This window comes from Phytophthora cinnamomi (genome assembly GCF_018691715.1).
Source record: "Phytophthora cinnamomi strain GKB4 chromosome Unknown Contig18, whole genome shotgun sequence".
NCBI lineage: Eukaryota > Oomycota > Peronosporomycetes > Peronosporales > Peronosporaceae > Phytophthora > Phytophthora cinnamomi.
In genome coordinates this window covers 147614-216763 of record NW_027150951.1, presented here as the reverse complement: position 1 = coordinate 216763, position 69150 = coordinate 147614, and the positions used below count along the sequence as shown (strand labels likewise).

General features: G+C 53.1%; 15 protein-coding genes across 15 annotated transcripts; 10 read left to right on the top strand and 5 right to left on the bottom strand.

The window, feature by feature from the left end:
• Window positions 1-5633: 5633 nt before the first annotated feature.
• Window positions 5634-5990, bottom strand: IUM83_17928 (uncharacterized protein; the record flags this gene model as incomplete). Its single annotated transcript, XM_067942898.1, has 1 exon — window positions 5634-5990. One exon carries the CDS (start codon window positions 5988-5990, stop codon window positions 5634-5636), a length of 357 nt encoding a protein of 118 aa, XP_067795973.1.
• A 9774-nt stretch (window positions 5991-15764) lies between these two features.
• On the top strand, window positions 15765-17084 carry IUM83_17927 (uncharacterized protein; the record flags this gene model as incomplete). Its single annotated transcript, XM_067942897.1, has 1 exon — window positions 15765-17084. The coding sequence occupies one exon, from the start codon at window positions 15765-15767 to the stop codon at window positions 17082-17084; it is 1320 nt and encodes a 439-aa protein (XP_067795972.1).
• Window positions 17085-19336: 2252 nt separating this feature from the next.
• Window positions 19337-20500, top strand: IUM83_17926 (uncharacterized protein; the record flags this gene model as incomplete). Its single annotated transcript, XM_067942896.1, has 1 exon — window positions 19337-20500. One exon carries the CDS (start codon window positions 19337-19339, stop codon window positions 20498-20500), a length of 1164 nt encoding a protein of 387 aa, XP_067795872.1.
• Window positions 20501-22591: 2091 nt separating this feature from the next.
• IUM83_17925 (uncharacterized protein) lies at window positions 22592-23776 on the top strand (the record flags this gene model as incomplete). The annotated part of the gene is made up of 1 exon (XM_067942895.1): window positions 22592-23776. One exon carries the CDS (start codon window positions 22592-22594, stop codon window positions 23774-23776), a length of 1185 nt encoding a protein of 394 aa, XP_067795955.1.
• A 2048-nt stretch (window positions 23777-25824) lies between these two features.
• Window positions 25825-26988, top strand: IUM83_17924 (START-like domain; the record flags this gene model as incomplete). Its single annotated transcript, XM_067942894.1, has 1 exon — window positions 25825-26988. One exon carries the CDS (start codon window positions 25825-25827, stop codon window positions 26986-26988), a length of 1164 nt encoding a protein of 387 aa, XP_067795971.1.
• Window positions 26989-28381: 1393 nt separating this feature from the next.
• IUM83_17923 (uncharacterized protein) lies at window positions 28382-28921 on the top strand (the record flags this gene model as incomplete). The annotated part of the gene is made up of 1 exon (XM_067942893.1): window positions 28382-28921. One exon carries the CDS (start codon window positions 28382-28384, stop codon window positions 28919-28921), a length of 540 nt encoding a protein of 179 aa, XP_067795923.1.
• A 2078-nt stretch (window positions 28922-30999) lies between these two features.
• IUM83_17922 (uncharacterized protein) lies at window positions 31000-32184 on the top strand (the record flags this gene model as incomplete). Its single annotated transcript, XM_067942892.1, has 1 exon — window positions 31000-32184. The coding sequence occupies one exon, from the start codon at window positions 31000-31002 to the stop codon at window positions 32182-32184; it is 1185 nt and encodes a 394-aa protein (XP_067795871.1).
• A 1732-nt stretch (window positions 32185-33916) lies between these two features.
• IUM83_17921 (uncharacterized protein) lies at window positions 33917-41266 on the top strand (the record flags this gene model as incomplete). The annotated part of the gene is made up of 2 exons (XM_067942891.1): window positions 33917-34737; window positions 40117-41266. The coding sequence occupies 2 exons, from the start codon at window positions 33917-33919 to the stop codon at window positions 41264-41266; spliced, it is 1971 nt and encodes a 656-aa protein (XP_067795870.1).
• Window positions 41267-43133: 1867 nt separating this feature from the next.
• On the bottom strand, window positions 43134-44789 carry IUM83_17920 (Cytochrome p450; the record flags this gene model as incomplete). Its single annotated transcript, XM_067942890.1, has 1 exon — window positions 43134-44789. The coding sequence occupies one exon, from the start codon at window positions 44787-44789 to the stop codon at window positions 43134-43136; it is 1656 nt and encodes a 551-aa protein (XP_067795924.1).
• A 1197-nt stretch (window positions 44790-45986) lies between these two features.
• IUM83_17919 (START-like domain) lies at window positions 45987-47114 on the top strand (the record flags this gene model as incomplete). The annotated part of the gene is made up of 1 exon (XM_067942889.1): window positions 45987-47114. One exon carries the CDS (start codon window positions 45987-45989, stop codon window positions 47112-47114), a length of 1128 nt encoding a protein of 375 aa, XP_067795917.1.
• Window positions 47115-47946: 832 nt separating this feature from the next.
• On the top strand, window positions 47947-48690 carry IUM83_17918 (uncharacterized protein; the record flags this gene model as incomplete). The annotated part of the gene is made up of 1 exon (XM_067942888.1): window positions 47947-48690. The coding sequence occupies one exon, from the start codon at window positions 47947-47949 to the stop codon at window positions 48688-48690; it is 744 nt and encodes a 247-aa protein (XP_067795914.1).
• Window positions 48691-59847: 11157 nt separating this feature from the next.
• IUM83_17917 (START-like domain) lies at window positions 59848-61074 on the top strand (the record flags this gene model as incomplete). The annotated part of the gene is made up of 1 exon (XM_067942887.1): window positions 59848-61074. The coding sequence occupies one exon, from the start codon at window positions 59848-59850 to the stop codon at window positions 61072-61074; it is 1227 nt and encodes a 408-aa protein (XP_067795931.1).
• A 2001-nt stretch (window positions 61075-63075) lies between these two features.
• Window positions 63076-63477, bottom strand: IUM83_17916 (Pre-mRNA-splicing factor 38B; the record flags this gene model as incomplete). The annotated part of the gene is made up of 1 exon (XM_067942886.1): window positions 63076-63477. The coding sequence occupies one exon, from the start codon at window positions 63475-63477 to the stop codon at window positions 63076-63078; it is 402 nt and encodes a 133-aa protein (XP_067795919.1).
• A 260-nt stretch (window positions 63478-63737) lies between these two features.
• Window positions 63738-64937, bottom strand: IUM83_17915 (uncharacterized protein; the record flags this gene model as incomplete). The annotated part of the gene is made up of 1 exon (XM_067942885.1): window positions 63738-64937. The coding sequence occupies one exon, from the start codon at window positions 64935-64937 to the stop codon at window positions 63738-63740; it is 1200 nt and encodes a 399-aa protein (XP_067795930.1).
• A 1246-nt stretch (window positions 64938-66183) lies between these two features.
• IUM83_17914 (Zinc finger, RING/FYVE/PHD-type) lies at window positions 66184-67356 on the bottom strand (the record flags this gene model as incomplete). Its single annotated transcript, XM_067942884.1, has 1 exon — window positions 66184-67356. One exon carries the CDS (start codon window positions 67354-67356, stop codon window positions 66184-66186), a length of 1173 nt encoding a protein of 390 aa, XP_067795918.1.
• Window positions 67357-69150: the final 1794 nt, after the last annotated feature.

Genomic DNA, 69150 nt, shown 5'->3' with positions numbered 1-69150 from the left:
ATCGGGCCGTTCACTGTGTTGGCACGGCACGGCAACGCATACACGCTAGACATACCGTCTAGCATGCGCCTCCATCCGACCTTTTACGTCGGACGGCTGAAGCCATACCTGCAGCACGAGCCATCTAGCTCGGCTGACCCGAAGCCTCGGCAGGAGCCGAGGCAGAAGCGGAGGACTTGGCCTCGGCGACGAGCAGCCTCTCCTCCAGCGCGCGGACGCGCTGGAGCAACCCCTTCATCTGGGTCCCCAGCTCGACCTGGATATTCGAGGCGGTCTGCGAGACCGCCGCGACTTGGGCCTTCTGGTTCGCCAGCTCCTGCTTCAGGGCGGCGAACTCAGCGGCCTGCAGACGCTCCACGGCGGTCACCCGTTCGCGGAGAGGCGCATACTGATCAGCCCGGGGCTGATCATACCCGGGGCGTGTTCCCACCCCCGCCACCGCCGATCCGTGACGCCCGCGGCTCAACCCGCTGGATTGTTGAGCGGATTGTTGACCATAGTATCCCGAAAACGAACCCTCAAGGGGCTCGTTTTCGTATTCGTTGGAGAGGAGTTCCTCCCCATCGAGATACATGGGAGCCGCGGAACGTCTTGCTGGAGGACGTTCCGGAAATGGTGAGGGCGTACGAGGAGCAGTACGCGCTGGCGCAGCGGAAGTAATACGAGCGCTGCGATCATCGCCAGCGCCCGAACACTCACGTGCTAAGAACTTAGCACGGAGCTCTTCGAGACTCTCATGCACACGGAACGACGTGTACCCGTTCAAGTCGCGGTCGCTCAAGCGGACCGCGCCTGGAAAACACTTCGCGCACTGAAAGCCCTCGGGCACAGCGCACGGCACATTTGCCTCCTCAGCAGCAACATGAAGTTGCTCCAGCTTTCCACGCTTCGAGTACGTCTCGAAGCGATCACGCGCTTGCTTAATCCGATCACGGTAAGCACTCAGCCTCTTGTTGAAGTTTTCAACAAAGGCGTTCCAGCTTTGACAAAGTGCCTGCCATTCGGGCACTTTGCTGCGAGAAGAGGTCTTCTTGCTTTGAAACCATCGGAGCTCATGAAAGAGTCCGATGTAGTAATCGCGCCTTTGATGCGTTTCCGCATCAAAGTGCAGCTCGGCAGCCACAGCGTCATCAAAGGTGACGCTGCATACGTACAGCGGCACCTCATTCGGAGGTACCGAGTTTCCATACCGGTCCGCGATCTCGGACGCGGACGGCATCCACGGATCGCGCGCTGCAGGCGCGGCGCGCGGAGAGCCTTGAGCTTTGACATCACGCGCTGCAGCAGCAGCGCGCGGAGTACTGAGAGCCCCAGCGGAAGCGAGTGGGGTATCGCTTTCAGTTCGCGAACGCTTCGAGTTCGAAGCGTCCGATTCGTCCCCTTCACGCGGGCGAATGTTCTTGGCGTGAGGGTCGAGCGATTCGCTCGACACTGAGTCTTTGCGCTTTGAGGGCGAGTCTTCCTCGCCCTCCATGTCTTCATCGTCGTCGTCGAAGTCAACGACGTCGCCGTACTTCGCCTTCTGACGCTCGAAGTAGTCGTCGATGGAGAGATGACTCCCCACCGACTTCGAGGTCTTCTTCTGTGGCGCGCTCATCGTTGATTGAGCGCGGATTTCTTCTCCAAACGCGGAGAATTGACGAATGGTCAATTCCAAAAGATTGACGTGCGGGGACCCCGCGCGTCTAACCTTAAGGGGGGATGGTGTAACGGGGTCACACGTACAAGTGGCTACAAGCCACTTGTGAATTTAACAGATAGGATATCTGTTAAAGTTTTAGATACTTCCTCACCTTGGTGTAAGACACACCGATGGATACATTGAAGTGGTCCACCACAAAGAGTGGTCCACACATACCCAAAGATCCTATTGGTAGAAAGCAGCATCTTTCTACCAATCAGAGACGTGCATATTAGCGGGGCTCTGACAGCCAGCCGCTGCCAACCCTTTCATAGATGATAAACAGTTTTTTTAGCAGATTTTAGAGGAAGATCAATTTACAAACAATACAGTTCTCATTTTATCTTAAACTAGCTACTTGGAGTCTTATCTAAGTTAACTTATATTTGTGTATTCAAATATAATTAACCTAAGTCATTACTAAGTACTTACGCTTCATCATACACGTTGCGCAACGTGTAAGCTAAAGTAGTGAGTCAAGTTAGACCCACTACAAATTTTCCATGTAACGCGCAAGTGACTTCGGCCAAGCCTGCCGACGGAAATCCGGAGGACCCGAGACTACGACCGCGGGACATTAAGGGCACATCGACTACAAGGACGAGTCATCTGTGTGAGCTCCACCTACTCTAAATGCAGTTAGGTGGTGACCAGAGACGCCTTGTGCTTCCTGGGGTGATCCATCTACTTCATATCCTAGTTGGGTCACTTGCTTTGCTCGTGTAGCCCATTTCATGTTCCCTATTGTGTTCTGGAGTGCTAAGTAGTCGCCTCCAGGATATTGTATTGACTGCTGCGTGTGACGGGAAGGTTAACTGATAGTGATTGTATTTTCCCTCTTAATTGAGGGTGGTGCGCGTATTGGCGAGTATTCAGGCGAGCTAGGCGCCCGGATTTCAGACTCGAGTGAGCCTAGTGTGTGAGCGACCCACCGTCCGAGGGTCCAAAAGAATAAGTGACGGCTAGTTGTAGTGTTGTATACTCTGTATTTGTTGGTTATCGGACTAAGAGAGCACTTGGGTAAGGTGCCTTCTGAGTTCCAAGCTTCACCCAGAGTGGAAGTGAAACCCTGGATCCTGAATTCGTGATATTCTGGGTTCGGGTGATCTGAAATTCTGGGCTGCCTTCAGCATCGAGGACGCGTTCTGGATTAGACGTGCACCTCAGCGCTTCTTCAAAGGCTACATTTACAACTCCGGTGAAGTGCCGTTCCGTCGAAGATAAACGAGCCGACAGGGATTACGCAAGGTACTCACGCCAAACAAGGGAGGTTGAAATTCAGGGTTTGCTTTGCGGCACTCTGGGCTTTATTCTTCTTCTGTTGACTTCCAGTATTTTCCTGGGCTACGCTATACAAAACACCCCTGGGCGATCAAGGATTCATCGGCCTCGCCTCAGCTGGTGCGCGTGCCCGGATTCGATTGTCGAGGATTTCACCGAGTTCAAGTGTTGAAGATCTGCTGAGTGCCCGTCAACTTCAAGTGTCGAAGATGCCTGGAGGACGAGGGCGAAGAAGGCTGGACGTGATGACGGGGGACGCGGTAGTGCGGCGCGTCAGTCACGTCGTGTTCAAGGTTTGGAGCCTGAAGAGCACAAGGACCTGGAAACAGTCGTCCGCGATGCTCGGAAGGCGAGGAGGGCTGCTCGTGAGAGCGACGCAGCGCAAGGTGGGGACGTCGAGGCGTCTTCGATTCAAGATCAGCCGGCTAACGAGCCGCCGACCCAGGATGACCAAGCTTCGTCCAAGGTTCAAGACTTGTCGGAGGTGAATCCTGGGTCGCAGAATCCTGACGTCGCGGAGGAGCACGTGGTGCTCAGGCGTCTGAGGGAGGCGCCAATGCGGTTGAGCCCCCGGAGGTGACGGACTTGGTTTCGGAGTCTTCATCTTCGGATGAGTCTGTGGTGGAAGTGAAGTCGGAGTCCGTGCGTGTGAAGGAGGAGGCGAAAACCCAGGATTCACTCGTGAAGTCTGGGTCCGCACCACCTGAACCCAGGATTCCGGCCCCAAGTTCACGAGTTGCGCCAAAGACGACGCCGGAAGGCAACGTCCAGGATGCTGCTGAGGCTGCTCCAGAATCGGGAGTACCGGTGCTGGATGGAGAGCGTACGGTAATGTACGCGCGACGCGAGGTCCGACGCTGGGAAGACGCGAAACCTGGAAAGGTGACGCCCCCAAGTGTCGACTATGAGTGGCCAACTCCAAAACCGGACGCTAATGCGTATTTCGCTGCGGCCTACGCGACCGGCGACTACCTCAAGTGGCGGTCGGCTCAGACGAGTCTGGATGATGCCTGGATCTCTGAGTTTCACCTCGCCCGGTGGGGCGTTGGTGGGGCCCAGGATCTCACGGCTACTCAGATTCCTCTGAACGTCATGACGCCACGCGAGTGTGTCGCCATCCTCCAGACTCTGTTCTTTGAGGCAGGATTCGAGTCAACTTGATTCCGGAATGGTCCACGACACGTGCATCCAGGATTACAGACGGCATGGTGCGCTCTGTCATGGAGGAGATCCAGAATTTCCTCACGGCGGAGCTTGTCGAATGGAGACTTGTGGCGGCCGGAGTGCCTTTCAAGGTGAACGCTGCGCCTGAAGATCAACCTGCGCCAGAAGTACCGCCAAGACTGGATTACCACACGGAAGATGAAGACGGTGATTTATTGATGACGGATTACGACGCGGACCTACTCGGGCGACAGTTCGTCCTGAAGTTCAGGGTGACTGGACTCAGGATTTCACGGAGCCCGCGAGGGTCGAGTGACAGCGAGCCGCAGTCCAAGCGCACTCAGCTTGGACCACCTCGGCCGCAAGTCCCGACGACCCCGTCCGCGTTGTCCACGCCATCGCTGTCTTCACTGCCGGCGTACAAGTTTTCGGCTGGTATCTCGCGTCAGGATTCCAACTTCGGCACATCGCGAGCTTCGGACGAGAGCACCGCCTCAGGCGCGCAAGTGTCTCGCGGCAGCTCTTCATCCTCCTCGATGATGTCTCTTGGTCAAAGGGTTGGGGCCTTGGCGCTGGTTGTCCAGAATTCTGGTGGTGTCGCGGTCGCTAGTGATCTTGGATTCCAAGTCACTCGGACATTCATCCCTCCGCGGCTTGTGCCGATCGACCAGGATGACGTCGAGATGGCGCCGTCCGTGCACTGCGACGCCGACGTCAGGATTCCAAAGCGCGACGCATCCAGGATTCCAGCTTCCTCCGAGCCCGTCGACACTGGCGACGTCAGTGGCGATGAGCGGAGTCAACACCGAAGCTCTAAGAGCGAGGTGCGCGCTCGACGCTCGGCGAAATCCAGGATGTCGGCCGCCTCTAGTCGCTCGGGTAAATCTAGGCGTCTTGGGTCAGCTTCTTTCGTGTCCGCGAGGTCTGGGCGTGCCCAAATCGAGCTGAATGTCTTGCGACAACAGCAAGAGTGGCAGGCCCGTACGGAGCAAGAGCAGCGCGAGTTTCTGGCCCGGGAGCGTCTGGATGCCTTGGAGCGTGAACGCCTGACGGAGCAGCGCGACTTGGAAGCGCGACACCAGATCCAGGAGCTCACTGACCGATTGGTCCAAGCGGGGATCGCCCGAGGTGAAGCCGAACGGTGCGCGCAGAGCTTAGAGGTCCGCCAAGCCCAGGATGCAACGCGCACCAAGGGTTCGGCCTAGAATTCAGCCGAAGCTGCGCGCCTGGACGCCGCCTACGCGGAGCGCTGGCAGAAGCGCGAGGCCGAAGCCGACGCAGAGCGCGCACGCTGGGCCTCGGAGATTCACGCGACCTGGAAGGAACATGTAGTGGGTCTAACTTGACTCACTACTTTAGCTTACACGTTGCGCAACGTGTAACCTTCGACCGTCAAATCGTCATATGCCTTGCTCGCTAACACCGAAGGATTTCTGGAGCGAGGCTTCGCGGGCGTATCCTGAGTTCCACGAGGTTCACTGGAATCCTGACGCCCTGAGGAGGCATTCTAGCACTGGCGTTTCGCGGGCTTATTGGGAACAGCAGTGGGGTTGTCGTCGGCGGAACGAGTGCGCTTGACCGGAGACATGGGTTTTGGAGCCGGCGGTTCGTCATCCATATTCGACTCACCCTCTGCGTCGCCTTGCTCTTCCTCACCTTCGCCATCTTCCTCGGAGCTGCTGCTGCTGCTGGGCGGACTGCCACCTGGGCTGTCCGCTGGAAGCTGGTAGTCAGGGTCATTCTCGAGGTCATCTTCCGAGGAATCTGCATCTTCGTCGTCGTACACGATGTGATCATCGAGCCGACCCCAGAATGCTGAGACTTCGTTCCGTTGTAGACGTCGGTCCAAGCGCTCGTCAGCCATTGCGTAGTATGCCTCAGGTACGTACTTGGCTCAGTGTGTCGAATCCAGACGCCGCCAGTACATCATGCACACCAGCATCCTGACCAGTTGTGGCTGCCGAAAATGCCCATGTGCAGCGCGATCGCTGCCGACCCAATCCATGGCTGCGTCGTACTTGATCCCTGCGAGCATGGGTTAGCGAACGTCAGGACGAACCTCTTTCCAGACGATGCCCCCCAGTGTAGTGGGTCTAACTTGACTCACTACTTTGGCTTACACGTTACCCAACGTGTATGATGAAGCGTAAGTACTTAGTAATGACTTAGGTTAATTATATTTGAATACACAAATATAAGTTAACTTAGATAAGACTCCAAGTAGCTAGTTTAAGATAAAATGAGAACTGTATTGTTTGTAAATTGATCTTCCTCTAAAATCTGCTAAAAAAAACTGTTTATCATCTATGAAAGGGTTGGCAGCGGCTGGCTGTCAGAGCCCCGCTAATATGCATGTCTCTGATTGGTAGAAAGATGCTGCTTTCTACCAATAGGATCTTTGGGTATGTGTGGACCACTCTTTGTGGTGGTCCACCTCAATGTATCCATTGGTGTGTCATACACCAAGGTGAGGAAGTATCTAAAACTTTAACAGATATCCTATCTGTTAAATTCACAAGTGGCTTGTAGCCACTTGTACGTGTAACCCCGTTACACCATCCCCCCTTAAGGTTAGACGCGCGGGGTCCCCGCACGTCAATCTTTTGGAATTGACCATTCGTCAATTCTCCGCGTTTGGAGAAGAAATCCGCGCTCAATCAACGATGAGCGCGCCACAGAAGAAGACCTCGAAGTCGGTGGGGAGTCATCTCTCCATCGACGACTACTTCGAGCGTCAGAAGGCGAAGTACGGCGACGTCGTTGACTTCGACGACGACGATGAAGACATGGAGGGCGAGGAAGACTCGCCCTCAAAGCGCAAAGACTCAGTGTCGAGCGAATCGCTCGACCCTCACGCCAAGAACATTCGCCCGCGTGAAGGGGACGAATCGGACGCTTCGAACTCGAAGCGTTCGCGAACTGAAAGCGATACCCCACTCGCTTCCGCTGGGGCTCTCAGTACTCCGCGCGCTGCTGCTGCAGCGCGTGATGTCAAAGCTCAAGGCTCTCCGCGCGCCGCGCCTGCAGCGCGCGATCCGTGGATGCCGTCCGCGTCCGAGATCGCGGACCGGTATGGAAACTCGGTACCTCCGAATGAGGTGCCGCTGTACGTATGCAGCGTCACCTTTGATGACGCTGTGGCTGCCGAGCTGCACTTTGATGCAGAAACGCATCAAAGGCGCGATTACTACATCGGACTCTTTCATGAGCTCCGATGGTTTCAAAGCAAGAAGACCTCTTCTCGCAGCAAAGTGCCCGAATGGCAGGCACTTTGTCAAAGCTGGAACGCCTTTGTTGAAAACTTCAACAAGAGGCTGAGTGCTTACCGTGATCGGATTAAGCAGCGCGTGATCGCTTCGAGACGTACTCGAAGCGTGGAAAGCTGGAGCAACTTCATGTTGCTGCTGAGGAGGCAAATGTGCCGTGCGCTGTGCCCGAGGGCTTTCAGTGCGCGAAGTGTTTTTCCAGGCGCGGTCCGCTTGAGCGACCGCGACTTGAACGGGTACACGTCGTTCCGTGTGCATGAGAGTCTCGAAGAGCTCCGTGCTAAGTTCTTAGCACGTGAGTGTTCGGGCGCTGGCGATGATCGCAGCGCTCGTATTACTTCCGCTGCGCCAGCGCGTACTGCTCCTCGTACGCCCTCACCATTTCCGGAACGTCCTCCAGCAAGACGTTCCGCGGCTCCCATGTATCTCGATGGGGAGGAACTCCTCTCCAACGAATACGAAAACGAGCCCCTTGAGGGTTCGTTTTCGGGATACTATGGTCAACAATCCGCTCAACAATCCAGCGGGTTGAGCCGCGGGCGTCACGGATCGGCGGTGGCGGGGGTGGGAACACGCCCCGGGTATGATCAGCCCCGGGCTGATCAGTATGCGCCTCTCCACGACCGGGTGACCGTCGTGGAGCGTCTGCAGGCCGCTGAGTTCGCCGCCCTGAAGCAGGAGCTGGCGAACCAGAAGGCCCAAGTCGCGGCGGTCTCGCAGACCGCCTCGAATATCCAGGTCGAGCTGGGGACCCAGATGAAGGGTTGCTCCAGCGCGTCCGCGCGCTGGAGGAGAGGCTGCTCGTCGCCGAGGCCAAGTCCTCCGCTTCTGCCTCGGCTCCTGCCGAGGCTTCGGGTCAGCCGAGCTAGATGGCTCGTGCTGCAGGTATGGCTTCAGCCGTCCGACGTAAAAGGTCGGATGGAGGCGCATGCTAGACGGTATGTCTAGCGTGTATGCGTTGCCGTGCCGTGCCAACACAGTGAACGGCCCGATGAAGCGCGGAGCAAGCTTGCTTGCTCCGAAATCCGAAACTGCATGTCTAGGCAGGTTTTGTGTAGCTAACAAAACTAATGAACCAACTTTAAATTCATTTGTGTTGCCTCTGCCCACATTGTCTGCGTTCAGCTTCTGTTGATCAACAGAAGCTGCTATTGCGTCTTGGACAAACCGAATTACGGCTTGTCTTTTGGTGATGAAATTGATTGCATCCGAGCTGAAGTCATTCAGCTCGCTCTCCGCTAGAGGCCCGGCCTCTGCGTGGTTCTTTGTGGTGTCTGCGCCCTGCGCAGACCCGTGGTCGTTGTCCTTGTTGTTGGGGGAGTCTGCGCCCTGCGCAGACTCATGTGGTTTGTCCATTGTTGCAGCTGACACTGTGCAAGTGTCAGCGGTTTTCTGCGGCTGCTGTATTGCAGTCGTAGATCCTCCCCCACTTAAAGTGGGAGCCATCACTCCGAGTAAACTCGGTAGACGTGGATGTCGCATGGCATTCACGTAGAACGGTGTATGCCCTGTCGAGGCATGCACTGAGTTATTGATGGCAAACTCTGCCATCGATAAGCACTCGCTCCAGTATCGGAACGAGTGAGCGTAGCTCTTCGACGAGCACGCGATTCACGCGCTCGGTTTGACCGTCCGTCTGCGGATGACCCGCAGTCGACATGGAAAGCTGGCTCCCAAGAAGTGTAAACACTTCTTGCCACAGGTGCGCGGGTTTCTGTCCGACACGATGTCGGACGGCATGCCATGGTGTTTGAACACCATGTCGACGAACAGACGGGCCGTCTGCTTCGCGGTCACCTCTGCCGGCGCCGCAGCAAGATGTACCATCTTGCTGAAGCGGTCGACGAAGACCACAACACCGGTGTTCCCTCCGCTGTCCGGGGGAAGACCAAAGATGAAGTCCAAAGACATGGACTTCCAACACTCCGACGGAGTCGGTAGTGATTGTAACGGAGCCTGCGCTAATGGCGCAGGCTTTACGCGTTGGCATACCTCGCAAGCACGGATGTACTTGCGCACCCACTTATACTGGTGGTGCCAGTAGAAGTCGCGCGTGAGAAGGACGTATGTCTTCTCATGTCCGAGATGTCCCGCAGTCGGGGCATCATGATATTCGTACATGATCCTGAGTCGCAGGTCATGGTCATTCGGCACGACAACGCGATCCGCGTTGTCGTCGACTGCATTGTAAAGCAGTAGTCCGTCATGCACACGAAAGCGGTGTGCACGCGCTCGAAGGTGCTTGGGCAGCTTCTGACGGGACTTGTCAGAAGGCGCTGTGCCATAGGCCAGCAAGAGCTTCGCGTCCGCGTCGTGCGCGTCCGCGGCCTTCCCATCATCCAGCAGAGACGATGTGGGTTTGCTCGATCGCATGGCGCCAATGGCATTGACGTCAATAGCTTCTGCATAGTCCGGCCGACGTGATAACGCGTCGGCCACTACATTCAATCTTCCGGGTTTGTATTCGACCCGGAAGTTATACTCCGCAAAGAATGAGAGCCATCTCGCCATTCTTTGTGATATGTGTGGTGACTTCACTGCGGTGTGCAGTGAAGCATGGTCGGTGTAGACCACAAATGGTCTACTCCCAAGCAAATACACTCGGAACTTTGCGAGTGCATACTTCATGGCAAGGAGTTCCTTGTCATGTACCGGATAATTACGCTCAGCTGGCTTCAGCTGACGCGATTGGTAGACGCCACGATCACGGCCCTCGTGATCGTGCTGCATCAACGCGCATCCGATCGCGAAATCGGATGCGTCACACACTACGTGAAATGGGCGATCTCGGTTAGCCACTGCCAAGATCGGCGCCTCAGTCAAGCCCCGCTTGACTGCATCGAATGCCTTTTGGCAATCGGGTGTCCAATTCCACACAGCTTCCTTCTTAAGAAGCTGTGACAACGGGCGGATCTTGCCCGCATAATCCTCCACGTACTTGCACAAATACGTGGCCAAGCCAAGGAACTGCCTTAGTTCCTTGACACTTGAAGGCGTTGGCCATTCGTTAACCACTCTGACCTTTTCCGGGTCAGGGCGAACGCCATTTTTCCCTACGAGACACCCGAGAACGGGTATCTCGCTCGCCCCGAAGATACACTTCTTCAGGTTCGCGTAGAGCTTATGTGTTCTCATAAGCTCAAGTAGCTTCCGGAGATGCACCCTGTGCATCTCTACGTCGTCTTCCCGTCCACAGCCCGGCTGTGGATGAACACATCATCGAAGTAGCTCGGTGCGAAGTCGCGCACCGAGCGCAACAAGTGCGTCACGCACCTGTTGAAAGTCGCAGGGGCGTTCTTAAGCCCCTGTGGCATCACTAGCCATTCCCAGAGCATGCCGCTTGGCATGCTCACTGCCGTGATAGGGATATCGCTCTCACGCATTAGGATCTGATAGAATCCATCTCGTAAGTCGAGAACACTGTAAACGGTGCTACCGGCCATCGAATCGATGATAACATCTTTTCGCGGTATCGGCGTCTGCGCCGGTACCGTCGCATCGTTCAGCTTGTTGTAGGCATGAACGATGCGCCATCCGCCCTGTGGCTTTTTGACACAGAACGTCGGAGCACTGTGCGGGGACTTTGATTCCCGCACTTATCCTGCTTTACGACGACTTTCAAAGAAGTCGTCGATCGCTTTTACTTGCTCTCGCGGCAGTGGCCACTGCCGCGTGACACAGTACTTCGTGCCCGGCACGAGATCAATCTCGTGCTGAATGCCCTTATCCTGCGGAAGCTCCGCAGGAATCTCTTCCGGGAGTACGTCTTTGTACTCCCTCAACAATTCGTAATAGGGACTCGACTTCAGCGAGTCCCAACCTTGTTCCTCGAAGCGCTCTCGCTTCGTCTTCGCACTGAGAGTCTTCACTCTCAGTGGTACTTCCCATGAAGAGCTGCCTCAGCTCTTCGCTCTCGCTCTCCGTTCTTTCGCTGTCCGAAAGAAGGCAGACTTGCTCGATGCGTCCATCGTGGAAGTCGCGCGTGAAGCGCTTCCAGCTCATGACTGGAAGCGAAGTCAACTCCGACGCCGTCGTCGGAGGATTAACGAGTTCCATCTCGCGATACTGGAATCCAGTATCGGTGCGCGTCAAGACGCTTAGCGTCTCAACATCCGGCGTCACCGCCTTAGTCTGCCCAGCAGACTGCTCTTGTTGCGTCTCGGTCCCGGACCGAGACTTGCGCAGCGTTCTCCGCTTGCGTCGTCTTCTTGTTGTGAGGAGCCGGGATCCGCACAGTTGTTCTTCTGGTCGAGGCCCGGTCGTGGACAGTTGTTCGCCGGTAGACCCTGTCTGCGGGCGCGCGATATCAAGCCCGGCTTGATTGCATGGCGCTTCGTCGTGCAGCCCGGCTGCACGACAGCATGCAAATTGCGTCAGTGCGGTACGTTTGCAACCGTCCGCACTGTTTGTAGCGTCAACTCCCGGAGTTGACACGCCTTCGTCACCTCGACGCCATTCATTGGCGGAGCCCCTCATGACCGAGGGTGCGTCGGCTCCCGGAGCCGACGCGTCGTCGTCGACCTGACCTCTTCGGGTCAGGGACTGTTCCTTACACGCTTGAACGTGGGTGTTGGTTCCCGGAACCAGCACATCCTTTTCTTCCGACGTCGGCAGCATTGCCGACATTGGTCTCACTTGTGCGCGCCCTCGCGCACTTCTTGGGAACTCCGGGACAGCAGCATTAAGCGCTGTCTCGACTGGTGAGCCGCGTGCACCTGTTGGTGCGTGCGCTGCGGTAACAGGGCCATCGCTCTCTGTTCCGCTGTCGCGGCCGAAGCGCGCGAGCGTGCGCTTCTTCCAGTCTATCACCGGATCATGCCGTGCAAGCCACGGCATGCCCATTACTACGTCGAACTTATCGTCCAGGTCCAGGACGATAAAGCGTTCGACAAACATTCGTTGTTTGTACGAGAAGCGCACGTTTACGACACGCTTCTCGGTCTTCACGATGGCACCTGTTGCCAATCGAACTTCCAGAAGACTTCGACGTACATTTACCTCCTCGAAGTCAAGTCACGGCAGGCTTCGTAGTCGAACAAAGTTGTTCGACGCGCCTGAATCTACCAAAGCTCGAAGAGAGTCGCTCGCTCTCTTCGAGCAAACCTTCAAGATGACTAGGTTCGGCCTGTCATCTTGTTTCTTGCAGTGAGAGCTAGTCTCGCTGGGGGCTGCAGTCCTCAGTGTCGCGTGCCCGATGTCGGCACGCGCGACTGCATTACCAGTAGGGCGCCCCGCGCTTACTGGATGTTCGCGTTTTTTGTTGGTCCGCGGCGATGCCTAGCATCGCCACGACGGCCGCCTCCAGGGGGCATGGGAGCTGTGCACTCCCGTGCAAAGTGACCGATCCTTCCGCAACGGAAGCATCACACGTTGCCTCCCTGCTGCTGGTAACCAGCAGTTGTTGCGTTCGAGAGGTCCATTGGTTCTGGACCTCCCGTCCTCGCTACCGGGCGCGATTGCGGCCTCGGTACATTTACATGGAGTTTAGCCTGTCGCAGGCTAAACTCTTCTTGCATGGCAAGGGTGATTGCAGCTTCGAGAGTACTCGGGTACTCTCGGAAGAGATAGGTCTTCACGGGCCCATCTCTAAGCCCCTTGATGAACGTGACGACCTTGGTCGCCTCGTCAATCGGGTTAGTCACGATATTTGATACCAAATATCGTTCGCGCTGCGCGTAAGCATGGACGTCATGCTTACCCTGCTGAAGGTCGAGGAACTCCGCCCTCGACCGGAACTCGTTTTGCGGGGGCTCAAACGCTTGTTTGAGCTCCTCTTTGAACACTTCGTACGTGCTGAAGCACGTGGGATCGGAGAGTCGGCGTCCATACGCCCAACTCCTTGCGCGTCCGCCAAGGCAGGACATGGCGAACGCGACCTTCGACAGCGGGTCGACGATGCGTCGAGCCGCTATGGCTGTGTCGAGCTCGACAAGCCATCGGAGGAGAGGTTCGCCCTCTCTTCCCACGTAATTGCTCACGCTCAATTTTAATGATTGAGCACGCGGTGTTGTCCCTGACGACGCCGTCACTGAGGAAGCAGCATCACGCTGCTCCTTCATGATGAAGCCCAGAGCAACACCATGTTGCTCCGTCGGCGATAGCGTACGCAGCATCGTGGCTATCGCCGCTTCTCCAATGACTGTTGACAGTCGTTGGAGGGCTTCCCACTCTGGGTCAGACAGGTGGGGGCAATCAGCGCGTACAACATGCGTTGCAGGCGTGTTGGAGCTCTCCATGGGCACCTCCGTGCTCATGTGGTTCTCGGCTCCGCGTTCGTACACCGCGTACGAACGTCAAGCAGTCGGTCGTTGGACAGACTACAAAGTGCTACCAGGTGTAGTGGGTCTAACTTGACTCACTACTTCAGCTTACACGTTGCGCAACGTGTATGATGAAGCGTAAGTACTTAGTAATTACTTAGGTTAATTATATTTGAATACACAAATATAAGTTAACTTAGACAAGACTCCAAGTAGCTAGTTTAAGGTAAAATGAGAACTGTATTGTTTTGTAAATTGATTTTCCTCTAAAATCTGCTAAAAAAACTGTTTATCATCTATGAAAGGGTTGGCAGCGGCTGGCTGGCAGAGCCCCGCTAATATGCATGTCTCTGATTGGTAGAAAGATGCTGCTTTCTACCAATAGGATCTTTGGGTATGTGTGGACCACTCTTTGTGGTGGACCACTTCAATGTATCCATTGGTGTGTCAGACCATACACCAAGGTGAGGAAGTATCTAAAACTTTAACAGATAACCTATCTGTTAAATTCACAAGTGGCTTGTAGCCACTTGTACGTATAACCCCGTTACATCTTGCCACCATTTTCGACGGCACTGTGAGACCTTGAAACGTGCTCAAAGACCACTTGACTACCTCCAAACTCTTCTTTGGGGCGGCATTTTCCAGCACCAGCGAGAAGATACTGCCGGTAGTTTTTATAAGTGCGGAGGAACTTGCGTAATAGACGTATCTCCAGTCGATTTTAATTCAGATTTAGTGTCATCTTTCACGAATTCGGCGCTGGTGTTCCAGATGCGATCCAGAAGCTTGACAAACTCCAATTTGCTCGCCTCGAGCGATGTGACACCCACGGAGGCGTCTAGAAACACGGATACGGCATTGATTACCGCATCGCCCCTGTCCTAAGCGAACTGCAATGTATGCAGTTTACGGTACATCTGTTGCCAAGTCTCAGAATTAAATGATAAAAAGTAAAAGTTATAATAATTCTTGGTATGTTGGACCAATCAAAAAGTATGACGCGGCGGGCATTGAAACCACGTCCATCCGCATAAAATTGCGTGCTCTTTCCCAATTGAGCTACGTGTCCAAGCTCGCTTGGTTACCTTCGCAATTAAGTCCCATCAAAGTAATGTGTTGTATTGTGCATCTAGAAAAACTCATCGTCGGAGCTGCTGGAATAATCATCATATCTACAAACCTGTTTTCCTGCTGCAATTTGGGTAGAAGTGTGCAATAGCTTCGTTTACAGAATAGCCAGCAACCAGGAATTCGAGAAGGCGGCGCTTATGCGTATAGTCGACTGCAATGCGGGTTTAGCGCTTTGGCTTTTTGCCGGTTCCTGTGGCGCGTGGTCTACCAATAGCACTTTGAACACTGAGACCGAATGGCTGGTGGCAGCCTATAATTAGCTGGTCAACATGGAATTTTAACTACAGACATCCGGTGTCAATGCATTGTTTTCATTGGCTAAAATAAAAATTCGCTTAGGACAAAACTTCGCTTAGGACAGGGGCGATGCGGTACGCGAGGGGGTGCCTAGAAACTCGGTCCAGGAGCGGAAGATAAGCGGATTCGGCGTCATCTTTTTGTGTGAAACCTTCTGCTTATTTTATGTAGGACATATTGGGTACATATAAGTGCTCGTCGTGTGGGGAACGTCGGTGTTCGTAGCGTCGTGCGGTTCGATGGTTTGGTTGTTTTTCAATGGAAACGCATTGTCCAAACGCACAGACCACTTTGGAGCGTCCAGTGCATGTATTCAGGAAGGTTGTGAGGTAGTTTGGCGTCTTTGAGCGCGCGTTGCCGCGATTCATCTGTTCAATCTTGTTGCAGCTCCTTCGCGTGGAGTGGGAGGTTCCGGCTCACCGGATTCGACTCAAAGCGGAAAGCATTTTCCCTAGAAACATGCACTTCTGTGCGGCCAGTGGCCGCACAGAAGTGGCCGCCGGCCAGGCCATGCCCGCGCCTGTTCCACAGACAATCGATCTGCCCATCATGTTTCTAATCGTTCCCCAATCGAAGTAATACAGTTCGCTGTACACCTCGGCAGAGATTGTCCGACCCACCCGGTATCACTTGCTGTTTCTCCACAGCACCCATACTCCGGCGGCGAGAGCACAGATCAGTATGGGGAAGGACAGGTTCTCCGACAACCCGTACCCGGACCTGCAGGTTTCCGAAGACGATCGCAGGGTATTGAAAAACCTGGTCAATGAATTCGTCGACGACAATTTCCAGGAATACGATGAGTTTGTCGCGATCGACCAGCAAATTGTGGACGAGCGACGTTGGAAGCACGCCAAGTCCCGAGATAACCAGCACGTGTACGCTACTCGTACTCGAGGAAAGTCCGCGGACGCGAATTTCGAGCCGTGGAAAACAGTCGGTGTGAGCGATGATAAACACCCTCAGGGGAAAGTTTTACCATCCGTTCTGAGCGTCGGAACGTTCAATGGCGACCTAGAAGACCTCATGTTTGGCGCTGTGAATCCTACTCAGGACAGCATGCGCGTGAAGACTTCGTACGTAAATGACATCGACAGTGCTGCGATACTGTGTCCTGTGGTTGAACCGAGCGAGGAAGAGCCTTTTCAATCGCTCATTATCAAGTGGATGACGATTGATCTACCGTTGCAGGCTACCAGTCTGGTCAAGAGGCGAGATTTCGTGTACATCGAGGCTACGGGTTTTATTTACCTTGCGAATGGCGAGCGAGTCGGCTACTACTTGCTGCACTCGATCGATTTCCCGGAGACCAAGCCGCTTCCGAACACGATACGCGGAAGCCTGTCAATCTCTGGGTTCTTCCGCCAAGTCGACGACAACGTTATCGAGCACTACGCGCGTGGCACGATCGACCTTGGCGGTGAAATCAAGCGCTTTATTTGGTCCGCCACCGTAGTGGAGGCCATGCTCTCGGTCGCGAAAAACGTTCAATGTGGACAAATGAAGAAGCTTTCGTGGATGCTGCAGCACAACCACGTGGCGAACAAACGGAAGAGCCATATGCAGAGTGCCCACTGCAGTATGTGCGACAAGAGCATACTTTGTCCGATTTCAGGCAAGCAACTTGTTGGCTCGAGTACCTGCAAGCTCTGCTACGGTCCGCTGTGCCGCTCATGCAAGATCCGAAAGCGCCTCGCTTTCATCGAGCTAGACGGGAAGCTGGAAAAGCGCAAGGTCTCGTTCTGCGCTACATGTATAACCAAGGCTACCGAGTTTAGCGCAGAGCAGGCTGCAAGGGAGCAAGCCACAGGCTCCAACTTGTACAAAAGGCACAAGAGTGCATCGTCAACGGCATCGTCCCAAACGGACATTTCAGAGAATTCATGGTTCGTGGACGACGAGTTGCAAGCCATCATGGAGGAGAGCGATGAGGACGAAGACATCCCACTACTCTCGGATCTTTCTCCATCCAAAACGGAAACGATTCCCTTGGTGTTTTAGAACATCTCCAGTAATTCAGGCCCCGAGTTTTCAAATGGATAGGTGTTGAGAGGACTGCTCCCACCGGAAGGGGTTATCCTGGCGTAGCTAAACTCTCGATCCCTGGCCAATTTCGAGTGTAGACTGCTCCAAGAGCGCAATAATAAATCAACAAATGAGTTTTATTTTCTAATAGGGATTCCATTGGAGACTCGAAACCAAACTTATTGTGTTGGAAGGCCAGCGATAAGCCACATCGTGATAAGCTGGCCGACGCTCGACGACCCACGAGTGCATACAGCCTGCGAACACGTCTTCTCCAGTGCACAGCACATGACATTCATGACAGAGAAACAACAAAACCTCGAATAGGTTGCTTTCCGCAGCAGCATAGGCGGCATCACTGATGCAGTCCTCTGACCGGTTGGGATGCAGCCACTGAAGAATTTTGAGATGCCCGCCTCTTGCTGCCCTCTGCATTGCATCTGTCATACAGCCCTCACTCCGATTCGTGTGATAACGTCCAACGCACCACAACCAGCCACCAAGTTCATCGCATTGACAGTGCATCCTTCGGACCGATGCGCGTGCAGCGATTTCACGACGTCAAGGTGTTCAGCCATCGCCGCAGCATTCATCGCTGCTTCCGTACAATCAACTTGCGTATTGTGATGAAGCCAGCACACAACCCCGAAGTGCCCAAATTGCACTGCGTTTTCATAGCCTTCTGGACGGCGTTCATGGCTCCTCAGTTCGGTCCATTGCACAACCTCCAAGTGCCCACGGGAGGCTGCAGCCTCCATTGCTGCTTCAGTACACGTTGGCAACGATCGAATGGCAGATCTTCTTCCTCTCAATTTCGCCTCCTCGAGGCAAAGTCATTTAGAGTGTGGAAACCGTGCAAGTACTGCACCAGTTCTAGTTGGCCATTGCCAGCAGCAGTATCTATTACGTTGGTCGAGTTTCCATCGTTATCCACAAAATGTCAACATTGTTACCGTACTCTTGATCAAGTCACCCAACAACATCGAGACATCCCTTCTCCGCAGTGTCTCGCAGTGTTCTCCCCAGTCCAAATCTTCACACCCCTCGTCGAGCGATCTCGATAAGCTCGTCCAGCGCTTCAGACTGGTTTCGTAAATTCGCGTAGATATTTCGCAATTTCGAGGTGTCCATGGCTAGCGGCGGTGTGGAACACAACTATTGCTCTTGTGACATCATATATGTTTGGCTCTCCTGTTTCACGCCGCTAGGTCAACCAAGTGGCGATGCAGCCACCACACAATGGCACTTCGACGGCCAAGAATCGCCGCCGACATGGTCAAATTGTCCCTACTCAACAGGATGTCCCTGGTCAATTCTCCCGCTACACTTTTCAATTTTCACGAAAGAAGTCTGAAATCTCCACAGCGCCGGCCAGACACGTCCTGACCACAATTTCCGAAGAAACTCGACATCCCGGGAGCTTTTCCGAAATCCACCGACCCAGTTCCAACTTCTGACTTGTTTCAAGGCCGAATTGAAGAAATATCGTTGGCAGTGTCGGAGGGTCCACCAGAACGAGAAAGTTACATTTGTTACATCATTGTTCCTTTAGGTGTAAATTTTGCCGCGATTCCACATGCCTGTAGGGGCGTAATGTCCACCAACGAGTCGACAAATGCGGACATGGCATCTACCAGGTGAGGCACGTCCAGGAACTGCGTTTGGCGCGGAACACGAGGCTCACGGCGTACGTGTAGCGGAAGAACAGAGCTCGCCATTCCGGTTGTTTACAGGTATCTTGAAGATTGTATGGTTCGTTGGATACGCGAACAGATTGGTGTGCACCACATCATTAAAGTTGCCATGTGCAACATGGCTACATCAGGTTGAAGTGGTAGGTTTTGGAGGTCAATAATGAATGCTGAAGGTGACATCAGTACATGTACAGTAAGAACAACACTTTACAGACATCGGACGTTGTGTCTGCAGCATTTGCGGTGCAGTGGCGGAAGGCGGAGATGGCGACCTCCACTGTCACAATCCGCCAGGCATCTCGCAGGAAGGAGGTCAGGCCGTTTACGGCGATTAGCGAAGGGCCCATCTGCCGAGGACGACTGACGGTGTCAACATCCTATCTGTCTTGCCCTGGAGGCACGCACGGCTCACTCTCGAATCAAAAGGGATGGGACTGTGGGCCAGCACACTGCAAGCTTACCACTCTGGCTGACACTCAGTCTCCGATTTGGGACCTGGATACGGACGTCAGAACTTCCTCACAACAAACCACCATGGCCAAGGACCGGTTCGTGAACGCGAATCCGTACCCGGAGCTGACGGTCTCCGACGAGGAGCGACTGCAGCTCGTCGACCTTGTCAACGGATTCGTGACGGAGCATTTCCAGAAGTACGAGGATTTCGTCGTCGTCGACAAGCACAAGGTGGACGAGCAGCGCTGGAAGCTCGTGCGGTCTAAAGACAGCCAACACGTGTACGCTGAGAGATCCGGCAAAGGCTCGGGTGAGGAGGATGCGGCTGCGAAGGACATGCCGGTCGTGTTGAGCGTGGGCACTTTGGTCGGCGACGTCGACGACGTCATGTTCGGAGTCGTGAATCCGACGCTGGACGTCATGCGAGTGAAAGCCTCGTACGTGCATGATCTCGACAGCGCCGCAGTGCTGTTCCCGGTTGTGGAGCCCAGCGCCGAGGAGCCGTTCCGCTCGCTGATTATCAAGTGGATGACCATCGATGTTCCGCTGCAGTCCACGAGTCTGGTCAAGAGCCGAGATTTCGTCTACATCGAGGCGACGGGCACCGTCCACTTTGCAAACGGTGATCGCGTGGGTTACCACTTGCTGCACTCGATCGATTTCCCTCAGACAAAGCCGCTGTCACACATGATCCGCGGGAATTTGTCGGTCTTCGGCTTCTTCCGGCAGCTCGAGCGCAACGCAATCGATCTCTATGCATGTGGCACCGTGGTTCCTGGGGGCAAGATCGCGCGCTTTCTATCGATCCAAGTGGCTGCTGAGGCCCTGCTGTCTGCCACAAACTATGTGCATTGTGGGCAGATGAAGAAGTTATCGTGGATGTTGCAGCACCGGCACTCGGCTTTTCAACTCCAACATCACCAGCGCGGCGAAAAGTGCGTTATGTGCGAGAGGAAGGTGAATGCGGGGATCAGAGGACTCATTGGAGCGAGCACGTGCAAGCTTTGCTACGGCAGCGTGTGTTACTCGTGCAAGGTCCGCAAGCGCATCAGCTTCATTGCTCTGGACAACCAGCTAATTCGGCGGAAAGTGTCTTTCTGCACGAAGTGCGTGAACGATGCAACCAAATGGGATGCAAAAGATGCTGCGAGAGATCAAGCTACAGGTTATCGGGCATACAAAGCCTTCTCGACTTCCTCACAGTCAGACACTAGAAGTACATCAGAGCTCTCACTTTGCGACTAGTGGCAATTATTCGGAACTGACTAAGTAAATGTAAATGTAGTTCTGTGAAGTGACCCAAAGGAGTGAAACATGGCTATGAACTTTTTGTACGCACTTCAGTAGTTCTGGGAGTGACAAACAGCTATGGCAATGGTCACTGAGCGTTTAGTAGATAGATGAAAAGCCTATGGATTTATCGCGAGCACATATTTTCCAATCCACAGATTGCAAGTGAGCTTCCTGCAAGGGCTAAGAATAAGTAAACATTTGTTGATTCCTCAGCACTCGCTCCGAAACAGTACAATTGGACGGTGTACAAAACAACGTTTCCAGGATGCATGGGCTCTATTGTTGAACACAAGAATGCCCAGGCTAATGTAGAAAACTCTGGTTACGGCAATGGTAGAACGAGCGGTGAAAACTACCCGAAAAAATCCTCCTTTTACGGTACCATACTGACACCGCCACATGGATCCAATTTATAAATCTTGGAGGCGCTTGATATGTTTTGTAAGGCACCGTATTATTTATTTTCTGTAGCAGCTTTCAGAAATTTAAGCAGAGATAAGGGGTTAAAGAGACCTGCTCTAACGGGTCCTTTAACTTTATCCGGTACGATGCGATGGAATGCATGGCAACGTTTTCAATCCCGAAACGATCATATCTGCAGATTAATCGGGGAAGCCTAAAACTACCGTACTGAAACGGCCTATAGAAGTACGTACTGTACATGTATATTTTGTGGTTGCTCCAGGGAAGCACGTTGGACCCGGCGTGAGGTTTGAAGAATTTGATGATGGAGAAAGACAGAAATGACGTGCCAACGACACCGAATACCCGCCATTCGCAGCTGCATTGCTTCCGTTGAAGGCGCAGCTGAGTTACAGATGTACATGTGCCAACATGGAAATGCATTGTTGGCCACCAAGCCTTCATCTAAGCGCCAGTCTGTGTGCCATATGAAAGAATCGATGGTGGTGTTTACACACCATTTTGAACTGTTGAACTGTGCTGCATTACCACTTGGACGAATGTTGGTGCTATTTCGGATGTCGTCACCATCCGACATCCGCTTTCCGAGCGTAGGATTATGGCAACTTTGGAATGCACAAACCTGTTTGTAGTCGAGTCGAGCGTACACGTACAAGCCCAAGGATAGGTGTTACGCAGAGTTACACGAGGTCGGTTAACTAGTTAGTTTGCAAACAGCCAAATATCAAATCTTCACCAAATTGCATGTTGGACTTTGTATAAAATGGTATAGCACACGGGCGACAGACGCGTCTGTGAAGGAACAATCAATTCGGGGGTAACTACTCCTTTCCCGTGATTCTCGATCTTTTCAGCTAAACACAATATCAAGTCCAATCCAAGCATCCCCGCTATCTCGAGCAACTCGGACACCTAGCCCTGTACTTCTCCTGAGCCAGTCGACGCTTTTGTTTGAGCTTGATGCCGAGTTCAATGAGCTTGTTTTGCGACCGTTCTGTACCAATCCCCATTTTCGCGCCGAAAAGGACAATGAGAGACGTGCACGTTGGTCAGTCCCACACACAGCCGAAGAGGACAATGAGAGACGTGCACGTTGGTCAGTCCCACACACAGTCGAAACACGTCATCGTATAGCCGGATGCCCGACGCCGCATTTTTGACTTGGTCTTGTATGTGGGCCCGAGGGAGACCGAGAAACTCGGTGAATGAACAAAACTATCGCCAAGAACCTCAAGCGCTCGGGAGAGATGAGCTAAATCGCGATTGGACATCTCTCCCGAAGAAGATTAATCTCATCGTGTTGAACTAGGGTTTTCCCGTTAGAGAGAGTGCCTTGACATCTGTCAGGACTTCCAGCGGGATCTTGTTCAGACCCCCCGGGTTATCCCGGTTATGCCAATTTTACAGTCAACTCGACAAGAGGTCTACGATACCCAGTTGTATGTACCGGTATTCCAGATTGCGGGCGTGCGAGTGTCAGTCTTAACCACATGCGTACGTTCGAAGGTAGGACGTCAACATTGTCGATCATGGCGTGCAGCAGCAGATCCCAACTCGCCGCCTTGTGTTCAGTCGCCAATTTCCAACGGTTGGGGCACGCAAGAAACTGCAGCACTGACGATGCCAAAGGACCGCTTTGCCGAGAACCCCTACCCGGATCTCCAGGTCTCGGAGGAAGAGAGACACCAGCTCATTGACCTCGTGAACGGATTCGTAGAGGCGCATTTCCAGAAGTACGAGGATTTTGTCGTCGTGGACAACCGCAGGGTGAACGAACGACGCTGGAAACACTTCAAGTCCAAGGACAATCTGCATGTGTACGAGGACCGTTGTCACCAGGATAGCAGCCAGGGGATGGAGTTGTGGAATCCTGCTACTCCACAGGAAAATGTGGCGCCAGGAACGAAGGACATGCCTGTGATGTTGCGTGTTGGAACGGTAGTTGGCCTGTTGGACGACGCCATGTTCGGCGTCGTGAACCCTACGCTGGACATCATGCGTGTTAAGGCTTCATACGTTCACGATCTTGACGGCGGAGCGATTTTGTGTCCCATTGTCGAGCCAACCGAGGAGGAGCCGTTCCGTTCGCTCATTATCAAGTGGATGACGATTGATGCTCCGCTCCAATCGACGAGCCTGGTCAAGGTCCGAGACTTTGTGTACATCGAGGCAACAGGAATTCTACACTTTGCCAACGGTGACCGCGTCGGCTACCAGTTACTCCACTCTATCGAGTTCCCGCAGACCAATCCGCGACCAAATGTCATCCGTGCCAACGTTTCGTACTTTACCTTCTTCCGGCAGGTTGAAGAAAACGTCGTTGACGTCTTCGGAACGAGCACGGTGGCTCCCGGAGGCGACGTCATGCGATTCATATCGATCCGAGTTGCTACCGATGCTCTCCTGTCGGCGACAGACCTTGTATTTTGTGGCCAGATGAAGAAAATGTCGTGGATGCTTCAGCACCAGCACTCGATGGATCGGCAAACCCAACGAAATGAGAACTGTGTGATGTGCAACAAAAAAACTACTTCTGGGGTCAGGGGCAGGCTCGGCAAGAGCACATGCAAGCTGTGCTACGGTTGTGTGTGCTACTCGTGCAAAATCCGAAGGCGGATCACCTTTATCGCCATCGACGGCAAGCTAATCCAACGCAAAGTTGCGTTCTGTTCAAAGTGTATCAGCACTGCTACTATTTGCGACGCGAAGAAGGCTGCGATAGACCAAGCAACGGGCTACAGAGCTTACAAAGCCTTCTCAACGTCTTCACATTCTGACACTATGGAAGCATCGGGCTTCGAATGAGCGAGCAAGAATGGTTTAATAGCAATAGTTTCATACGATAAAGAACAAGAATGGGTTCGGCTTTCTTTTGTGGAGATGGGAATTTCAGTGCGATTGTATGCCAAGTTTGTATTTTTTTCTAAAGCCAATCGTTTCCAAGTTCATGCTAGATGATATGCGCAGATAGTGAAATGAAGCAGTTGACACTTATATGACGTCAGGAAAATGCACCTCGAAATCGGTCTTTCTTTTTTATGTTGTTGAGGTATATTGTGTTACTGGCTCGCGCCGAACTCCAAATACCCCAGATTGGTCTTTCCACAGCTCGATATTAGACTACCGAAATCTACTAATGTTTGTATTATACATGTAGTTTGAGCTCTTTCGAATTGCAATGCAAATTTCAGTCCGCGTGCTGATCTGTCTGGCATTTCAGTTGTAGCCGTGGCATGTATCATTGCACGGTAAAAATTGCCTCGTCCTTATCGATCCCTACCTGTACAGTAACTGTACCTGCTCAGCTTAGCTACATGTAGGAACGATTCGGTTCGCTAAATTTGTTTGACAAGTTGTGTTTTGCGTGTGATGTAGGTGGCACCGTCTCACCGCCTGATGCCTGGCTACAGAAAACATTATGCATGAAGTAGGACTCCTAAAAGTTAGCAGTACGAAACCATGAAATTGGTACATCGAAGCCCTTGAACAGGAATAATATGCATACACTAACGCTAGAGACGGTCATCTGTATTACAGGTGAATGAGAGTCACATGTAAGTACAGCACGTGTAGTTGCCAAAGGCGCGCAGTGGCGTCACTCAGAACGAGTTTCGACCGTTCTGTATGGCGTACTCAGAACACCTCGGCTAGGCGTTCTGAGTTGGGAGCGGGTTTCGGTGTCATTCTATTCACACCACTACCAATGCATTTCGCTTTTCGCTGCGAGAGAAGCCTGGGCGAGGCAAACTCGTGCCGCCTCTAGCTGTAGGACTGCGCACAAGGTCAACCTTGGTTCAAGTGTGATGCAACTCACTGCTATGTGGTTTACAGGACCACTACGAGCTTCTCACCAGCTCGCAGTGTGTGAACCGCTATTACATCCCCAGAACTCGTTCTGACCTCGTTTGGTGTTTGAGAACCAACCCCGGAACTCGTCTACTTGGTCTACAAGGTCGTTCCAGCCTTACCCAATTCCTTGAGCAATTCTCAGCACGGTTTCACTTAGACCAGGGTCTTAGAAGAAGTTAATTAGCTCACAAGTATGTACCGCGTACCGCGCCTTCTTGTTGGTCGAGGTACACAATACTAACGGGGATTTTTTTAGCGCAAATAGATCAAAACTTTGAAGGTCACGTTGAAGTGGCCGCCGGCGCGGTGTTGTTGAGCTGATGGTTTGACCTGTTGTACAGCCGCGATAATGTCACGACACTGATGTTACAACGGCAACAGCCTGTTGCGAGGAAGGGCCGAGTTGTGATGGGTCGCCCATAATTGCTTTAGTAACTAGAAGATTCTCGTTCCTGTAGCGAATCCCAGCTGGTTCCCAACCTCCGGCTGAAAGATTAGGTACACTGTACGCTTACTGTAAAGCCAGTCGAGTTGGCGCCTGCCTTCAAGGCTGTGGTGCCTTGTCCTGCGTGTTTCGTTGTCAACGATACGATGGATCCGCTGTGTGTGAAAACTTCAGTGTACTGCTGTACGCTTTGCCCAGTTAAAAGTGTCCTTGCAACGGGATGAACAATCGGCGCTTGAGCGGCTGAACTCGATGTTTACTTCTGATTTCGCTGTGTGTTGTTGTGTAATTTAGTGGAAGGACACCGTAGCCAGACTGTGCAAATGCTATATAGGTACTCGCTCTGCTCCGAGTTACAGTAGTAGGGTGCATACAAAACCTCATTCTCAATTTAATAAAAATGTTTGACAGTACATATACGGGGTGCGGCACCAGCTGTGCCCTCGGTGAAGCCTAATGTCCATCAGTTGCCCTGTTGAATAGTCACAACGGAAGACCCTGTTGGTTTTCTGCGTTCATTCGTGCATTTGCAGTCTCCACCTCAAACGCTGCAACCACGATGAAAGGCCGTTTCATTGTCAACCCGTTCCCGGAGTTGGCACTAACTTTAGCCGACCGGACTCAACTCGAAGATCTGGCTAACCAATGCATCACCACCAACCTCGAGTACTACTCCAAGTTCATCTCGAACTCCAAGCGCGTAGTTAACCCAAACCGTTGGAAGCATATGAAGGCGAGCGAGAAGCTCAAGGTGTACTCGGAAAGGTCGGACCGACCTTTGCCTGCATCATCTGCTGGTAATGAGCCGACGGGGTCGGGACTTCCGATGCTTCTATGTGTTGGATCGATGGAAGGGAAACTGGACGACCTCATGTTCGGTGTGATCAGTGAAGACCTGGAGACGATGCGTATCAAGGCTTCTTACGTCGACGACATGAGTGGGGCTGCTGTATTGGAAGATGTGGTGCTACCGACAGTGGAGAAGCCGTTCCAGTCGCTGGTTCTCAAGTGGATGGAGGTCGATATTCCGTTATGTTCCACGGGTTTGGTCAAGAATCGCGACTACGTTTACCTCGAGGGCACGGGATACGTCAATGATGCCCGAGGCGAGCGCATTGGCTACCATCTAATCCACTCAGTGAACTTCCCGCAAACTGCTGAGCTGCCGCACCGCATTCGTGGCAACGTCTCCATCATTGGTCTCTGGCGTCAAGTCGGATCCAACACCATGGAAATGTACGCCACCTGTATCATTGATCCTGGCGACACTGGTATGTTTCGGAAGATGGCAGCCCAAGCTATGGTGCACGTGTTCCTTTCCAGCTTGAAGTATGCGTACTGCGGACAGATGCGCAAGCTCACCTACATGCTCGACAAAAGGTACGCCGAGTCCAAGCTCCACGGCGCGCCGAACAAGCTGAGGGTGTGTGTGACGTGCTCGTCGCCAGTCCACAGTCGTCGTATGGGCGACTTTGGCAAGAGTAACAGCACGTGTAAGCTGTGTTTCGGTTTTTTGTGCTCCGCGTGCAAAATATCCCGCAAGTTGAGTTTTGTGGACCCGGATCTGTTGTTGTCGCAGCGAAAGGTGACGTTTTGCTCCGCCTGTATCAGCAAGGTGACCAGCATGAGCGCAATTGACGTTGCGTGTGCTCAAATTGCGGCCAGACAGTCCATGGCTGAGCGGTCTAGTTTTGTTCGGACCTTAGCTTCGGACAGCAGCTAGCTATAACGCACTAGAAGTTTTATCACCCCTAAGCTTAATGTGAAACGAGCCAACATGAACGTAGCTTCTGGTATGGAATACCAGATACGGGAATAGATATTGATGAATCTTTCCGTTGCCGTCACTTCTGCTCTACCTCAGAAGTAAACTAGAACTAAGGCCTTACTTCCAGGTAACGTAAGTTTGTCGATTCCAACATTTTATCACGAGTACAGCTCAATTGAGCATCAAATGATAATCCATCTTTCAGAGCGCTAGCATTGGGGAAGGGTTGAGTAGTGATAGTTCTGCTGGTTCCAACTGCCAAAAATCTTCTTACTCCTAGTAGTAAAAAATTCAGCTCACTTGAACTGCATAAGCCCTACGGCATCGTGTTACCTGTAGCTAGGAACTTCCGATTCAAAGACATCATTTCGCTGGGTAGCATATACCGCGCGTTCGATGAAATGGATCAAAGTGACTACTTCGAAATATACAACACAAAGTTGTTTCTTTAGTAGAGCGGATATTTCTTCAGTATGCTCTCAATGTTGAGAATTCGATACCCCTCCGGCGTTCATTGTATATTTGCAGGAACGTCGAGTGTGAATAAATACAATGTAATGTTGCTGTTCAATGCGCTTCTACTGTTACATCCGCCGTCGTTTTCAACTTCTCTTATACTGCACGTTTCGCCTTTTGGTCGCAATGTTTGTTTCCAGTCAATATATCAACGCTACCTATATTAGCAGTACGTATATCTTCCTACCTCTGATCCGACTTCAATTCTCGAACACATTAATACTTTTGAAAGGCACGAATTTCTTACATTCCTAAGCCATTGCAAACTATCAAAGACCAACTATTTTTCAGATGTACGTTCAGATTACGGTACCTGCGATGCCTATCAAGTACATTTTGCGAGTGAATCCATGTTACACTCATAGTATCGGTCGCAACTACCGGACGATGTGGGAGAACTCCGACGTGGCAGTGGAGTTTTAGGTTTATGTATCAATTCCACTGGACAAAACTAGCCGATATATCGCGCTTCGCTGATTACGTCTCTAGCCTGCGTGCAAAACGCCGTGTTGTTGTAGCGTTGGAAACTTTGTAGATGCACATACGCCAGACCATGCAAATATTTGAAGTACCGGTAGTAGCTTTACGATATCCACAGCGATTACGATTACCCGTTTTTAAGATAGTATCTCTGCACATCGTATCCTTCTTACACCGCTCAGGTATACATGTAGGTACCATGTAGCGGGTGTGGCACAACGCCAGCTGTGGCTAGGCAGATGCTAGTCTACATCAGTTGTTCTACCGAATACCTACGTCGCGATGGATCGTGCTGCGCTTCGGCTCACTCACTTGTGTATTTGCAGCCTTCACCACTAACGGCGCCAGCACAATGAAGGGCCGATTCATCGTCAACCCGTTCCCGGAGTTGGCACTAACTTCAGCCGACCGGACTCAACTCGAAGATCTGGCCAACCAATGCATCGCTACCAGCATCGAGTATTACTCCAAATTCATCTCGAACTCCAAACGCAGCATTAGCCCGAGCCGTTGGAAGCCGATCAAGGAAGCCGAGAAACTCAAGGTGTATTCTGAGAAACAGCCACTGCATCCAGGGACTTCGGGTGATGAACCGACTGGGTCGGGACTGCCGATGCTACTCTGTGTCGGTGCAATGGAGGGGAAACTGGACGACCTCATGTTCGGTGTGATCAGTGAAGACCTGGAGACGATGCGTATCAAGGCTTCTTACGTGGATGACATGAGTGGGGCAGCTGTGCTAGAAGACATCGTACTGCCCACGCAGGAGAGGCCGTTCCAATCGCTGGTTCTCAAGTGGATGGAGATCGATATCCCCTTCTACACGACCAGCTTCGTCAAGAATCGCGACTACGTCTACCTCGAAGGCACAGGGTTCGTCACTAATGCTTGAGGCGAGCGCATTGGCTGTCACTTACTACACTCCGTAAGTTTTCCGCAGACCGGAGAACTTCCGAATCGGGTTCGTGGCAACATGTCGGTCATTGGGCTTTGGCAACAAATCGGTCCTAATACCCTGGAAATGTACGCCACCTGCGTCATGGACCCAGTCGATAACGGCATGATTCGGAAGCTTGCAGTACCAGCCATGGCCAGTGTGTTTTCTCCACTTTGAAGTACGCTTACTGAGGACAGATGCGCAAGCTCACCTACATGCTCGACAAAAGGTACGCCGAGTCCAAGCTCCACGGCGCGCCGAACAAGCTGAGGGTGTGTGTGACGTGCTCGTCGCCAGTCCACAGTCGTCGTATGGGCGACTTTGGCAAGAGTAACAGCACGTGTAAGCTGTGTTTCGGTTTTTTGTGCTCCGCGTGCAAAATATCCCGCAAGTTGAGTTTTGTGGACCCGGATCTGTTGTTGTCGTAGTGAAAGGTGACGTTTTGCTCCGCCTGTATCAGCAAGGTGACCAGCATGAGCGCAATTGGCGTTGCGTGTGCTCAAATTGCGGCCAGACAGTCCATCGCTGAGCGATATAGCTACATTTGAACTATATCAGGAAGCACCATAGACGCGTCATATTCCAGTCAGTGAAGTTTGTAGACCGCTAGGCTTGATATTCGGGATCGTTAGGACAGCACCTGCAAAACTGACTTAATAAGACTTTGACAAGAATAGAGATACAAAGACGTTTTGTGCAGATTACTTGAAGTACTTGTTGAAGCTGTGGTCATCTATTTTATTAATTCAACGCCGATTGCTGTATTGTATTGCAAATGGAAAACTGCACAGCAAAAGAAGGCTGTTAGCCATATTTTTGCTTTCTGACCCCGGATGCAGTGCGCCAGGTATGCGACTTGCTTATTTTTTCGCAGCTGGAGTTAAATATCGTCTTTTATTATTCTCATGAAACAAAGAAAACATATTAATATTGCAAGCATGAGGATCTCATAGACTTTTACCCTAGGCTTGCCCGATTGGCGTCCCGTTGCAAAACTCATCCTACGGATCATCCAACGAATGAGGCTTTCTGTTCTATAGATGTGATCAAAATGGAAATTACTTCGTATAACACAGAGAAGGATGTTACTTTGTCGGTGTATGCGATCGCATAGATCAATCATGCATCTGATGAGTTTTGCGAATCGCAATAGGGCGATTTTTTCAAACCAGCGAAAAGAGATTCTTAGCCCGCTGCAGTGATATTTGTGGCGACATCCAAATCCATTAGAAATAACAGTTGTATTATTTTTTTTAATACCACATAGGTTTATCTGCTTTCTGAAAAGATCTTGTCCTAAAACAACACCTGTAAATGCATTTACATCAGTTTTCTCTCGATACGAAGCTTCGGATAGCGGTGCGTTCTTGTCACATGAAAAAGACTCAAGCAAAACACACCTGGATAATATGCTTTCCACACAGGTATAAATCCTAATAGGTTCGTACCAATACATTCATTATTCTTTTGTCACATTATAAGTGATTCAGGGATACAGTATGTGTTTATATACTAATTGGTAATACCTGCACTTGTATCGCCGAAACAACTCAGGATAAAATCCAGACAACACCGATTATCATACGCGAGGATTTACTTTTTGCGTCTGTTATCTATTGTACATGCAGAGCCACCCAGCGGGATCTGAAACCTCTTCAAATTTTGATGAGGCATTATCTGGACAACTTCTCAATCGCCGACAGCATTTTCGTCCACCAGATTGCGATGTACTGAAGTACCTTTTAAAAGTACACTTTAAAAAGTGCGACACCGTCGATTGCTCGAAAAATGAGGCAGGTTTGGGATTCTGTATGTGCAGCATTAGGCTTTGCTGCAGCTGTATAGAGGTTACAAACCGCGCCTTTTGTACACCCATACGTGGGCACTAATACGGGCAATAGCTGCTATGTTACCGGCACGGTCACGGCTGCGAATGTCCACAGCTCGTGCAATGGGTCGTCGCCAATGGTTGTAATTCCCTGCTCGAACAACAGCATTCTACAATTTGCGTCACCACCAGCAGATCTATTCACATGAAGGAGCGGTTCCTCGTCAACCCATTTCAGGAGCTGAACCTAACTCCAGCCGATGGAGCCCTGCTCGAAGACCTGGCCAACCAATGCATCATTACCAACCTCGAGCACTACACCAAGTTCATCTCGAACAAGAAGCGCTCTGTGGACCTAAACCGCTGGAAGCTGGTCAAGGAAGGCGAGAAACTCAAGGTGTACTCCGAGCGATCAGGCCAGAAACCTTCGGCAGCCGATATCGAGCTGACCGGATCGGGGCTTCCGATGCTTCTGTGCGTTGGAACAATGGAAGGCAAACTGGACGACTTGATGTTCGGCGTGACCAGCGAGGACCTGGAAACGATGCGCATTAAGGCTTCCTACGTCGATGATGTCAGTGGCGCGGCGGTGCTAGCAGATGTGGTTCAGCCAACTATCGAGAAGCCATTCCACTCGTTGCTTCTGAAGTGGATGGAGCTCGACATTCCGTTTCGCTCGACGAAATTTGTCAAAAATCGCGACTACGTCTACTTGGAGGGGACTGGGTATACCATGAACTCGCAGGGAGAGCGCATTGGCTACCACCTGCTCCACTCGTTGAGCTTCCCTCAGACTGGTGAACTGCCAGGTCGCGTTCGGGGCAACATGTCGAATATCGGCTTCTGGCGCCAAACCGGACCCAACACGATCGAGATGTATGCCACCAGTATCATGGACCCCGCCGACGCTGGCATGGTTCGGAAGCTTGCAGCCCCAGCCATGGCGACCGGGCTTCTTTCTTGTTTGAAGTATGCGTATTGTGGCCAGATGCGCAAGCTCACCTTCATGCTCGATAAGAAGTACGCCGAATCCAAATTGCGCGGTGCGCCGAACAAGGCTCGAGTTTGCACCACATGTACGGCACCGGTTAGTAGCCGACGCATCGGGGATTTTGGCAAAAGCAGCAGCACGTGCAAGCTGTGCTTCAGCTTCTTGTGCTCGGGGTGCAAGATCGTCCGTAAACTGAGCTTCGTGGACCCAGACATGAAGCTTTCGCAGCGCAAAGTTTCTTTTTGCACGTCTTGTATCAGTGAAGTGACGGGTATGAGTGCAATAGATGTTGCTCGTGCTCGAATTTCTGCCCACAAGTCAATCGGTGAGCGATCCAGCTTTATCGGAGCTTTGTCGTCAAGCGACAGCACTGGGGACGCGTCACTCTCCAGCCAGTAAGGGTGTGTGAGTAAATGCAACTGGAGCGCAGTAGATTGCGTTCACTACGTTTCACAGTACACAATAGACTGAATTATGCAGACTTTCTGCTTGGTGGTGCTTAATAACAATTCTGTAATACATGCATTTGTCGGCTACTGAAAAAGCAGTGCCCTGACAGCGAAAGTAATATCCAGGCTTAATCATAAGCCTTGTCACTCCGCAACTCACATATACGTGTACGTACTGCCATGTCGTTTTTCTTATACCACCTGACGCCGAGAACAACCTCAAGCAGTTCTTTATCCACTCGATTTGTTAAATATCTGCTAGTGATGACAAGAAATCACCGATAGAGTTTAATTTTATCGAGCCTCGGCCAGTAAAAAATCGACATAAAGATGTATTGGCTGCAGGACAAGATGTACTTCTGTCCACCTCTCTTCACTGAGCTGCAGCTAAGTGTAACGGGTGTTTGTATGTTGTCTATCTTGCACAGCAAACCCAACCCTCAAGTTTTGAGGATGGAGGGGGTATTAAACGTTCGGCTCCGAGCCAGTAACTCAATAAACTTCAACCTTGTTATTATTAAAAAAAAAATCAAGCTGTATTGTGGCCATGAGAGATTTTGTCATCAAACTGGAATCCAAGGTATATCAATATACTGAAGACCTGATCCATACGCCAAAATTGCAATTACTATTTAAAACGCTCGCACTTCAATATGGTCGAGTCGCTGTTGTTGTAGAAACATATCAGTGGTGTGAATTTGTTTACACAAGCGAATATCTATCTCCAAAAGTCAAACTGCTGGCTGCTCCGAACAGTACTGGATGCGATAACCTTACCGTGCTTGCACTCCTTCCAGCACCCATCCACTAGCAGGCTTTCAATCGTTTTGGGCTGTAAAAGAAGTGTGCTTGATGTTGTACTTTTGTGCTGCTGGCCAAAACGACACCAGTGGCCATCATCAATAACGATAGCCAAGGAGAATACTAATGTTCATACTCCACCAAGCGTGCATGTATATGTACCACTTTCTAAGCACTATTGTTGAAGGGGCATTCGATCGACGTAGAAGCTGGCTTTCGCAGGCTTTGGATCGAAGAAGAAAGCCAAAAATTGGACGCAAACGATAAATAACACTCGTTAGTGGCTGAGCAGCTGCAGCAAGCGTCCAAAATATCGGGACCGATTTGTTAAATCGACCGGCTCACTGTCAGGTGCACCTTATCACTCCGTTCCAGTGGACCACAGCGTGCGAGCCTAAGATTACGAACCCTTCGCAGCACCTCCAACGCAGGAAACAAGTTGTGGTTGGTTCGTAACTTCTTATCGAGAGGCAGCACCCTTTGCAGCACCGGGGAAATGCGATCACGCCGGATTTGCATTTTCCCGTAAATTACGCGAAATTGAGAGTGATAACCGTGGTAAATTTCCTTTATGATATGTGTATGCTTGTACAGGCAGTACCCTAGCCGGTGACCCACGAACAGTTTCGGGTACGAAGGGACCACGGCAAGCAGAAAAAAGCGCAATGAGTTCCAAGACCACCGGTGTTCATTATTACGGAAGGTTGTGATTAGTCCAAACAATTTGCACCGTCGCCTGCAAGGTACCTCGAGATAAGACTTTCCTGCGGAGTCGTTGTAGATGTCACCGGTTGTATGTTCAGATTCGCCGTGAGGGCTACAGTACGCTTTCACCCGCTCTCTGTTTTCATTCCGCAATTTCCACCGACACCACCAACACCATGCCAATGAAAAACCGCTTCCGCATCAATCCGTTCGAAGAATTGAGCATCACCTCGACCGACCGCATCCGGCTCGAAGACCTCGCTAACGAATGCATCACGAGCAACCTCGAGCTCTACACCAAATTCATCTCGAACAAACGACGCGTCGTAGATCCAAACCGCTGGAAACTGATCAAGGAAGGCGAGAACCTCAAGGTTTTCTCAGAGAGACTGGGCCTACCACCGTGCACAGGGGATAACGAGTTGACTGGATCAGGTCTTCCGATGCTGCTGTGTGTCGGAACAATCGACGGAAACTTGGACGACCTGATGTTCGGTGCCATCAGTGAGGATCTGGAGACGATGCGTATTAAGGCGTCCTATGTGGATGATACCAGCAAAGCGGCAGTACTTCAGGAGTTAGTTCTGCCGACTGAGGAGAAGCCGTTCCAGTCGCTAGTTCTCAAGTGGATGGAGGTCGACATTCCATTTTGCTCGACCAGTTTCGTCAAAAACCGCGACTACGTTTACCTGGAAGGCACGGGGTTCACCACAAATTCTCACGGAGAGCGGGTAGGCTATCATTTGCTACACTCGGTGGCCTTCCGGCAGACTCGCGTGCTCCCAAATCGTGTCCGCGCCAACCTGTCGAACATCACATTCTGGCGTCAAAACGGACCCAATACCATGGAGATGTATGCCACCAGCATCATGGATCCCGTCGATATGGGCTTCATCCGAAAGCTTGTGGTTCCAACCATGGCAAATACGCTTCTGTCCTCCTTGAAGTATGTGCACTGCGGCCAGATGCGCAAGCTCGCGTTCATGCTCGACAGAAAGTATGCCGAGTCCAAGATGCGTGGTGCACCGAACAAGGCACGAGTTTGCACCACGTGTACGGCTCCAGGAAGCAATCGCCGTTTCAGCGACTTTAGCAAGAGCTGCAGCACATGCAAGCTTTGCTTCGGCTTCGTTTGCTCTGGATGCAAAATCGTTCGCAAGATAAGTTTCGTGGACCTCGACATGCAGTTGACGCAGTGTAAAGTGACGTTTTGCGTTGCGTGCACCAGCGAAGTGGGCTGTATGAGTGCGATTGACGTCGCTCGTGCACGAATTGCTGCTCACGAGTCAATTGGTGAGCGATCCAGCTCCATTCGAGCCCTGGCTGCCAGCTACAGTTAATGTTTGACAACGTAGTCACCAGGGTTTATATCGTTTAATACTACTATCTGTTTTGTTCTGGTTGTGCCCCATTGTTCAGAGTTATGGGGCTTTGTTCTTAATATGCTAAAAGCTGATACAGTACTAAGTACCAGCTCTTCTGATCAACAATCAATCGTTCTCAAGCTCGAACCGCGTTCACTTTCATATCCCAGCAGGTTGTGACGCAATTAAACTAAAATGAATTCCGGTGCGTCTTGTTGAATCAGCGTTACTTTCTTCGATATGACAACTTCACCGAGCCCAAAACCTTCATGACTTCACCTACACAAGTTGTAAATTCGCCGAGGGTGGCTGGCGAACGAGTTAATCCCATCCTCAGTAAAAAAGTCTGGAACACAGGCACGAAAAATGTATTTCATCGCTGAGAGCAGCGCCCCCGCTGCAGCCGGAATCAAATGAAGCGCTTGGTGTATCCGCCAGGGTTCATCGTCCCATTCACGTAGTTATCAAGGACGTTGTGGCTGATCTGCCGGAAGACCGGAAGAATCCGAAGAAGGAGAGACTTCCTCGTGAAGGTTTGATGCGCATGACATCGAGCGTGGGGTTCACAACCCCGAATACGAGGTCGTCCATATCGCCGACAAAGTGCCGACACTCAGCACAACTGGAAGGTCTTGTGAGGTCTCAGCGTAGTCTTTTTTAGAGGACTACGTTTAAAAACGATGTGGTGTCGCTAAGAGTGCTCTCCGGCACGACACCCGCTCGAACCAACTCCTTTCGCGAGCGTTCCGTGTACACATGCAGATTATCATTTGGACGAACATGTTTCCAGCGTCGCTCATCCACTCGGTGCTTGTCGACGACTACGAATTCCTCGTACGTCTGGAAATAATCCTGCACGTCGATCAATTGCTGCCACTCGTCCTCCGACACACTGTCGTCGGGGTACGGGTTAACGGCAAAGCCGCCTTTCGTCATCGGCGCCGCACAGTACTCAGTTTCCCACGCTACTGTTTGGTAGGGAAGAATTTATTTTGGTTCGTATACCGACCTGATCTTGTTCACGATCAGGAATGCGGATCAGGCATGTGAACTGAACTATTTGACGGTGAAGCAAGTGTGTATTGGGGAAGTTGCTGCATTATAGGAACGTGCTAGTAGCTACCGAACGCTATCTATAGTGTGACAGTGGCGCTTGAACCAGTGGCGGTGTCGGAGGGAGTCACCTCCTCAGCCATCTCCTCGTCGGTCCCAATGTCGGCAGGAATGCCGATGGCTTCGGGAAGCTGGATTACTTCGCGAGCAACTCGTCGGGTACGACCACGAGGAACGTTGGCAATACGACACACATACTCGTGCGAGATCGTCTTAATCACCGTGACGAATGTCGCCATAGACGGATGCGGCGTCGGGAACCTACTGTTTAACTCGCGGTTAAACCGCTCGAGAGGATTGTTAGTCCTCGCGATCAGTTCGTTGTCCAGCCCAAACACATTCCAGACCTCAATGGAATGCTGTTCAAGCCATGTGCGCTCAAAATATCCCCAGAACTCTCTCCATTTTCCTACAGAATAGGCCACCCCAGCTATAGTGCATCGCTGCTTGATCTCACGCCTTACCCACTTAATGCCCCGTTCAACTTGATCATGCTGAATCACAGTCAGTATGTCTAACGCACCACGCGTCATGGCAATGATGCACTCATCCTCTGGTATAGCGTAGCGCTTCATTGCGCGACGGAGTGCCTGCTTCATATGAAACACAATTGCGTTAGGAAACTGTGTTTGGAGCGAATCCATCAAGCCGACCTCGAAGTCGCAGACAATTTCTGCTGGTTCAATTGCTGATCAGTAGCTTGAACGATGAAATGTATCATATCCCAGTAGCAATCGGCCGTTCGGGAAGTGCTCAGAACGTAAAATACAGGTACGAACACACCAGATGCGCGACCATGTACCATGAACACGACGCATTGCGAGTAGCCACTCGGGACACAACGAAACGTCCCATCGACGAATAGCGTCGTGCCATAGTAGCGTGAGAGTGCCACCAAGGCAGAGTGCGCCCAACCCAGAAGACGCGTAGGCTTAGTCAGGTCGTCACGGTTTGGTGTAATACAGTGAAATTGGAAAAATGTAACTGCCTCGTTGAGCGCTAGCGAAAGCGGTGGGATCTCGATAGAGCCGTGTACGTTGCCCGAATAATGCTGGTTTCTTGCATGGTGCACGCGCCGTATTACTTGCTGCTCCGACAGGCCGCGCACGACACCAGGATTGTCCGCTGAGTAGAAGCGGCGCTGGAGCTCCTCCCAGACTCGACGCTCAGCCCATGCAACATGCTCAATCGCTAATAGGTCAGTTTGTGCCTTCATTTCAGCTTCTACGTTGGCGACGGAGCTAGCTACAACTGTCTCGCTGCAAGTATGCGTTCGGACGCACGAGTAGCCCATTGATGCAATCATAAACTCCATTTTGCCACAGCAGCCTGCTCGATACTGAGAACACCGATAAACTATCTTTCTCGAAGAAGACCAAGCGCGAGTGTACTTGTACCCCTTGAAGAAACACGTCGTACGCTCAGCACGGCTCGGGGCGTTGCTGCCGGTGAGTTCAGCTGGCAGAGCCGCTTGCCCGTCGCCATCTTCAGGTACTTCTGCTACATTTTCAGCTCGAGAGGCACCCTCGCTATCCACCACCGCGGCCCCCACCTCCTCGTCCTTCCCGACCGCACTAGCACCTTCCTCCATGTCACGTGAGCCCTTTGACGCAACTTCCCGACTGATTCAGCACCCAACACTGCCTGCCCTAAGCCACTCTCCATCCCTAGTTTCCCGATCCCACACCCGATCATCGGTGCGACATCCGTCGGATCATAAAACCGATCAGTTCCGTATACGACCCATTTGGGAGGTAACCTTTGGTAGCACCGTAGCAAATCAACAACTAAGCACCACGGAGAAGGGATAATTTGCTGCGCCATTCTGTCGACCGTATTTCCCTTCCATCCAAGGCCAGATGCTAGCAGCATTCGCGTGAGTGGTGGATCCGAGGTGGTGGCACGATCATCGTGCCAGACTCGTTCTGAGGTGTCAGCATATGCATGCAGTTACAGTACGTGTCGCCGTGGCGGGGACTTGCGCGCGTGGCGCAAGGCGAAGGTCCACGTCAACTTAGCGCAGGGCTGACGGCACAGCCACTGCGTACTCGCAGCACTATTTTCCATGAGGAAGGGAAAAGGTTGGCGGTAGTTCGTATGTTGCAAAATTGGCGGCAGCCTAACACCTCATCTCTCCACCTAGCACTCACTTTCCAAGATTACCGACGATCTGAATCCACTGCCTCATTTCATCTTCTTTAGTTCGTGAAAATGTACCAAATTTAAAACATTCCAAAGTGAATTTACTCCAGTGTACTGCATCCTCAACACTAATATTACTGCGGACAGAGGAAGAAGATCTCGTGGATGTTGCAGTGTCGACGCTCGACCCAAATCCAGCCGCCTGAAAAGGAGGCGTCTGCCACGTGCGCCAAGAAGGCGAACTCGAGTTCCATGGTCCCCATCGGCTGTAGCACGTGCAAGCTTTGGCACGGCTGCGTGCGCTATTCGTGCAAAATCCGCAAGCGGATCAGCTTCATAGCGCTGGACGGCTAGCTCATCCAACTCACCATCACGTTCTGCGCCAAGTGCGTGACCGAGGCGACTAAATGGGAGCCTGCCAGTGATCAAGCAACTCGCTATGCGGCCTATTAGGCATTTTCGACGGCGTCGCGATCGGAAACGTCGGAGTCATCGCTGTGCGTCTAGCGATGACGGGTGACATTGGTAAATTTACATGTACATGTATGTAACGAGTGAGGCTTGTAGCAATGCGAAACACTGGAGTTCACGTAGCTGGAGTTACCTGCGCTGTACTGCAACTGCCGTTGACAGTGGCGTTAGATAATTTGCTTGTCGACCCACTGACGATTTTGAAGTCTTGGCGGGAACTTCATCACGCTCACAACGAAAGCTTCAAGGATACCTCTGGTCAAGAGTAGGCTTACCCGACAATATCGCGAGTTTGCAGTGGTCATCTGCTAAAAAGTGAGACAAGTCACTTTTCCGGCTTTCTACCAGAAAGTGACCTATTTTGGGAATAGGATGTGCGAAAAGTGGAAACACATACAGTAACACTGATATACATAGAATACATGTATTAATATGTAGGTGGTCACCGAAGGTGCGATGTTATTAGTGGTTGTATCGGACTACAGGCTCATCAGGAAGTGGGAATGTGGAAATGTGGAAAAAATCAGATTCCCCACTTTTTAAGTGGTCTGGTCATGACCCAGTCTTGGTCTCCGCTGCTGTGGTCGGGCTCTGCGATCAATAATTGACCGTGGCGATCGGATGCATCCCTTTCGAATGGTGCACGGAAGTACTTCACACGACCTAGGTGTTCTGCATTGTTGGTGAACGAACGGGGCGTTGAGCTTACCGTCCGTCGGCCGCTGACGACGCTTCCTTCGCGTAGTAGTACTTCACGGCCTAACTACACGCCTGCCTGCTGGACAGCAGGATCGTGATCGTATTCGCCAGGTCACTTGGTACCGCAACCTGTAACGCTGCTTGCACGCACGCGAGGAGCGAGAAGCACTTGCGTGAGGCCACCGACCGTGGAAGCCGTCTCCAAGCTCACCTTTCTTGCGAGCAAAACCTAGCTATGCTCACCGCGAGATCAGCTCAGATCGACTGTAGAGTAAGGCGCAGGCTTGCAGTCCTGCTTACGTGGGTCCAAAATGAGGTGAGAGCAAGAGCATCAAACTGAGACTTTGAAGTGGTGACAGATACTGCAGAAATCAGCAACCAAGGCTGCTCTTATTAATGCTCCACCGAGATGGCTACAGCATGACTTCGTGCGCATGCGATCGGCTATGATCGGAAGGCTGGATCTGTGTGCATGGGGTCAATGATGGACCCCCTTGGCAAGGATTCACCGTCGATGCCGTCTCACCCATCTGCGCAGAGTCTCCAGTCTTGCGGTGCCAAATTTCTTTTGTCGTCGTGAGAGGCAGAGCTGCAATGGGGAGGGAGCGCTTCCAGTCGAACCCGTACCCCGCCCTTGTGCTCTCGCAGGAGGACCAGGCGCTGCTGCTGGACGTGACCAACACGCTCGTGCAGCAAAACTTCGTCAAGTACCAGAGCTTCGTCGTGGATGACAAGCGCAAGGTGGATCCGACTCGATGGAAGCGCGTCAAGTCCCGCAACGACATCCACGTCCACGTACGACGAGATGACCCGGACGAGCTGCAGTCATCGCAATGCAACAAGACCAACTTTACCCCCGTCATGCTGAGCGTCGGGACGTTCCCTGGCAAAATGGACGACCTCATGCTCGGTGTGACGAACCCGACACTGGACACGATGCGCATGAAGGCCTCGTACGTGCACGACGTGAGCGACGCAGCCATCCTCGCCCCGATCGTTGTACCAACTGTGGAGGACCCGTTTCTCTCAGTCGTCGTGAAATGGATGCAGCGGGACCTGCCGCTCGAGTCCACCAACCTGGTCAAGAACCGCGACTTCGTGTACGTCGAGGCGACCGGTATCATGCACTTCACTACCGGTGAGCGCGTCGGCTACCACCTCATGCACTCGATCGACTTCCCGCAGACGCGGCCGCTGCCCAACGTCGTCCGCGGCAACTTGTCCATCTGCTGCATGTTCCGACAGCTGCGCATGAACGTGATCGACTACCACTCGTTCAGCACTTTGGAGCCCGGTGGGGAGCTGCCACGCTTCCTCACGCTGCCCATAGCCGCCGAGGGTCTGCTCTCGGCCACCAACTACGAGCCGTGCGGCCAGATGACCAAACTGGGCTGGATGATGCAGCACAAGTCTCGGTACTCCAGGCCTGATGCGAACGCCTGCGTGACGTGCTCCAAAAGGGTCTCGAGAGGCAGATTGGGCAGCATCGGCAGCAGCACGTGCAAGGTCTGCTCCAACGCCGTGTGTCTGTCCTGCAAAGTGCGGAAGCGCGTGACCAGCATCGCCCCAAACGGGAAAATGAGGCAGCGCAAAGTCACATTTTGCATCTTTTGCGCCCACGAGGCGTCGACGCTGGACGCGGTGGAAGTGGCTCGAGACATGGCTAGAGAATACGACAGCAGCAAAGTATCGACACTAGCCACGTTGTGCTCCCTGTCCGACTCGGATCATTCCTAAGCTGTAGTTGAAGTTGTACGTACCCATTTACGTCTTAGCATACCCAATCTTATATTACCGAAATTGAAAGTACTCATTTCGCAAAATGGAACTCAACGTTCAAAGGTCGAAAAGGAGCCCAAAAGCTGTCGGCGCCGAGCGGAGCTAGCGAGGCAGGCAGGCGACCCCAGACCGCGTGCGACCAGTGGGAAGGCAGCTCTGATGCTAGGCTACCTCTCTATGATGCTTTAGTTGTTGGTCAAGCCCCGTTGTGGAGAGAAAATGGAGTTTGATTGGGGGTCCTGTCTTCTTTCTTGGGCGTCGGACTCCCTGCACACGCAGAGCGCCGAGGAAGCCTGAACAAAATGAATACAAGACACCAAGGCGAACCCGCGTCATGGTGAGCATCGGACATTCACTCCAGAGCTTTAAAACAATCTGAATGCCTTCATTTTTGAGAGAAGATCAAGTTAGAGCGGTGGAGCTGAAACTGCGTCGAGACGTCATGTGTTGTTGCTACTGCACAGACAGACACGCACATTTGTTCACCGCCATGAAAATGGAGAGGGTGTTGTCGGCCCGAGACTGCACGCAGCGCGGCGTCAGGCCTGTCAGAGCAAGTGCAAGGGCAACAGGTGTGGCTCCTGATGTCCTACATTGGGTCGACGCTGCAATTTAGATTTGAAGTGAGACTGGGGGCCGAGTGGAGTGGACGACTGGGTGGCTGGCGCTGACAGAGTCCGAGAACTGGAGGAAATGGACGAGTTGGCAGCCTGATGAAGGCTTGACATTTGCGCTACATGCGCCGTCAGCTGGAGGTGGCACAGAGCAATGATACTGCCTCCGAGTTGTCGCGGCAGCTTTCACTGCGATGCAAGGCTTGAGATATTGTGGTGTGTCCAGGAAAAAGTACTCTTCTGGTGATTCCCGCGATGCTTTTGTAAGTCAAACGATGCGGACGACGAGCAAGTGCTGGCGTCAGTAATTATCTATACAGATTTTCGTGTGGTCTTCAACACGATGCACGAGGCAAAAATTAGACTATCCTCACCTTCCGGCTGGATGTTTGCAATTAAGTCGGCGTGAACTTGCCTGCGACCTGTGGATACCCCTTGTGAAGCGAAGCAAGACTTGAATATTAGCTGTCGCCAACGACTCGATACTGTGGCGCTCATCGTTCTGCTGCGACTATGTTTGTAGCTTTGGGAGCTCTCGGAAGGGACCAAGAGTGTCTAGATTGTGGTAACGGATACAAACTGCGCCCGTCAGCTAAAGTTCGGAAGCGAGTAAAGGAATGCAAGTGAGTTTGGTTCTAGTTGAAGTGTTGCATTACGACTTAATGCTTGCACTGTGAAGTGAGGTGGAGAAACATGCTCGTTCATCGACGCTCTATTGGTCAATTCAGTTGGCCCACGGTTTCACTCTCGGTGAAGGTGGGCATTAGCCAAAGGCTGTAGGCACCAGCCGAGTCGAGATGAAGCAATCGATGATGCAGGCAACAAAATTGTCCTGGATATTGTTTGGTTTGATGCTCTTCGACAAGTAGTAGTCATTGATACGTGCCAAACAAGTTGACGAGCATGCTTGGCACCACCACATGACAGCTAATTTGCAGAAGGTAATTTCCCGCTTTCGGACCGCTTCAATAGGCAAGGATGTGGAACTCGAGCTGCACTGTACTATCAAGTGGTGATCCAGACATGAACTGCCCGCTGTATTATGGCAGTGCTAAGCGATGTTTGGTCAAACTCCCAATAGTGAACCCACCTCCATAAGGTCGAGAACGATGGTGAGAATGGAACAAGTAATATTAGTAGTGTATCGAGGCTACATATCCATTCTTACTAACGACAGTGTGTCATATACTTGCAGGAGACCTATCGAGAAATCAAGCAGCCACTCCAACTACAACATCATCTTTGTCCGCTGCTGGAACACGCTGCTCCACGCGCATCATAAGTGGGTTCTTCATTCCAATAGTGAGGCCGCCCGAGCACGCCACGTCTTGGCCAGGCAACTCATCAAAGCGGAAGCGACTCACCACACACGCGACGACCATCTTCATCTCCATCATGGCCAATTTGCGGCCGACACAGACGCGCGGACCCGTGTTGAAGGCACTGAACTTGCCAGACGAAACCTTGAGCAACTCGCCCGTGTCCGGGTCAATGAATCGTTCAGGGACGAACGACGCTGCGTCCGGGCCCCAGACACCAGGCATGCGAGCCATGGCGTGGTACACCAGCGCGATGTTCGATCCTTTCGGAACGAATGTACCGTCCGGGAAGACGGTGTCGCGCACGCAGAGCTTCTGTGCCAAGCCCACGGGCGAATACAGACGCAAGGCCTCGTTAATCGTGGCCTCCAAGTACGGCACGTTCTGCACGTCCTGCATGTCCGGAACGTAGTCGAAGTCGGTTCCGAGCTTCGGCAGCTTGTCCAACAAATAGGCTCGCAGCTTCTCCTCGACCCTCGGGTTGAGCGTAAGCAGGTGGAACAGCCACGCCAACGCGTCCGCCGCCGTGTCGCGACCAGCGATCAACGCCATAAGCACCACGTTACGCACCAGAATCGGGTCGACCGGTTTGCCGTCCACGGTCTCGTTGGCCAGGATGAGCGACACGATGTCGCGTGTGCGCGTCTTGTCCTCCGTGTCGGTGTGGGGAGCGTTGCGCTTATCCATCGTCTTAGAGATGACGTCCATGACGAACTGGTCAACGGTCGTCAACGCCTCGCGCAGACGCTTCTCGGACCCGACGTTCAGCGAGCGCTTGAGCTTCCAGTACCAGGTGGGCACGACCAGTCGAGAGGCGGCGATGTGCTGCGCGTCCACGAACGCGCGCTCGAACGGGTGCTCGTGCTGCAGCGTGAGCGTGCTCATGTTGAAGCCGAACGCGATCTCCCCGAACGCGTCCAGCGTGAACCGACCCGAGTACGTGAACATGTCGACGGGGTCCTTGGTTGTTGCAACGCTAGTTAGCACGCTTTGCAGGACGCGGACGTGCTTCTGGATGACGGGGGCCATGTGCTCCCGCAAGGCGCGCGAGCTGAAGAGATTGACGAACACGCGGCGGTGGAACTTCCACTCCTCGCCTTCCACGATCAAGATGCTGTCGCCCAGCAGGTCCACGAGCAGGTCGTAGATGTGGTCGCCCTTGAGAAAGTTGTCGTACTGCGTCTTCATGACGTGCTCGTAGTGCTCCGGGTTGGCGGTGAGGATCATGTTGCGCTGGAACGGCAGGCGGAGCGTGAACGGAGCCCCATTCCGCGACAGGAAGACGTCCGTGACCCAGTCCAAGAACCGGTTCGCGTGGTAGGCCATGAACACGGCGTGCCCCACGACGGGGATCGCCGACGGTAAGAAGGGCACGCGAGCGGGTCCATGGGCGCCTGGCGTGACGTTCTGTCGCTGCTTTAACAGCTTCTTGTCTGTGGTTTCGCTTGTCAGGCAGTGCGTGGCGACGGTGGCGCCGATGATGACCCCAAGCACCAGCAGTCCGATCCGCTTCACCGGGTCGTCGTTGTCCAGGAGCCAAGAGAGCATGGCGGTTGGTTGTTGCACAGCTGGAGACGTCGAGGCTTGCTGGACGGCAGATGAGTTGGATTGTGACGTTCATGAAGCAGCCATCGGACTAGTGATGGTTCGCTGTCAGCATGGCAGCAGACGCGGGATGTGCCTACAGCACCGAGGTTTCCGCTGGTTTCGTGAGCAGGTTCCCTGAATCGAGTGCACGCGCAGAAAAGCGCAAGCTGCGGGCAGCCACCTGGAACACGTGGCCTCGAGTCCACGCCGGGTGGCATCGCCCGCAGCAGTCCCCAGTCATCGCATCAAGTCGAGAGTGGCACAGAAAGCGCATCCCGTGTCTCGGGTCATCAATATTGATGGCGCGACGACAACGAAGCTGGCCTGCGATGCGCTTGATGTCGGTCACTCCAATGCATTCGCGTTCGAATCGAAGTGACCTGACTTCGGGGCGTGGATGGGTGTTTAACAAAGGCGAAGGTGAACGCCACACACATTGAGTTCGTGCTTAGAGCACGTCAAAGCTAGACTCCGTTGCCCAGGAAACACCAGCAGTTGTCGGTGGTCGACGCTAGCAAATCAACGGGGGCGTGCGACGGTAGTGAGAGATAGGCGAGCGTCGTCGACGGTTTGAGTGACGATACCGTGCAGATCCAGTGCGGCAGATGGCACACTTTGTGAAACGAGACGGCTTGGACCTCCTCGACGACGGGTGTCCGTCTGAGACCACCTCTGGACATCTTCTGTAGCCCCTACAGAGCAATTCTAAAGGACCCAGAAGGGTCCATCTTGGACCGTCGGCGTCCCGAGCATCGCCACGGGCCCTCGCAGCATCAAATGGCGTGCTTTGAGACCGATTCTGCGAGTCTCCCGTGGTGGCCTCGGCGGGATCAGCAGAACGGCGGCGCGGCTGCCATCACGTGGCAGTCATCTCGCTCTAGCGCGCCGATCTCCGATACAATCGTGGACTGAGAGGGCGTCAAGAGTGTAGCACGGAGCTTCGACCGCTGGTACGCCAGCAAGCTGGTCGCCGGCCCCTTGAGAGGGGCTCAAATATCGACGTGCTCCATACAAACGGTTCCAGTCTTGACCTTCGACTTGCACCTGTTGCTTGCATTGCATCTTGACCTCGTTGCACGCGGGAACTCACTGGCAGAAGTGGGGCGTGACCGCCTTGTCCACCACAACGCAATAAGCCCGGCGCCGGAGGCGTCGACGATGCCCAAAGACCGCTTCAACATGAGCCCCTACCACACGCTGCCGCTCACGCTGAGAGACCAGCGCATGCTGCTGGAGGTCGAGAACGACCTGGTCGAGGACACGTTCCGCAAGTACGAGGCGTACGTCATGAGCAACTCGCAGGTCAACCTAGCGCGCTGGAAGCATGTCAAGTCCAAGGACGACCTGCACATCTACGCCAAGAAGACGGTGCGAGCGCCGGCGGTGTGTTGCCAGGCTGGAGGCCCCCTTGACTGCGGAGTAAAACCCGTCATACTGAGCGTGGGGACGTTCAAAGGACAGCTGGACGACCTCATGTTCGGCTCTGTGAACCCCACGACCGACATCATGCACATCAAGGCCTCGTACGTGAACGACTACAGCGACGGCGCCGTGCTCGCCACGCTGGTGTCGCCGACGGCCTCCGAGCCGTTCCGCTCAGTGACAGTCAAGTGGTTCCAGATCGATTTGCCGTTGAGTCGCACGGGTCTACTGCACGACCGGGACTTCATCTGCCTCGAGGCTTCGGGCATCCTGCACTTCGCTAACGGGGAGCGGGTGGGATACATGATGCTGCATTCCATCGAATCACCGAAGACGCAGCCGCTGCCTAACGTCATTCGAGCTAAGCACAACTGCACTGGGTTTTTCCGGCAAATCGCTCCGAACGTCATCGACACGTTCACATTCGACTCGGTGGAACCGGGTGGCAACCTCCCGGAGTCGGTGGTGCTACCGGTTTGTGCGAACGCTTTGCTGTCAGCTACAAACTATGTGGAGTGCGGCCTTATGAAGAAGTTGACGTGGTTGATGCAATACCGACGAGCGCAGATACGCTCTGGCAACATACCGCCGGTACCGCGTCAAGCGTCGTGTGCTACGTGCGAGCGCGACATTTACTCAGGGTGTGCAAAGCGGTTCGGCAAGGACACGTGTAAGTTGTGCATGCGTGGAGTGTGCTTCGCGTGCAAAGTGGTGAAGACTGTGAGCTTCCTCTCGCCTGACAGCAAGCTGTTGCGGCACAAGATCGCCTTTTGCACGACGTGTGTGGAGTACTCCAACAGAATGAGTGCGATGGAGGCGGCGAGCGCTCAGGCCGCAGGCTTCCAAGCCTACAACGTCTACTAAGTGGATGGGGAGCAATGTCCACTGTGTTGTCTAGCGTGAGTGCATGTAAGGCTTATTGTCAAAATATATTCTAGCTATTACACCGATGATACTCAATTCAGCCAGTCTGCATACAAGGGTGTTTGCTTCGCGTTTTGGGCAATCTGTTTGACAAAGATATGACATCTCACTGAAAATGTTTGAACTGCCATGTGGCCCGGCCCAACTTGGGGACGAAGATATGCGCAAACGTTTTACTGTTTTGATCCTGCGTGTAGAGTGGGGATAACCGCGGCATAGTGCTGGGTGCTTTATGGATTATTTTACAGTTCCATCCAAGTTGTGCCCCCCCCCACCCCCCCACCCCACCCCCGATTAGGGGGTTTCAGTTCTCCGATTTGCCGCCGGCTTTTTGGTCCGATTTCTCGCGCACGAACGGCGCCAAAAATCGACCGCGAGAAATCAGCCAAACCGACCGTCCTCTGAGGCGGACGGTTCGAAAGATATCTCTTCATGTCGAAAGGTCACTTTTGCGCGCGCCCAGCTTCAAGGTCATGGCGCGCAAGTCCAGTGCGAATGCGGCGGCATCGCCTAGGCCACAGCAAGAGGTGGCAGCAGCGACGAAGACGCCGAAGAAGACGGCTAAATATGTGCACGCAACGGAGCAGCAATCGCTCGGACTGCTCAAGTCTGCCGAAGTCACTGGAAGTCTTACTTTAGCCGCTACAGGAACACACGCGACAAGCTCCTTCTGCAGACCATCTTTGGCATCACCGATGGAATGTATGCTCTTGGCTACACCCTTTGTGATGCTGTTGAGAAGGCGTGCCCTCATTACTATCGTCTGAACAACATGTTTGGTGAGCAGTCGAACGTCGAGCCTAACTCACACACCACGGCGCCCGTCAGCGAAGAAAGTGGAGATGATAACGACGACGCAGACGCCTGGGACTTTGGTGTGGATGCAAGTCTCCCTGGTAATGAAGAGGTTTCAGCGAGCACGGACGAAGAAGCCACACCAACTAGGAGCAACGTCACACCTCCCTCGTCTAAATTCAGCGTCCCCGATGGCTTGTCAGAGACGGATCTTGCCGCAGATATCGTCGACGCGTCCACCGCGTCGGCAACTGTTCAGGCCGCCGTGTCCCCCGCCACACCAAGTACCCAAGCCACCGCGGCCTCATCGACAAGTGCCGAAGCCGCCGCTCCAAGACGCAATGCCTCGTCACGACCATCGCTCCCTTCTCTTGCTTCTGGCTACAACCCCGTCAGCGCTCGAAGCGGTGATGCTCGCGGTGTGGAAAAGGCAGAGAACGCAAAGCGCCGTGACTTCGCAAGTATATATACTGAGGCCTCCGAGAAACGCCTCGAGTTCAGTGAGAAGCGCATGCGGCAAGACCTAGTTTTCAACGAAAAGAAACTGGAGCAAGACGATCGGTTTCGTCGCCAGGAGATCGAGCAGAGAGAGCGCGACCGTCTCCAGCGCTCCACCTACAAACGAGCCGAAGAAAAAACCAAGATGGCACTGCAATTTCTTCTGAGCGGGAAGCCACTCGCTGAAGTCAATGAGATCCTCAAGACATTTTTTCCTGATTAGCACAGCCTAGTATTCGTCGTAGCTAGTTCTGACTACGTAGCAGTGCATGTTTGAGTTGCTCGCGTCTGATAAACCCAGACCGAAGACTAGCGCTCTCCTCGAGTGTGTTGTTTGCATTGTCTTCGTCGTCGGAATTACTCTCATCTGTCCAAACATCGTCTAGCTCCAACCCAATGTTATGAAGCATCGCGCATACTAGCACATGATTGTTTACCACATCAAAATCCATTTTCTTCCGAATCTGTGTTCGTATCCCTTTGAGAGACATCCAACGGTTCTTCCGCCTCCCAATCGTGTTCTCCACCACTACGCGAGCGCTGCAATGAACGTCGTTAAACGCTTTATTATTGGCCTCCAAAGCCGCGGGCTTTTTGTACGGCGTGATACATTACGCGAAACTGCGCATCCCGAGTCTCCAAGTAGATATTGATCATTAACGAAGTACCTGGCGGGGCGTTGCAAGACTGGTGACTTAGCAAACACTGTCGAGTCCGCGCATGATCCAGGCCACCCCGAGTATACCATAAGAATGCGCTTGTCCTCATTGCATACAACTTGCACATTCAGCGAGTAGCGAGACTTTCGATTAAAGTGAAGAGCACCGTCGATGTGTGGCTTTTGATCGAAGCAAATGTGCGTACCGTCCACCTTGCCAATCACTCCAGGTAGCCCGTACCGCTCGCGGTGAAAAGCAGAGGAAACCTCGCGTTCATGCAAAGGCGGCCATCTGACGAAGGCGCAGTAGTGGCGCAGCAGCGCCCGTCGCACGCGCCTCACATACGTAGTAACCGTGCCAGCCCCCACGCCATAGTGCCGCTCGATTCTCCAATTGGAATTTCCATTGCCACAAGCCCCAAACCACTCGAGGGCCACAGCAAGCTGGATGCTAACATCTCGTTGCGGCTTCGTACCACGCTGCTCAAAGCGCGCGTCGCCCCGAATAAGCTGTCAGACAAACTCAAACGTATGCTTTGTGACGCGCAGGGACTTCATGAATTCATCATCCCGGAGGTCAAACACAAGTCTTTGGTGAGCATTGGAACGCTCTACGTTCGACCTCTCCCCGATGTAGTGATGCACGCGCACCCCATAGTACAAGTCCTGGCGTTCATCAAGCTCGTCGTCGTTCTCGTTCTCGTCGAGTTCGTCGAGCTCCGCGAGAAGGACCTGGCAAAAGGTCGCTCTCGACAGCGACCGAAGCAGCTGTGCATGCTCCGACTGCGGCATTTAGCACGACCTGCGCAGCATTGTTAGTAGGACTTTTATGAACAACCGAAGCGCGCTACTGACCTCGAAGGAGGGACGGGGGGGGGGGCTGAGTAGATATCGCCGCACTAAGTAGATGCACCAGCGCGCCGCTTGGCCTTCTCGCGAGAAATCCGACAAGCTATCAGAAGAATGACTTATTTTTGGTCTGATTTTGCGGTCTGATCTTTCGGCAAGAAAATAGAGAACTGAACCCCCCTATTGAGATGGTTGTGGGAGGTGTCATTGGAGAGGTTTTGCCCCACTGACCATTCTGGAGGAGATCGAAGAAACCGACTCTTTCTTTACACAGTCTTGCGTGTAGCTTAGATGTCTTTGAACTCCCAGTAGTGGGGCCGAAAACGCAGCTTTATTCTGTCAGCGTTACAGGGCTAACTTCAACCACGGACTTTAGGTCGAAGTTGAAACCCCAGATGTGAGTTCATTCTGTAGAATCTTACTGTAATCGATGCATGCGCTACAGACCAGACAAAATCTTAGTGGAAGGCGACTCGACTGATTCCTCGCACGGCCGTGTGTAGATCTTAAGCGTATCGGAAGCCCGTCGCCCATGGAACTGAATCGTGAGTGCGCCTGAGCTCGGTATATATGTGTGGCACCACCAGCGCGGAGCGAGTGTGCACTGAACTTCATTGGGTTGACGCCGGCGGCCCGCCGGAGATGCTCGGAGATCGAAGTCGAAGGTACGCAGTCTGGACAGTCCTTCTCGTTAATAAAACCCGCGACCGGGATTTCGAGGGGCAAGGCACTCTGCCTTAAGGAGGCATGACACAGAGAGGACTGGACAGAGGAAGGGGTGTCCCGAGAGATTTAGCACACGAAGCGTTGACGCGCCGCGTTGGTTTCTCTAAGAACCGATTAGGCGGATGTGCACTGAGACCGCATTTTGGGCAGTGTGGGTTGCCACACCAGCGCTGCAACACGACGTGCCCTTTAGCGTGACGCCAGGAATATTAGAGCGCGAGATTTGCCCGCCTCGAGAGGGGCCAGAAAATCGGCGTGAGGGAAGGTGATCATCGACTTTCTAATGTCGAAACAGATCACAATCAGCAAGCAGACCACTTCCATTCTGAAGTTGGCTTTGCAGGAATCGCTACAAGGTATGACCGACGAGAATTACCAGAAGCTGGAGGAATACCTATCAATGATTGCCACTGTGAATCCGCCATCTGAGTTCATGTTTGAAAAGCTGAACAACCCGGTGTTTTCATGCGCGTGCTTCTTTCCAAGGACGTGCTTCCAAGTGATGCAGCATTGCAAGCACATCATCGGGCTGGATTGAGCCCACTTGAAAGGGGCCATGGACAAGCGGGGCGTTTTCGGTTTTGCTACAGCCAAGGATATACACGACCATACTATCTTCTTCGGTCTCTCGCTCGTAAAAGAGGAAAATATGACCAATTGGCGTTGGTTCATGAAGGCGATGCAGCAGAGCCTTGAAACTTGCGAGGTGAATACGGACCCTGCTCTCGTGTCCAACAGAAGAGTATCCTCACCGCTGGGAACGAACTATATCCAAAGAGCAGTCATCGATTTTAGGTACGCCGCCTCATTTCCGGTGCTGAAAGCATTGCCTCGAAGTTTACTCCAGCAGAGCAATCGTTGGTGTTCAAGATGGGTCGAAGCGATTGTGAGAAAGACTACGGATTTTATCGGTCCCACCTTGTCGACACACGCCCCAGGCTGCTACCATCTCAAAATAATACTGGGTCACGTACGCATGTAACCATTTTAATCCTGGGATCCATTCTGTATCATTTATTCCAGTATTCGGTTTATTATGTGTAAATATTCATCAAAACTCCCGTCCCACAAATCGACTACAAAACCCAGTTTTACTGCTGCTGGATTGGCTAATTATAACTCATATGTTGCCATCTTCGGATTTTATTGGCAACCAGCAAATCCCAAGGCAAAAAAACGTTTCTTATTTGATGCTACCGGCACACTACAGATTTCTCTACAAAAAAGCCAGTTCGCCTCCATCACTTTTCGCTACCTCCAGCCCCTCGCCATAGCATCAGTGGAAGTCCTCCAAGCAGAGAACAGGAGTCTCTGCGATCAAATCTGTTCGGCCAAGACTGAGAGCAGGTATTATCACTTGAAAAGGCAAACAAATTAAATCCTATGCTCATCGCGGCTCATTATCGCGAAAAATAATGGCGCCGATCAACAGTCTGGTGCAGCGCAATGACAAAATTTTGAGGCTCCATCAGCAGCGCGTAGGGCAAGCACACGTCGACGAAAACCGTGTCACCACGCCTCCCTAATGACGGTTAAACTATAACGATCTGGCGTCTGCACTAGCCAGGAGCTGCCGAAGTTCAATTCTTTGGTGGTCAAGAGGGCTGCGTTTCTCGTGAGTACACGGGGCCCACAGTATGTTAATCATGTTACGGAGAGCAACAACTGTAGTGGGGTTACACGTACAAGTGGCTGCAAGCCACTTGTGAATTTAACAGATAGGTTATCTGTTAAAAGTTTTGGATACTTCCTCACCTTGGTGTAAGACACACCAATGGATACATTGAAGTGAGCCACCACAATGAGTGGTTCACACCTACCCAAAGATCATATTGGTAGAAAGCAGCATCTTTCTACCAGTTAGAGACGTGCATATTGGCGGGGCTCTGACAGCCAGCCCCAGTCAACCCCTTTCATAGATGATAAACAGTTTTAGCAGTTTTAGAAGGAAGATCAATTTACAAACAATACAGTTCTCATTTTACCTAGTCTAAGTCACTTGGAGTCTTATCTGATTTAACTTATATTTGTGTATTCAAATATAATTAACCTAAGTAATTACTAAGTACTTACGCTTCCTCATACACGTAGCGCGACGTGTAAGCTAAAGTAGTGTGCCAAGTTAGACCCACTACACCTGGTAGCACTTTGTAGTCCGTCCAACGACCGACTGCTTGACGTTCGTACGAGGTGTACGAACGCGGAGCCGAGAACCACATGAGCACGGAGGTGCCCATGGAGAGCTCCAACACGCCTGCAACGCATGTTGCACGCGCTGACTGCCCCCACCTGTCTGACCCAGAGTGGGAGGCCCTCCAACGACTGTCAACAGTCATTGGAGAAGCGGCGATAGCTACGATGCTGCGTACGCTATCGCCGACGGAGCAACATGGTGTTGCTCTGGGGTTCATCATGAAGGAGCACCGCGATGCTGCTTCCTCAGTGACGGCGTCGTCAGGGACGACACCGCGTGCTCAATCATTAAAATTGAGCGTGGGCAATTACGTGGGAAGAGAGGGCGAGCCTCTCCTCCGATGGCTCGTCGAACTCGACACAGCCATAGCGGCTCGACGCATCGTCGACCCGCTGTCAAAGGTCGCGTTCGCCATGTCCTGCCTTGGCGGACGCGCAAGGAGTTGGGCGTATGGGCGTCGACTCTCCGATCCTACGTGCTTCAACAGGTACGAAGTATTCAAAGAGGTGCTCAGACAAGCGTTTGAGCCCCCGCAAAACGAGTTCCGGTCGAGGGCAGAGTTCCTCGACCTTCAGCAGGGTAAGGATGACGTCCATGCTTACGCGCAGCGCGCACGATACTTGGTCTCAAATATCGTGACCAATCCAATTGACGAGGCGACTAAGGTCGTCACGTTCATGAAGGGACTTAGAGATGGGCCCGTGAAGACCTATCTCTTCCGAGAGTACCCGAGTACTCTCGAACCTGCACTCACCCTTGCCATGCAAGAAGAGTTTATCCTGCGGCAGGCTAAACTCCATGTAAATGTACCAAGGCCGCAACCGCGCCCGGTAGTGAGGACGGGAGGTCCAGAACCAATGGACCTCTCGAACGCAACAACTGCTGGTTACCAGCAGCAGGGTGGCAACGTGCGATGCTTCCGTTGCGGAATGATCGGTCACCTTGCACGGGAGTGCACAGCTCCCATGCCCCCTGGAGGTGGCCGTCGTGGCGATGCTAGGCATCGCCGCGGACCAACAAAAAACGCGAACATCCAGTAGGCGCGGGGCGCCCTACTGGTAATGCAGTCACGCGTGCCGACATCGGGCACGCGACACTGAGGACTGCAGCCCCCAGTGAGACTAGCTCTTGCTACAAGAAGCAAGATGACAGACCGAACCTAGTCATCTTGAAGGTTTACTCGAAGAGAGCAAGTTACACTCTTCGGGCATTGGTAGATTCAGGCGCGTCAAACAACTACGGAGCCTGCCGAATCTTGACTTCGAGGAGGTAGATACACGTCGAAGTCTTCTGGAGGTACGACTGGCAACAGGTGCCATCGTGAAGACAGAGAAGCGCACGTTTACGACGTACAAATAACGAGTGTTTGTCGAACACTTTATCGTCCTGGACCTGGACGATAGTTCGACGTAGTAATGGGCATGCCGTGGCTTGCACGGCATGATCCGGTGATAGACTGGAAGAAGCGCACGCTCGCGCGCTTCGGCCGCGACAGCGGAACAGAGAGCGATGGCCCTGTTACCGCAGCGCACGCACCAGCAGGTGCACGCGGCTCACCAGTCGAGACAGCGCTTAATGCTGCTGTCCCGGAGTTCCCAAGAAGTGCGCGAGGGCGCGCACAAGTGAGACCAATGTCGGCAATGCTGCCGACGTCGGAAGAAAAGGATGTGCTGGTTCCGGGAACCAACACCCACGTTCAAGCGTGTAAGGAACAGTCCCTGACCCGAAGAGGTCAGGTCGACAACGACGCGTCGGCTCCGGGAGCTGACGCACCCTCGGTCATGAGGGGCTCCGCCAATGAATGGCGTCGAGGTGACGAAGGCGTGTCAACTCCGGGAGTTGACGCTGCAAACAGTGCGGACGGTTGCAAACGTACCGCACTGACGCAATTTGCATGCTGTCGTGCAGCCGGGCTGTACGACGAAGCGCCATGCGATCAAGCCGGGCTTGATACCGCGCGCCCGCGGACAGGGTCCGCCGGCGAACAACCGTCCATGGCCGGGCCTGGACCAGAAAAACCACCGCGCAGTGCCGGGCATAACAAGAAGACGGCGCAAGCGGAGAACGCTGCGCAAGTCTCGGTCCGTGACCGAGACGCTACAAGAACTGTCTGCAGGGCAGATAAAGGCGGTGATGCCGGATGTCGAGACGCTAAGCGTCTTGACGCGCACCGATACTGGATTCCAGTATCGTGTGATGGAACTTGCTAGCCCTCCGACGACGGCGTCGGAGTTGACTTCGCTTCCAGCCATGAGCTGAAAGCGCTTCACGCGCGACGTGCACGATGGACGCATCGAGCAGGCCTGCGTTCTTTCGAACAGCGAAAGAACGGAGAGCGAGAGCGAAGAGCTGAGACAGTTCTTCATGGGAAGTACCACTGAGAGTGAAGACACTCTCAGTGCGAAGATGAAGCGAGAGCGCTTCGAGGAACAAGGTTGGGACTCGCTGAAGTCGAGTCCCTATTACGAATTATTGAGGGAGTACAAAGCCGTACTCCCAGAAGAGATTCCTGCGGAGCTTCCGCAGGATAAGGGCATTCAGCACGAGATTGATCTCGTGCCGGGCACGAAGTACTGTGTCACTCGGCAGTGGCCACTGCCGCGAGAGCAAGTAAAAGCAATCGACGACTTCTTTGAAAGTCGTCGCAAAGCAGGACAAGTGCGGGAATCAAAGTCCCCGCACAGTGCTCCGACGTTCTGTGTCAAAAAGCCACAGGGCGGATGGCGCATCGTTCATGCATATAATAAGCTGAACGATGCGACGGTACTGGCGCAGACGCCGATACCGCAAAAAGATGTTATCATCGATTCGATGGCCGGGAGCACCGTTTACAGTGCTCTCGACTTGCGAGACGGATTCTATCAGATCCTAATGCGTGAGAGCGATATCCCTCTCACGGCAGTGAGCACGCCAAGCGGCATGCTCTGGGAATGGCTAGTAATGCCACAGGGGTTTAAGAACGCCCCTGTGACTTTCAACAGGTGCGTGACGCACTTGTTGCGCTCGGTGCGCGACTTCGCACCGAGCTACTTCGATGATGTGTTCATCCACAGCCGGGCTGTGGACGGAAAGACCGACGTAGAAATGCACAGGGTGCATCTCCGGAAGCTACTTGAGCTTATGCGAAAGCGTAAGCTCTACGCGAACCTGAAGAAGTGTATCTTCGGGGCGAGCGAGATACCCGTCCTCGGGTGTCTCGTAGGAAAGAATGGTGTTCGCCCTGACCCAGAAAAGGTCAAAGTGGTTAACGAATGGCCAACGCCTTCAAGTGTCAAGGAACTGAGGCAGTTCCTTGGCTTGGCCACGTACTTGTGCAAGTACGTGGAGGATTACGCGGGCAAGATCCGCCCGCTGTCACAGCTTCTTAAGACGGAAATTGTGTGGAATTGGACAACCGATTGCCAAAAGGCATTCGATGTAGTCAAGCGGGGCTTGACTGCATCTTGGCAGTGGCTGATCAAGATCGCCCATTCCACGTCGTGGGTGACGCATCCGACTATGCAATCGGACGCGCGTTGATGCAGCACGATCACGAGAGCCGTGATCGTGTCGTCTACTACCAATCGCGTCAGCTGAAGCCAGCTGAGCGCAACTATCCGGTGCATGACAAGGAACTCCTTGCCATGAAGTACGCACTCGCAAAGTTCCGAGTGTATTTGCTTGGAAGTAGACCATTTGTGGTCTACACCGACCATTCATCACTGCGCACTGCAGTGAAGTCCCCACACATATCACAAAGAATGGCGAGATGGCTCTCATTCTTTGCGGAGTATAACTTCCGGGTCGAATACAAACCCGGAAGATTGAATGTAGTGGCCGACGCGTTATCACGTCGGCCGGACTATGCAGAAGCTGTTGACGTCAATGCCATTGACGCCATGCGATCGAGCAAACCCACATCATCTCTGTTGGATGATGTGAAGGCCGCGTACGCGCACGACGCGGACGCGAAGCTCTTGCTGGCCTATGGCACAGCGCCTTCTGACAAGTCCCGTCAGAAGCTGCCCAAGCACCTTCGAGCGCGTGCACACCGCTTTCGAGTGCACGACGGATTACTGCATTATAATGCAGTCGATGACAACGCGGATCGCGTTGTCGTGCCGAATGACCATGACCTGCGACTCAGGATCATGTACGAGTATCATGATGCCCCGACTGCGGGACATCTCGGATGTGAGAAGACATACGTCCTTCTCCCGCGCGACTTCTACTGGCACCACCAGTATAAGTGGGTGCGCAAGTACATCTGTGCTTGCGAGGTATGCCAACGTGTAAAGCCTGCACCATTCGCGCAGGCTCCTTTGCAATCACTACCGACTCCGTCGGATTGTTAGAAGTCCATGTCTTTGGGCTTCATCTTTGGTCTTCCCCCGGGCAGAGGAGGGAATACCGGTGTTGTGGTTTTCGTCGACCGCTTCAGCAAGATGTACCATCTTGCTGCGGTGCCGGCAGAAGTGACCGCGAAGCAGACGGCCCGTCTGTTCGTCGACAAGGTGTTCAAACACCATGGCACGCCGACCGACATCGTGTCGGACAGAGACCAGCGCTTCACAGCACATCTGTGGCAAGAAGCGTTTACACTTCTTGGGAGCCAACTTTCAATGTCGACTGCGGATCATCCTCAGACGGACGGTCAAACCGAGCGCGTGAATCGCGTGCTCGTTGCCATTTTGAAGGGCTACGCTCACTCGTTCCAATACTGTAGCGAGTGTTTATCGATGGCAGAGTTTGCCATCAACAACTCAGTGCATGCCTCGACCGGGCATCCACCGTTCTACGTGAACGCCATGCGGCATCCACGTCTGCCGAGTTTACTCGGAGTGGTGGCTCCAACTTTAAGTGGGGGAGGATCTACGAATGCAATACAGCAGCCGCAGAACACCGCTGACACTTGCACAGTATTAACTGCAACAACAAAGAATAAACGCATGAGTCTGCGCAGGGCGCAGACTCCTCCAACAACAAGGACAAAGACTACGGGTCTACGCAGGGCGCAGACACCGCGAAGAACCACGCAGAGACCGGGCCTCTAGCGGAGAGCGAGCTGAATGACTTCAGTTCGGATGCAATCAGTTTCATCACCAAAAGACAAGCCGTGATTCGGTTTGTCCGAGATGCAATAGCAGCTTCTCTTGATTAACAGAAGTTGAACGCAGACAATGTGGACAGAGGCAACACAAATGATTCAAAGTTAGTTCATTGGTTTTGTTAGCTACTCAAAACCTGCCTAAACATGCAGTTTCGGATTTCGGAGCAAGCTTGCTTGCTCCGCGCTTCATCGGGCCGTTCACTGTGTTGGCACGGCACGGCAACGCATACACGCTAGACATACCGTCTAGCATGCGCCTCCATCCGACCTTTTACATCGGACGGCTGAAGTCATACCTGCAGCACGAGCACCTAGCTCGGCTGACCCGAAGCCTCGGCAGGAGCCGAGGCAGAAGCGGAAGCCTTGGCCTCGGCGACGAGCAGCCTCTCCTCCAGCGCGCGGACGCGCTGGAGTAACCCCTTCATCCGGGTACCCATCTCGACCTGGATATTCGAGGAGGTCTGCGAGACCGCCGCGACTTGGGCCTTCTGGTTCGCCAGCTCGTGCTTCAGGGCGGCGAACTCAGCGGCCTGCAGACGCTCCACGGCGGTCACCCGGTCGTGGAGAGGCGCGTATCAGCCCGGGGCAGATCATACCCGGGGCGTATTTCCACCCCCGCCACCGCCGATCCGTGACGCCCGCGGCTCAACCCGCTGGATTGTTGAGCGGATTGTTGACCATAGTATCCCGAAAACGTGGAACGGGGTTACACGCACAAGTGGCTACAAGCCACTTGTGATTTTTCATGTGACGGGTCGTACTGTACATGCTAACTGCGTGCATCGCTTATAAGTTTCTTGTTAATTTTTATTTGTGTATGAGTATTGTGATTCCCGGCCAAATTTGCTTGATTGAGACGGTTAGCTCAATCGGCCCAAAAGGCGCCTATACAAATTCAAGTCAATATGTGAACCCAAATCCGTACTTAGTGGCGATTGTTCTCGGACTTAATCGGATGTTATAGCCAATGCAACTGTAACGCGGCAATTGCGCGGTGGTTCATTGAACCAATCGCCCATGGAAATTTCGAGTCGAACCTACAATAAAACATTTAAGTCATTCCCCTGCGAAGTTGGCACATGGTGATGGATGGTTGATGGACTCTGCCATGCTGTGCGGAGCAGGAGCCTCGCGCCAACGCTCTACTTCGCCCAACAGGTTAAACGACCTTTCGGGCTAATCCATCTTCCCATGTGTACGCGGTGCTAACACGCACTTGGGTCGTGCTCACTGCAGTGCGTCGTTGTAGAGGGTGGGTCGAGGCCTCGATGCTCGGGGAACACGGTTCTCACGAACGGAGGAGGGGGTTGTAGAACAACAATCCCCGAATCGACTGCTCTCTCCATCTATTGCGATGCCGATATCAGATGGCCCACGTAGCATCCTGAAATAGTTTTTTCCATAACAGTCGCACACCTCTTTTCTAGATTCTGGTGTATCAAAACTGAAGTGGTCCATCTGCTGATCTTGTCCCCAGTGATAAGTTGAAGTGATGATAGCACGAAAAGCCCCCATCGATCCCTCCTTTCCACGATCCCTTCATCGGCACTGCCCCCAGAACTCACACGCACTCTATCCGTCGTACCACCGCGTCTCCCAAGCTCGGACCATCGTCTTTTGCCGCAGAATCTGACCCCAAACGGGATGAGAGCGACCACACTAGGCACGTGCGCGTTGGTCATTCACGTCGCGGCGAAGTTGCCCTGTCACGCGCAATAACCAGAGATCGGGGCACCGTGCTGGCTGGTGGTATCTATCGAGCGATCGCACCAGGACGCGTCCCGCTTGGTAAACGCACCGCCCCGCGCTTTCGAGCGAGATCACAAACGAATTCGTGCTCGAGTGGGCAAGTGCAGCGGATACCATGGGCAAATCCACCTTCACCAAGAATCCGTACCCCAGCCTCGTGCTCTCGGACTTGGATCGCGAAGAGCTTCTCCAGTTGGCAGAGAACCTGATAGTGGACGTCTTCCCCAAGTACGAGTCGTTCGTGGTGAACGACAAGCGCGTCGTGAAGAAGGAGCAGTGGAAGCTCATCGGCGCCGAAAAGAACATGCGCGTGTACGTGGAGCGTAAGGGCTGGAGCGTCGACACGGAAGATGACCAAGACTTTCCAGTTCCTCCAGACCCCAGTGACAACTGGCAGCGGCAGATGCCGGTTATCTTCGCAGAGGGCACCTTCGAGGGACATCTGAACGACCTCATGTTCGGCACCGTGAACCCCACGCAGGAGATCATGCGCGTCAAGGCCTCGTACGTCAAGGACTACAGCGACGGAGCTGTGTTGGCCAACATCATCGTCCCCACCGCGGAAGACCCGTTCCGTTCCGTGTCGGTCAAGTGGACGCAGATCAACCTGCCCCTCAACCAGACCGGGTTGATCCAGAACCGCGACTTCGTGTGCCTCGAGGCCACCGGCATCCTTCACTTCGCGAACGGAGACCGAGTGGGCTACCAACTGCTCCATTCTATCGAGTTCCCCGAAACCACGCCAACGCCTGGGACTATCCGCGCCAAGCACCGAGCAATTGGTTTCTACCGGCAGATCGGTCCCAACGTAATTGACACCTTCGTGTACGACACAGTGCACCCTGGTGGCAAAGTGTTCCGGTCGGTCGTGCTCGAGGCCTCCGCCAAGGCGCTGCTTTCCACCACCAACTACGTCATCTGCGGACAAACCAAGAAGCTGAACTGGAGGCTCCAGCACCGCCAAGCTGAGACTCGAATGGCTCGTCATCGTAGCAGCACCCGCAGCATTCTCGGAGGTGACCGATTGTGCACAGTTTGCTCACGGAATCTGGCTCCTGGAAGCTTTGGACTGCCTAGAGTGGGGGCGCTTGGCAAGAGCACCTGCAAGCTCTGTATGAACCCCGTGTGCCTCAAGTGCAAGCGCCCCAAGGGGGTCAGCTTCCTCACGCCGGACGGGAAGCTGCTGCGCCACAAGATCACGTTTTGCGTCATGTGTATCAGCGAAGTCACGCAGATGGATGCACTGCCAGCGGCACGTGACCAAGCTGAGGGCTATCAGGCCTACAACGTCATGGCGTCTCTTTCTGGATCGGACATCTTGTCGGATGACTTCGACGGTTGAACGAGCTGGGATTGTATGCTGCGAGTGGCACATGACTCGTTTTATTCGTCTTGTTTCCACGCCAAACAAGTTGAGTCTTGATACGTTTAGGTCGTGAGTTCATGTTGTAGTAGCTGACGCGTTTTAGTGATCAAGGGAATCGCTAGTGGCCAGCTTCATTTTTTTTTTCAAACTCGGCATCAACGACGTTGCTGTTCTTGTGAGGATATACAACTTTTGGATATTCACCAAACATTTGTTAACGTAACGCTAGGCTGTAGCTGCTGGAAACGCATTGATGCCTAGAAGGCCACTTCTTGACGGAATGCTGGGTACTTGTCCAGAATCCACTCGTGGAGGTCTTGTTCGTTGGTGTCAAAGGTCGAAATCATGGCTTGCTCGGTGCATTCGACGTGGCAGTGCGAGTAGAGGAACAGAAACACCTCCCAGTGGTTTTTCTCCGCTGCAGAATCGATAGCCACGCTTGAACAACCTTCCGATCGATGAGCGTCAAGCCATTGGACAACATCCAGATAACCATTCCTGGCCGCTTCGTCCGTAGCCTGGTGTGTACAACCTTCGCTGCGGCGCTTGTGCAACCACATCACAACATTCAAGAAACCACGCCCTGTTGCTCCATCCATTGCATCCGTTGTGGCTCCTACCAACCGATAAGTGTGCAGCCATTCCATCAAGTTAAGATGCCCATTTCTAGCAGCCAGATCCATGGCTTTAGACGAGCATCCAGCACCGGTGTTCTCGTGCAGCCACTGAAGCAGCTCCAGATGACCGTTTGCCGCTGCTTCATCGATGGCACTCGTTGTACAGCCCTCTGATCGGTGCTGATGAAGCCACTGGGCAACCAAAAGATGTCCATTTCGTGCCGCGTCATCGATAGCAGAGGTGGTGCACCCTTCTGGTCAATTCTCGTGCAACCACTTGACCACTTCAAGATGTCCAGCTCTTGCAGCTTTATCCATGGCACGAGGTGAGCAGCCCTCATTGCGGTTCTGATTCAGCCATTCAGATGGCCATTTGCGGCCGCGCCATCCATGGCTGCTATTGTGCACTGGGGTCTCAGCCGCTGTAACTCATCCCGTTTGCACTTCTTGGCACTCGCGTCGATCTCCATTTGTAGCTCGTGGACGTACTGCAGCACGTCCAAGTGCCCATTCTCGGGTACAGCGTATCGACTGCTTCTTCAAACAATTTGGTCTCGGTCGATTCACCGTACGCTTCAAAAGCCACTTCACGACGTCGAGATGCCCATGTCCGGCTGCTTCGCTCATTGTTTTCGCCGAGACGCGCGTCGGTAGCGTATGAACGGGTAGAAACAAGCTGTAAAGCCAGTCGTGAAGCCTTGTCGCGAGGTCAATTATCTGCTGCTGAGTTCGTTCTGATACTGGGGGCTGCGCTTGGGGGTACGTTGCAACTTCCAAGTGTCCGTTGACAGCAGCAGCGAGAACAATAAATGAGTCTCAGCCTTAGCTTCAGGGAATCCATTCTCCCCGCCGTTGGTCGTTCTAGGGTGTTCACCTTCGACGAGCCATCGCACAATATCAAAGTGTTCATTCTCCGCAGCTTTCACCACCAAACCCGCCGCATCTGGAAGCATGTTCTACTGCAGCGTCCACTGCATAATGTCAAACCGTCGCTGCTCCACCGCATAGAGAACAAGGCGCTGCCGCCCGACGAAAGGCAAGGACGCTTGCTTTGGCTGGAACCCCCACTCAGGAGGAAGAGTGACGCCGTTTTTCAGAGCTTCCTCGAAGACCGAATCCATCATCGCGTGTGCGTCTTGACGTTGTCATGCACCCAGCGCAAGGTGTTGCTGTTCCCAGCCTTGGCAGCGTCAACCAAACTGTGAGCCCAGCACACGCGGTGGCCAGCACCCGCTGCCGGGCTAATGTTCACCGACTCGGGGGCGGAGTAGCTCGTTCCGTTGTCCAAAAAGAACTGGAGGATCGGAATCGCTCCTTGTCGCACTGCTTGGGCCACCACGTCCGTCGTGACGGTATATCCTTAGAACTCGGCAAAGAGCCACTGGATCATGTCGAGGTTCTCGAGGCGAATGGCCTCCTTGAGAGCCAAAGTCCATTGGAATTGGAGGTAGAACGGGTCCGTCCGCGTGAACTTGTGGATCGACCAGGGAGCGTCGCTGTCGTCACCCACGAAAGCCTGCGAGTTCTGCCAGATGCGACCCTGCAACCTCATCGAGTCACGTTTGCACGCCTCGGCCAGTGTGAGGTGCACCGAGGTGTCGAGGAAGAGCGACACGAGCGAGCGTGACGAAGTCCGGCAGACCGTCGAACGCGGGTTTAGACCGGAACACCAGCTCAATCGCGAGAAGCGGGGGAACAGCGGAGACCATCGCGATGAAGAATGAAGGAGCACTGAAGAACGGGACCATACTCCGTTGCCCATTGCGAGGCCAGACAGCGGAATTCTATGCTGCGGTGCTCCATTTGGCTACTCTGCTGACACTGACTCGATGGATACCAAACAAGCTAACGAAAGCTAGGTCTCAAATGCTTGGTTTTGCTCAGATAGCTCATATTTTTTATTGGAAGTTCATTTGTACTAATACCTTCTTCACAACTTAAAACTACGCAAGTCCAATCCAACCACTATGCTAACCTCCTCACGACCCAGTCGTCAACTTTCCTGACTTTAGTCAGCGGTTGCTACTCGAACATGGATGACTCGACGGTATTGGAGTCAGACGACGTGGAGAGGGCCTTATACGCTTCGTATCCCGTAGCCTGATCTCTTGCAGCCTCCTGGGCACTGTACTTGGTCGCTGTGCTCACACACTTGGTACAGAACGTGATCTTCCGCTGGACAAGCTGGCCATCCTGCGCGATGAAACTTATGCGCTTCCGAACCTTGCACGGAAAGCACACGCGGCCATAGCACAATCGACACTTGCTCCTACCGATACCGCGCAATTTCGCGTTGGTAGCCTTCTTACCGCAAGCCACGCACTCCTGCCTGGCGTGGGTTTCATCTTGACGTGCAAAGTCTGAATGCCGGCGCTGCAGCATCCACGATATCTTCTCCATCTGGCCGCAGTACACGTAGTTCGTCGCTGACGACAGCGCCTCTGCTGCCGTCAGGATCAACAAGAAGCGCATGATGTCGCCTCCAGGATCAACGATTCCACTCGCGAAGTTGTCGATGACATTCGGCTCGATCTGCCGGAAGAAACCGAAGACCGACAGATTGCCGCGGATTTTGTGCGGGAGCGGCTTGGTCTGCGGGAATTCGACGGAGTGCAGCAAGTGATACCCCACGCGGTCCCCATTGGTGAAGTGCAGGATCCCCGTAGCCTCGATGTACACGAAATCGCGGCACTTGACTAAATTCGTGGACTGCAGCGGCACATCGATCGTCATCCACTTGACCACAAGCGACCGAAAAGGTTCGTCCGGACTCGGTTCCACCACGGGACACAGCACTGCTGCGCTGTCAAGGTCATGCACATACGAGGCCTTAATACGCATAACGTCCAGCGTGGGGTTCACGACTCCGAACATGAGGTCGTCCATCTCGCCGACAAAAGTGCCGACACTCAACATGACCGGCAGCTCCTTCTCGGGGACCACCGGCGACCCCGTCGTGTTCGGTTCATCCGTCGATAAGACGCCGTTCTTCTTGAGCTCCTTCTGGCTGCGTTCCGTGTAGATGTTGATGTTGTCCTTGGATTTGACGTGCCCCCAGCGGCGCTCGTCCACCTCGCGTTTGTTGACGAGCACGAACTCCTCGTATTTCTGGAAGTAGTCCTGCACGAAGCCGTCCACGAGCTGGATGAGCTGCTGCCGCTCCTCCTTGGACACGTGGACGTCCGGATACGGATTGGCGTTGATGAACCGGTCCTTCCCCATTGCAGTGTGCGTCTGATGGGGGAAATTGGCAACTGAGCCCCAAAGGATCGGAGCATTTTACTAAGCAAGTTTTGGGACAACGGTCCCCATCCGTTGATAGGGTCGCTCGCGTGCGTGGGCTGCATCTTGCATTGCATCAAAGCTTTATCCGTGAGCCCCATACTCTGCTGGCCACAAGTGGGAAGCGAAAGCGGCAATACATTCGACAATTCGACAGATAGAACTGTCCTGGGAAGTAAGTGCCTGTGAGATTGGGAGCTCAACTGGACAGGCTCAGTGAATGCCGACGGATGATGGCACGTCTGGCCACAAACGCAACCAGCCAACGGACGATTTCACCTAGCAGAGGGCCTGCTCCATACATGAACAAATGCAAACGCTACATGCCTTCCGATGCCTTTGCGGGCTAAGAACTCACGCACGCCCTACCGTCTAGTGTACGTCAATGTAATGGCCCACTTCGACCAGTGAGCTGGTAATACACGTGTGTACTGGTACGTAGCGAACACTAATATGATTGGCGGACAGTTCACAAGCTGCCAGTATGGCATACAAAAAGCAAGTCCAAGTTATACGTCAACTCGGGTCACGTCAGTCTCGGCAAACCTGCGCTCCAGGGATCCCTGTACTGTAAGTTACAGTCTGTAACACGAACGCTCCTCGCATTCAGCCGCAGTGCGTTGAACGCTCCACAGGAGTTCAAGATCTCCACTGGTGACCTGGGTAGATCTTCAACATCCTCTATTCCGTGTGGCGCGGCTGTTTTCCAAGGCGGTTTACGCCATTGGTTACATGTATTACAACAATGGCAAAACGTGGCGATAATACGAAGTAGCCAGGCTAAGTACATGTAATTGCCAACGACAACTAATAGTTGGTAGGATACTGTGAGGATGTACACACTCCCATCAATGTATGACGAAGGTTGCATGACTAATTAAAACCTGGGCGAGCAACACCGGGTGCATGCATGCATGCATGTATGGTTGGGGGTTGGGGGGTAATAGCTCGACACTAGATCAAGTCGAAAAATATAAATTGTTACCATCTCCATCCAAACGCTGAATGGGACATTCATGCAGTAATTGCCGCTTTAACAGCGACAAACTCATTCTTCGCGACGAAGATTTTGGCAAGTAAGAGTCTTCGGTGCTACTAAAGGGACACATCAGATTGCTACAACTACGTATGGATAGCTATCGTGCACGACGTTGACTGCGAATGGGATTCAATTATTAACTCATAATTACTGGTAGAACGAAGACTCGGACATACTTGATGCCGAGTAGGAGGAATCCGCGAACGTGGATCCCAAAATTGTGGTTTCCGAGTACGTGGAGGAGCTCCCGCACGACCGGTAGCTCATCGCTTGATCCCGCGCGGCCTCCTGGGTGCTGCAGTTTATAGCCTTACTCATGCACTGGGAGCAGAAGGTGATCTTGTGCTGCACGAGTTCGCCTTCCTGCGAAATGAAGCTCATCTGCTCTCGTACCTTGCACGTATAGCACACGCGGCCGCGGCAGAGCTTGCACGTGCTCTTCTTGATGCCGGGGATGCTCTTGTGTCGCCCGCACATGACGCACTCCCTGCTGTGCTGCATCTCGTCACGCAGCTTGAACGACGCCTGGCGTCGCTGCAGCATCCACGCCAGCTTCTTCATCTGGCCGCACCGCACATAGTTCGTAGCAGTGAGCAAGGTCTTCGCCGTATTTGAGATGAAGAGCCGGCGCATGGCCTTGACGCCGGGGTCTACGAAGCTCGACCCGAAGTTGTCGATGATGGTGCGGTGAATTGGGCGGAAGAAGTTGACGGACGACACGTTTCCGCGGATCATCGTGGGCAGGGGCTTGGTCTGCGGGAACTCGATGGAGTGCAGCACGTGGTAGCCGACCCGCTCGCCGTTCTCGAGCTGCAGGATGTCCGTGGCCTCAATGCACACAAAGTCTCGGCTCTTGCTGGACGAGTCGGTGGTCATCCACTTCACCACGAGCGTCCGGTACGGCTCGTCCTCGGTGGGCTCCACCACAGGACACAGAATGGCTCCGTTGTCGATGTCACACACGTACGCGGTCTTGACGCGCATGGCGTCCCTAGTGGTATTCATGATTCCGAACATGAGGTCTTCAAGGTCTCCGACGATTGTTCCCACTGTGAGCATGCTCGCCATGTCCTTTTCGGCGCCAGTTTTCCGTGCCGAGTCCTTCGTGACACGTTCCGTGTAGACGTGCATGTCGTCCTTGGACTTGACATGTTCCCAGCGCCGCTCGTCTACCTGATGCTTGTCGGTCACGACGAACTCGTCGTACTTCTGGAAGTGGTTCTGCACGCATCCGTTGACGAGGTCGATGAGGTGCTCTCGCTCTTCGTCGGACACCCGGACGTCCGGGTACGGGTTCCTGCTGAATCTGTCCTTAGGCATCGCTGCGCTGCTATTTTCTACCTGCCGTCCTCGGCCCCACTGCGAAAATCAGCAACTGAGACGCAGTGCCGCGAAAGCGAATTTTCTGCTCTGGTGGATGAAGCTGCAGACGTCAGCCCATCAGTTGAGGATAGGCTGGCCGCGTAAAGGGGCTCGAGTTCCCCAAAAGATGTGCTTTCCGCCTCCAGCAGCTGGAGTCCAAGTCCAGCTGTGCAACGTCACGACCGGGAGGCACGTGGGCAGGGTCAGGCAAGAGCGCTGTAGACGGGCATGAGCGCTATAGACGGGCAAGAGCTGTCAGGCCAAAAGCAGATGATGACTTTGTCGGCGCCCAAGATGCTGCTTACTGTAGCAGCCTGCTAGGGTAGGTAGGCCGCTAAGCTTATCCTTACGCTCAGCGTGATGGCCACAAGATGCGTCGCAAGATGGAACAGTCTGTTCGGGTGATTGGAGTGGAGCAGCGATCACCGACGTGAGCGGCACTCTACATCAAGCTGTCGACCCTGCTTTTCTGGATCAGTATCTCTTGGTTAATATTGGCGGTGTTTGATGCTTACCGAGACGGCCGTTCCAATTGACCTCCTCATTCCCGCCTCTCGATAGCTGACCGTGAGCTGCAGGCATTTGGAGACGCATCCGATGTTACACAGGGAGTGATCCACGGTGGATTCCACCGCTTCGCCTTAATTTACAGGCATCACGGATGCAACTCCTCGGTGTTCCTCCGCGGCAGATGCTCGATGCACACATACTACGGTATCCGAAGGAATGCCACCTTCGTGATAGATATTCCTATTTCTAAGACAGTTCTTCGGTGCCAAGTTTTCAAGTGTCAAGAGTTTTTTTTTTCAGCCCGAGTGTCAATTTTGCAGAAGTTGAAACATGTAGAGACTGACCTGCGTCGAGTCAGGATAGGCGCCCGTGACGACTGCTACAAATTTCGGTACTTGGTGTCGTGTCCTTTGCTCGCTGTGGCCGAACTCCGGATCTTGAAAACCTGCCCTCTTTATGATGGTCCGCCTCGCGAGAGCCGCAAGTGAAGTTGATCTTGTCGGCGGTACGGGATCAGTTCCATGTGTCCGCGCGAGTTATTGTACCAACAGACCGAGCTCACAATCGCGGCTTGTCCACCGCTTCGACTTTACCTTTCGTTGTGTACTGGTTGCTGCAGCCACGGTGGTCCGTCTCCATGGCGTGCAGCAATGCAGAGGAAAAGAAAAGATGAGAGTGCACGGTCCGCGGGAATGCGCGTTTGCCTGAATACCGTTCCGGAGTGAGCGTAATGTACATGTACAGACATCACTAAGCTTTTTGAATACTCAAACAACCAATACCTTTCAAAACTGTTAGAGGCATAATATCACTTTGGATTGGCTACTACCGAGCTCCAATACCACATAACTTGTACACAAATGATAACCCCTACAGAAAAAAAAGTGGTACTGTTCAAAAAGCTTAGTGGTGTCTGTACTGTACTCCCATTTCGTAAGAAAATCGTGTTGAGTACACGGAAGATGGGGTAAACATGTTTTTTACTATTCATCAAGATTATGGCCAAAGCGCAACAAATATCCAGTCGAGAGTCTTCGCCCAAGACGTAGGGGGCGACTTCGAGTTTGAATAGCTACTGAGTCGACCCAAGTTCGCCACCTCCATTCTCGTTCCCTCGCCGACGCAAGAAAGAAAATTCGCTTTCAGTGAAGTGGTTGTGTAGGATCTGAAGCAGCAACGAACACTAACCTTAGCAGGTCCCAGGTCGAGGTGGGGAATTGCATCTTGTTGAAGTCGATGGTA